General features: G+C 42.1%; 4 protein-coding genes and 1 pseudogene across 9 annotated transcripts in view; 4 read left to right on the top strand and 1 right to left on the bottom strand.

Annotated features, from left to right (window-relative positions):
* Positions 1–3,686, bottom strand: part of LOC121788064 (alpha-1,3/1,6-mannosyltransferase ALG2-like) — a 3,723-nt gene extending 37 nt beyond the window's left edge. The window contains exons 1-8 of one of the 2 annotated variants that reach the window (XM_042186924.1): positions 3,555–3,686; positions 2,669–2,785; positions 2,382–2,575; positions 2,177–2,282; positions 1,875–2,022; positions 1,421–1,560; positions 508–674; positions 1–432 (exon numbers count right to left, since the gene is read on the bottom strand). The exon at positions 1–432 is cut by the window's left edge and continues 37 nt beyond it. In XM_042186924.1, coding sequence (XP_042042858.1) covers positions 136–432; positions 508–674; positions 1,421–1,560; positions 1,875–2,022; positions 2,177–2,282; positions 2,382–2,575; positions 2,669–2,785; positions 3,555–3,618 — 1,233 coding nt within the window. In that variant the 5' untranslated portion in view covers positions 3,619–3,686 and the 3' untranslated portion in view covers positions 1–135. Of the gene's footprint in view, positions 433–507; positions 675–1,420; positions 1,561–1,874; positions 2,023–2,176; positions 2,283–2,381; positions 2,576–2,668; positions 2,802–3,554 lie in introns of both variants that reach the window. The other variant, XM_042186925.1, reaches the window with a different exon arrangement.
* A 14,446-nt stretch (positions 3,687–18,132) lies between these two features.
* LOC121786446 lies at positions 18,133–22,081 on the top strand (annotated as a pseudogene).
* Positions 22,082–22,304: 223 nt separating this feature from the next.
* On the top strand, positions 22,305–23,978 carry LOC121786697 (peptide-N4-(N-acetyl-beta-glucosaminyl)asparagine amidase A-like). Its single transcript, XM_042185324.1, has one exon. It carries the CDS (start codon positions 22,305–22,307, stop codon positions 23,976–23,978), a length of 1,674 nt encoding a protein of 557 aa, XP_042041258.1.
* A 10,633-nt stretch (positions 23,979–34,611) lies between these two features.
* Positions 34,612–37,798, top strand: LOC121787008 (G-type lectin S-receptor-like serine/threonine-protein kinase At4g27290). 2 transcript variants are annotated; one of them, XM_042185610.1, is made up of 7 exons: positions 34,612–36,043; positions 36,109–36,240; positions 36,305–36,441; positions 36,514–36,724; positions 36,796–37,033; positions 37,107–37,257; positions 37,329–37,798. In XM_042185610.1, exons 1-7 carry the CDS (start codon positions 34,774–34,776, stop codon positions 37,632–37,634), a joined length of 2,445 nt encoding a protein of 814 aa, XP_042041544.1. In that variant the 5' UTR covers positions 34,612–34,773; the 3' UTR covers positions 37,635–37,798. The 2 variants fall into 2 exon arrangements, with proteins under 2 accessions (XP_042041544.1, XP_042041545.1); XM_042185611.1 differs by having other exon boundaries at positions 36,311–36,441.
* A 7,630-nt stretch (positions 37,799–45,428) lies between these two features.
* Positions 45,429–48,652, top strand: LOC121787007 (G-type lectin S-receptor-like serine/threonine-protein kinase At4g27290). 4 transcript variants are annotated; one of them, XM_042185606.1, is made up of 7 exons: positions 45,429–46,796; positions 46,869–47,027; positions 47,096–47,232; positions 47,306–47,516; positions 47,588–47,825; positions 47,899–48,049; positions 48,134–48,652. In XM_042185606.1, the coding sequence occupies exons 1-7, from the start codon at positions 45,500–45,502 to the stop codon at positions 48,437–48,439; spliced, it is 2,499 nt and encodes an 832-aa protein (XP_042041540.1). In that variant the 5' UTR covers positions 45,429–45,499; the 3' UTR covers positions 48,440–48,652. The 4 variants fall into 4 exon arrangements, with proteins under 4 accessions (XP_042041540.1, XP_042041541.1, XP_042041543.1 ...); XM_042185607.1 differs by having other exon boundaries at positions 47,102–47,232; XM_042185609.1 differs by having other exon boundaries at positions 46,869–47,012; positions 47,102–47,232.
* The last annotated feature ends 12,296 nt before the right edge of the window (positions 48,653–60,948 follow it).

The raw sequence follows: 60,948 nt of genomic DNA on the forward strand, positions 1-60,948 counted from the left end.
TAATTTCAAAATACAAGAGAAAATGAGTTTAAGAAGAGGCAAAACTTATGTATGGTTTCGAAGAAGCTACAGTTATACTTGTACAAGAGTATTGGACGATCACAATCTTCATGCTGATATCTTCTTCACTTCTCTTCACTCTTCCTTGCTATGAAGAGCCGTATCAACAACATAGGTATTCAGGTGGTGACCAAACGTCTTGGTAGAGAACAACTCCACGACATGCTGCCTCGCCTCCATGCCCATGGCTGTAGACAACTGAGGATCACGAACAAAATTAGACATGGCAGCTGAGAAGTCTTGAGGGGTAGGCTCACAGAGGTATCCTGTCACTCCGTTCTTTATCGACTCCACTGGACCCCCACTATTGCACGCGATTACTGGTTTGTGAGCAGCCATGGCTTCTATCGGGACAATGCCAAAATGCTCGTCCTGCTTAGCGAATGTCATATTAGGAGTATAGAATACAGCCAATCAATCACTGCAGAGAATGTTTGATATTCAGACCTTGGGTGTGTAGAGCACACAGAGGCACTGTGAAAGAAGAGTGTTTCTTTCAGGTGTAGAACAAGACGTGATGAATTGCACACGGTCGGAGACGCCTTCCCTTTCTGCCAAGTTTTTCAGTTCCTCCAAATACTCGACATTCTCCCTCAGCCTTTTATCAAAGCCACCTGACAGATGCAAGTTTGTAAGAGACTAAGGCCCTACTTGGTATGATGGAATGGAATGGAATGGGGGAATGCAACACCAGCTATAGAATCACAAATTCATTTAGAATCTATCATGTTTTAAGATGATCAAAACTAATATGGGAAACGCACAGTACTTGAGTAATAGAAAAGTGAGAGTATTCTATTGCAGGACTAAGTTTCTATAAATGGATCGAAATAACTGTCTAATGATTCTAAGTTCGCTACTTTCAATTTCAGGACTAAGTATCTGTCAAATGGATCGATACATAAGATACTACTACATGCTAAGCTCGCTATCTAAGATGCATTTTATTAACATAACATTCAAATATCAGGTGAGAGATTTGAGACTTATAATGATCTAGTTATACATTAATCAGATGTCGCTGCCAACAGCTTTAGAAGTCAGTAAATATGAATCTTTGTTAACAACACCACAAGTTGAAACAACTTAAATGGTACACACAGGACAGAAGCAAGATCTTCTTACACAAGATATAATATATAAAATAATTGGAGGCATTATATGATGACCCTTTGTGATAGTCATTATAATAACACAATTCACACAGAGCAAATTCCATTGGGTTTCATATAATTTTCCATGCCCACTGAAAGATACTTGCATGTGTATTTCTTGACTAACAAAGGAACAGTGTAATAAGGGAGAAGTCACCAGTTAGATCTCTCGGATAAAAATACAGAAGATAAAAGATGAACCTTACCTGCAATAACCAAAGAAAGCTCCTCTCTCTTATCACCTCGTAGGAACTCCTGTTGGCTGTTGTAGAGCATTGCAAAAGCAGATATAGCTAGTTCGATATGCTTTTTCCTTTCAAACCGATTGATAGAAAGAAATGTCAACCTGTAATAAACGATGGAGGATTTAGTCATATGGACTACAACATAATGGTGTCATATATGCTTTTTCCTTTCAAGCCGATTGATAGAAAGAAACGTTAATCTGTAATAAACGATAGAGGATTTAATCATATGGACTAAAATATAATGGTGTCATATCCAAATAAATATATACATACTATACAGATAAATTCATTCAGTTGTCTTCTTGTGTGTTTTGTGCTTGGGAAATGAGGTATATTAAAAAGTTTAATATGACAATATTTGTAACAATTATATAATTTAAAGATACCAAAAAGATTAGGTAATGTCTGTTACTTAGTAGCACTAAGTTCCTCAAACTGATCCACGTTAACAGCTGGATAAAGCACGGCAGGTCTAACCCCTCGTGAACTTAATTGCTTGAATGTCTTCGCAAATGTAGATGCAGTGAATTTGCTGTTTACAAGAATTAAATCAGCCATACCTACAACAGACCAGGCAGACGTAGTGCCCAAATTAAAAGAAAATTGCACGAAGTTCTATTTAATACAACTAGTCTACTATAAAATGAATATGCTTGCAAATTTGCAATGATGTTAAAACATTGACCATAAAAGTAAACAAAAGCTTAAAGATACCTGTTGTCATTTCTTCTAGAAAATCTATAGGTTTCCGATAGATTCTCCTAAGAATTGTTGTGTGTTGTGCCAGTAATAGGTCTGGAAAATGGCAATAAAATACTACCTGGACAAAAAAAAGAGGAGGAAAGTGCAGAACATGTAAATTGCAATGAACTGATTATGATCAAATTAACGCAATTAGTCATTTTAAGTAGTCTTTAACCTTTGATAGCTTTTTCAATTTCATCAATGGGATGACAACGGAGACTTGATCCACCAGTATAATGTCAAACGAAGGATATAAAAATAACACACAAAGAGCAACAAAGATACACCGCAGGTAAGCACAAACTGAATGGAGACGATAAAAAATATGTCGGGGAAGAAAAGCGCCATACACAGTAACTGGAAAGATACCTGCCCATGTTACAATTATGATTAGAGAAACATAAAGTCCATATTAAAGAATGCACACATGCATTCAAGAGAACAAAGAAAAGGTGTACACACCAGAAACGGTTTCCTCAAAACAACGTGTTTTGTCGTGATGTGATGTAAATACATGAACATTGTGACCCTTAGATGAGAGTTCTACAGCAGCATCGACAATTAACCTCTCTGCTCCACCTAACATTGTGGGAAGCTAAGGCATTATTAGATGAAAGAATCAATATAGAATAAAGTCAGGATAAGAAATACTCAAAATTGTCCCAAAAATCATGTTGTGAGTACTAGGTACAAACTGACAGGCTATTTAGAATCAAGCTTTTGAATAACATAGAAATAATTCTAAGAACAGTGCATCCCATATACAGAAGAAAACACTAATTAACAATATCTATACAAACTGAAGAGGATAATATCTAAACCTGAAAGCATAGATGGCTTCTTTGCATAATAAAATGTTATATACAATATCACTCCAGGGAATTAAAAGATATGTATGCAGCTGTATTGCTCATAGGAGAAACAAACAATTCATTTATGCAATTGAACATTTAAGCTGACCTCAGTTTAAATGCCTAAACCTAATATTGAAACCTTCTGTTGTATGCAATTGAACTTTAAATGCCCAAACCTAATATTGAAACCTTCTGTTGTATGCAATTGAACATTTAAGCTGATCTCAGTTTAAATGCCTAAACCTAATATTGAAACCTAAACTCATGTTATATACACAATTCAATCACAATAACCACACAGGTTCATCAGCAAGCTTAACAAAGACATATCTTCGAGAAATAGCACAAAAGAAACCAAACGAAACAAAAGAAAATAGCATAGAATTCAAATACAAGAATCATTTCAGACAACCTAACAAACGAAATTCATCGAGAAATAATGATTCGGAAATCAGTTGACTGATATGCGTGGATTAGATACAGTACGAGTATACCTATGCCAAGATCAGGGTGGATGATCGCAATGTTTAATTTTGAGCCTTCTTTACTCTTCTCCATGGTTGTCCGCACCTTCTTCTTCACTACAGTGTTTTCCAGAAATATAAAGGGAATTTGAAATTAGGGAAGTAAGCGGTCATTATATATGTGTTGGGACCAATTATATTTGAACAAGTATCCACGTCAGATATAAGCGTAAAGTAAAATCTATGTATCTAAAATGAGCGCTTCCAGTTTATGCTGCAAAACTCTTGCTTTTTAATCTTTTCCCTAGCATATTTATCATTCACAATCGTATCTCAAATACATTTTTTTTCTTTCGTTGTTCGTACTCCTTAACGTCGATTTCCACACAAAATCAAGAAACGAGATGTCGTCGTTGTCGAGCGCCCAACGTTGGGTCGTGACTTGGACGGCAAAAAAAAGGGCGGTTGAGCGCGAGATCAGCCTCGTCGGCGACCTTAGAAGATGTTTCTTGATTGCTACTCAATTGAGTCAAAAGAATGATAATTTCATATATTGATTGAATGAATAAAAAAGATAACAGTCTATCCTATTTATAATGCTACTGCCTTAATGAACAAGAAAACAAAGATATAGAAAAAGATATGTTAAATCCCTATAATATCTAAACTAAATAATAATAATAGAGGTTCGTATTAACTCCCCCACAGTTAAAATCCACCTTGTCCTCAAGGTGGGAACCACGAAGCAAAAAGGAGAGTTGAAAGCAGAAGCGTCGGCGAGGCAACTCCTCCTGGATCAAACACACACCGAACAGATGAACGTCTCCCTTCTTCACTTCCATAAAAAAATCAACAAAGGAGACCCAACTTTGTCGGAAAAATTCCTTGCCAAATCGAAAAGCTTGTCCACGCCTCCCAGAATGCCCAAGCATGGCATGTCATTACTCGGAGGGATCAATCTTGCATCTTTGTCGAGCGATGTTGATCGATGATTCATACTTGGAACATTACCGACATTCAAATCCACATAGACACAAGCAATTACGGACAATCGGTGTAAGCACCATCTCTTTTCTTGCCCCAACAATTTCCAACAACATTTTTGGATGACACTTGAACAACATTGAGTGAGGCGATTATCTTCTCCACTTCACCAATAGAACCATCCTCCTCTTTATCTTCTAGCAATGTCTCCTCCTTTTCACCAATATTCTCATCGTATACCCCAACGAGCACTTGCGGTGACTCATTGTCGTTCCTGACAATCCCTTTGTTCTTGACGAACTCTCCAGGGGACTCGTTGTTTGGAACATCAAGAGGAGCGCCATCATTGTGAACAACGGTAACGTCGTTGGGAACATCATCACCGAATACTATCGTGGGAGTATTATCAGTTTTCTCTTCGGCTAAATTCTCATCTTGAATGTTCTCCTCAAACTCCTCCCCATCATCCGCATAACATAGAATGCGTTGTTTACACACATGTCCCCTCACCCATTTCTCGGGACAGTGCCAGCAGAGACCCAACCTGGACCGTTCTGACTTCTCCGCTTGGGAGACCCGTATTAGCGGCAGGCGTGGCTGCTCTGGAGTTTGACTGGTCACACGCGCGGGCTGACTGTACAGGTCCCGCGTTGGCTTTTCGGTTGAGTAGCGGGGCTGGTGGGAGGTGGGCTGGACGCGCGCTCTCACCTCCTCCCGAGGGCGAGGTTGGTCCCAGCACGTCTCCGAGCGTCGGGGCCGGTCAACGGTCGGATACCCGCGGTCCTGCTGTTGAGCCGGTGGGTCCCAGTACGTTGGGAGTGCCGCTGCGTTGCGGTTGGCGGGTAGCGATCAAACCCTAATTGGGACTGATGATCTCCGCGATCAGATAGGTGGCCACCCCTCTCGACGTAGCCACCGCGGTGTCGGGGCCAAGCGTCTTGCGCGCGATCGCGGTACCCGATGGGCTTGTATCTCGGCCGTGGGCGAAGATCAGGCGGATCCAAGTGGTGTGAGACGTAGGGTGATTCTGGATCAGGCCACGGCGGCGGACGGAGTACTTCCACCCTGCTGCTCGGAGGGTCCCAACTGGTATCACGGCGAGGTTGGGCCGGCTGGTAGGGACGGAATAGCTGTGTGGCCTGAGGGAAGTCGTATTGACAACGGCGATAGCCGGCGTAGTCGTATGACATGTTGACGGACTGAATCGTGGTTGCGGTAGAAATGGTGGTGATTTATTTGGGGATATGGATGAACGCAGACGGAGGATGCTGAGCTCTGGATGAAAGCACCAGTTGTTAAGGACCTAAATCCTTAACGTCGATTTCCACACAAAATCAAGAAACGAGATGTCGTCGTTGTTGAGCGCCCAACGTTGGGTCGTGACTTGGACGGCAAAAAAGGGGCGGTTGAGCGCGAGATCAGCCTCGTCGGCAACCTTAGGAGATGTTTCTTGTTTGCTACTCAATTGAGTCAAAAGAATGATAATTTCATATATTGATTGAATGAATAAAAAAGATAACAGTCTATCCTATTTATAATGCTACTGACTTAATGAACAAGAAAACAAAGATATAGAAAAAGATATGCTAAATCCCTATAATATCTAAACTAAATAATAATAATAATAATAGAGGTTCGTATCAGTCTCACACTATTATTTACTTCATCTTTTCGTTAAGAGATAGTAGCGGTCCTCCATCTCTATTCATATGTCCCACAATTTCATTAATTTTTAACCTTTTTCAACAAATTCATTTTAATTTAAATTAAACATTATTTTAAGTTATAAAAATTGAAATTTTATTTAAAAATAAATAAAAAATTATATAATTCTATCCCAAAATTATACTCCCTTTGTCCTGGGTAAGAATACGCATTTCGTACTCGGCACGAGATTTTAGGAGTTGTTGATTAATTAGAGAGAGAGAGTGAAGGTATGTATTAAATGGAGAGATAGAGTGGAGGTATGTATTTAATTTGATAGATACAAAAAAAATACCAAAAATATAAATGTGTCATCTTGATTGCGACAATTAAAAAGAAAAGTGTGTCATCTTAGTTAGAACAAAGGGAGTAATTTATTTTAAGTGATAAAATACATAGTCCTAAGATCGAAGGGTTCATGGAATATCAACTACCGCCACTGAAGAGATAAGCTAAAAAAATGCTACAGGAGTTCGGCTAATGGTTGTCAAATTTCGCCCAAATGTATTCGATTAGCTCTTCTTGTAGTTGGGTGTCGGTGACAAAATCGTGCATAGTTGCCTGACGCAGTAATCGCTCATGCATTTGTGGCGGTCACCCCGGTGAGGCGGTGGAGTGGCTAGGGGTTTCATTCTAGAACCACAGCCAGACCTTCGTCTTCAACTACCATGTTGTGCATGATAATACACGCATATATGATTTCAGTGAGGTTTAGCACAAACCAAGAATGACCCGACGCTTTAACAATGATGAATCGTGCTCGTAGAACCCCGAATGCTCTTTCAATATCTTTTTGAGTAGCCTCTTGCCTTGGTGCAAAAAGAAACCGTTTGGGGTCTTGCGGCATGTTGAGTCTCTTCACGAAGGTCTAGCAAATGATTCCAGCCGCAAACCATTAGGGTGGACTTCTTGAAACTTTACTGCACTTTACTACACAAGTCCACCCCAAAGGGAATTGTTCTTTTCATTGCAATGCTCTACCTAGATTCCAGATAGTCACCAGTCCCAAGTAGAACTGGCAAGCCATGGAACTCTGTAGTCTTCTTGTTCTAGTATGAAATAACTTAGGATTTTCAAGAATTTTTGGAGATATAGCGTCTTATAGAACTATTTTATTGTTGAGGAATTAATTCCCTTCCATTAGCTATTTGATTTTGTTGAACTATAAAATACAGACATGTGAAAAAGTAAATCGACAGATTAGAGAAATGTAGCAGGTAAATTTCATCACCCGACAAAGCATATACTGATACGAGTCTTATACTATTAATATTTAGTTAAGATATATTAGGGATTTGCATATCTTTTTCTATATCTTTGTTTTCTTGTTCATTAAGTTAGTAGCATTATAAATAGGAGTTATTGTTATCACTTTATTCATTCAATCAATATAATATTTTCCCTAAACTTGTCTTGAGTATCTAGTATAATTATTGTTCCCTATTTGCTGCTGATCGGAGAACGTCTGTGACTCAGCAAATCCGTGAGCCTTCCTTCGAGCTTGTCGAAGGATTGATCACCCTATCCGTCCGAGAAGATAGATAGCCGGTCACGTTACGGAGGACGTCCGTAACAACTGGTGCTTTCATCGTGATCTCACCCTCCCACCATCTCGAACCGAAGCTACACCGCTGCCCGACGGAAAACATTCCGCGCACAGCAACTGCTTTGGTTGTCGAGTTCCGCCTGTCCGCCGAGCTCTAGCCGCCGGACAACACTAATTCTGCAACGCCCGACGAGAAGGATTCCCGTGTGCCACGTCGAAGTCAGACGATCATCATCTACCACAACCACGCTTCAGCCCGTCGACATGTCATACGACTACGCCGGTTATCGTCGTCGTCAATACGACTTCCCTCAGGCCACACAGCCATTCCGTCCCTACCAGCCGGTCCAACCTCGTCGTGTAACCTGTTGGGACCCTCCGAGCAGCCGGGCGGAAGTACTCCGTCCGCAGTCGTGGCCTGATACAGAATCACCCTGGACCCGTCGGAGAAAGCCCACTTGCTGGGACCCACCATGGACCCGTCGGACCACTGCATATCATCATTCTTCATCCTACGAGCTAGATATGTACTCGCCATCACCGCCTAAGCGCCGACCTACCTGTTGGGACCCACCGGCGCAACAGCAGGACCGTGGCTACCCGACCGTTGACCGGCCCCGACGCTCGGAGACGTGCTGGGACCGACCTCGCCATCGGGAGGAGGTGAGAGCGCGAGTCCAGCCCGCCTCCCATCAGCCCCGCTACTCCACCGAAAAGCCAACGCGGGACCTGTACAGTCAGCCCGCTCGTGTGACCAGTCAAACTCCGGAACAGCCACGCCTGCCGCTAATACGAGTCTCTCAGGCGGAGAAGTCAGAACGGTCCAGGTTGGGTCTCTGCTGGCACTGTCCCGAGAAATGGGTGATGGGACATGTGTGTAAACAACGCATTCTCTGTTATGCGGATGATGGGGAGGAGTTTGAGGAGAACATTCAAGGTGAGAATTTAGCCGACGAGAAAACTGATAATACTCCCACGATGGTATTCGGTGATGATGTTCCCAATGACATTACCGATGTTCACAATGATGGCGCTCCTCTTGATGTTCCAAACAACAAGTCCCCTGGAGAGTTCCTCAAGAACAAAGGGATTGTCAAGAACGACAATGAGCCACCGCAAGTGCTCGTTGGTGTATATGATGAGAAGATTGGTGAAAAGGAGGAGACATTGCTTGAAGATAAAGAGGAGGATGGTTCTATTGGTGAAGTGGAGAAGATAATCGCCTCACTCAATGTTGTTCAAGTGTCATCCAAAAATGTTGTTAGAAATTGTTGGGGCAAGAAAGGAGATGATGCTTACACCGAATTGCCCGTAATTGCTTGTGTCAATGTGGATTTGAATGTCGGTGATGTTCCAAGTATGAATCATCGATCAACATCGCTCGACAAAGATGCAAGGTTGATCCCTCCGAGTAATGACATGCCATGCTTGGGCATTCTGGGAGGCGTGAACAAGCTTTTCGTTTTGGCATGGAATTTTGCCGACAACATTGGGTCTCCTTTGTTGACTTTTGACAAAGGTGATGAATGGAGACATTCAGCTGCTCGATATGTGTTTGATCCAGGGGGAGGCGTCTAGCTAAAGCTTTTGCTTTCAACTCTCGTCCTTGGTTCGTGGTTCCCACCTTGAGGACAAGGTGGATTTTAACCGTGGGGGAGTTGATACGAGTCTTATACTATTAATATTTAGTTAAGATATATTAGGGATTTGCATATCTTTTTCTATATCTTTGTTTTCTTGTTCATTAAGTTAGTAGCATTATAAATAGGAGTTATTGTTATCACTTTATTCATTCAATCAATATAATATTTTCCCTAAACTTGTCTTGAGTATCTAGTATAATTATTGTTCCCTATTTGCTGCTGATCGGAGAACGTCTGTGACTCAGCAAATCCGTGAGCCTTCCTTCGAGCTTGTCGAAGGATTGATCACCCTATCCGTCCGAGAAGATAGATAGCCGGTCACGTTACGGAGGACGTCCGTAACATATACATACACTACAAGAGACTAAATCTTGACTAGAAAACCTAACTGATGTGGGATACTTATTCTATAACAATAACATTTGCACAAGACAAGTGCAAGAAACATTCATGGGATACCGTTAGTAATTGTTGATTCATAATATGCATTAGGAAGTATGGATTAAAAGGCCTTGTATGTTTAATGCACATCTATTTAGTAATGCTTTATGATCTTCTGTATCACTCTCCTCTTATTTCAATCACCCATTCTATTTGATAGCTCAAGTTATGTTGTTAAGAAATTTCATATCTGTTCTGCCAGGTCAGATTTTCTAGGCACCAATTTCAGTATATGATAGCCAACCACCACACAGCGGAGCTAAACCCTTTGAAGTCGGGCAGGTCTCATACAAATTTAAGCTCCTGAAAATCGAGAGGGCCGCAGAGCATCGTGTGCTCACTCACGTGCCCAGTGTTGGGTGAGCAGTCAAGTGACAGCACCCATCAAGACCACTTGAAAATGAAACGGCTGGAATGCTCCAGCCAAGGACACACAATTTTGAATGCCAGTGCCTGAATTCTCATGGCAGAGTAACCATGGAATCAGTTACGAATTTCCAACTGGTAGCAACAGTTGATCAATCTCTCTCTCTCTCTCTCTTTTTAGTAAAAGTTCACGCATTTTTTCTCACTTACTTTCCTCCCTCTTACTTTATTCTCACTTCATCTCTCTACTTATTTCATTTTCTACTTTATTCTTCATTTACTTAACTCACCTCATACAATTTTTTTTAAATCGCGTGTAAAAAAATGCCTATACTATTAGCGAACGAAGTAAGTATATTTTAAGTAGAACAATTCTTTATTGTGCTTGCTAGTTGATATGTTATATGTACGAGTAGGAAAGTGATCAATTGCTAACTAGTTAACAATCCAAAATTAAGACCAATTTTTAACCATTCTTACTCAAATGACATATAAATAAACTAACAATTACCTAAAAATGACTTCCATATATTTGATTCTGATTCTTGTATTAATCTTGAGTTTTGTGTAGATCAAAACTAGGTGACTATTTAAATGATAGTATGAGAATTTAAGTGAAAGTAAAATAATTACTCTCTCCGTTTTTTATAAATAGAAATATTTGAAACGACATGAGTTTTAATGCAATTTGGTAAAGTAAGAGAGAGGGAAAGAAAAATTGGTAAAGTAAGAGAGAGGGAGAGAAAAAAGTGGTAAAGAGAGGGAGAGAAAAATTACTGTTGGTGGATTATGAGGTCCACTTTATTAGTGGTATAAGTGGTAAATAAATTGACATATAGGGGTGTAAAGATTTCCCTAAAATAGAAAGTTTGAAAGTTGCTATTTTTAAAATATGAAGGGAGTATGTGTGATAAAATAGAATGGAAATGTGATTGAATTTAGAGCATCCACAATAGTGGACGAGCCGACGGACAAGCGACCGGCGAGCCGCTCGTCCGTCGCGCTCGTCCACTATTACGACCAGCGAGCACGTCGCGGACGAGCTGGACGGACGACCCCTTGTCCGTCGGATATGCCGCTCGTCCGTCGTCTCGTCTGCTATTGTGGGTCCTCCACGGACGAGCGCACGGACGAGAGCAATTTTCATTTTTTTAAACTCTATATACGGCTCGTTTCGGTTCATTTTCATTCGCACCACTTGTATTAACGAGTTTCTCTCTCTACTCTCATTTCTATTCAAGATAAATGGAGCACCACAACAGCGATTCCCCAACCACTAGCGAATCGCAAACTACCACGTTCCTGGTTGGAAGTAGAACGGGCGGGATGCCCCAGATGCCGGGGATGATGCCACAGTACTACAACATGTACTCTAAAACTTTTTTGAAACTATGATTTTTTTAATTATGTATATTTTTTATTTATTTATATAAAATGTTTGCATTTTTCCATATTCGTGTCGAATTTTTAATTCCGTATATAAAATGTGAATTTGCTTGTTGAGATGTCCTAGTGCTTGTCCTAGTGATAGTCTACTATTGTGCAGTGGGATGTCCTAGTATTGTAGCAGTAGGGTGGGAGTCCTAATGACGTGACAGAAGGTGTTTTTGAAAAGTTTTAGAGCACCCACAATGGGCGCCCGATGTCATGCCCGATGCGTGCCATCGTCCTCGGGCGCGCCCGGTGGCTCCATTGTGGGTGCCCGGACGATGGCACGCCCTACGCCCAGCCCTAAGCTTCGGGCGCGGAAGAAGCGCGGACGATAGGCCATCATCCGCGTCATCGGGAATCATTGTGGGCTCCGCGGACGATAGGCACGGACGATGGCACGCGTTTTTAAATTTTTTTTTCCCGAATCTTGTCTATTTAAACCTCGTTTCTCATTCACTTGTTCTTACAAACATCTCGTCTCTCTCATTTCTCTCATCTCTCACATTTCTACCTCTCTTACATACCAAAATGAACCACGATGACGACACCACTAGTTCCTCGGAGGAAGGTAGTCCGACTGGGGATGCCTTAGATGCAGCCGTTGAAGAGGCCATGGCGGAATGCTTAGCCGAACTGCAGCTCGAGGAGGCGGCGGCGGCAGCAGAGCGGATCCACAGGCCTATTCGACGTCGGACGGTTGTCCGACGCGACCACGCGGCAGCTCACCAACGTCTGTTTGCAGACTATTTTGCCAAGCAACCACGGTGGGGCCCGACTGTTTTCCGCCGTCGGTTTAGAATGTCGCGTTGCCTTTTTCTCAGCATTGTCCGGACGTTGGAGTCACGTGATGAATACATGACGTATCGGGAAGATGGCGTCGGCAGACCCGGCCTTACACCGTTGCAAAAGTGCACGGCTGCACTCCGTCAGTTGGCCTACAGCACCACGGCGGACATTTTGACGAGTACCTCCACTTCGGGGAGACAACAGGCCGGGAGTGCCTGAAGAGATTTTGTAGGGGAATTGTGGATGCCTACGGGGACACATATTTCCGCAGGCCGACTGCTTTTGATTGTCAGGGCCTGATGAAGATGCACGAGACGGTGCACGGCATTCCTGGGATGCTAGGGAGCATCGACTGTATGCACTGGGAGTGGAAGAATTATCCGAAGGCATGGAGAGGCCAATTCACTAGTGGATACAAGGGCAACCACCCGACGATGATCCTCGAAGCCGTCGCTGACTATCGGCTCTGGATCTGGCATGCTTACTTTGGTGTAGCCGGGTCGAACAACGACATCAACGTCCTCAACTCATCAATCCTCTTCACCGAGCAATGCAATGGCAACGGCCCGACCATCGAGTTCACTGCCAACAGGCGCCAATACCACATGGGGTACTACTTGTCAGATGACATATACCCACGGTGGCCTGTTTTTGTGAAGACGATCAGCTGCCCAATTAGTGAGAAGAGGGTTTTATTTGCGCACAAGCAGGAGGCGGTGCGGAAGGATGTCGAGCGGGCATTTGGTGTGCTACAAGCACGGTGGGCAATAGTGAAAGGGCCGGCTCGTCTCTGGTTCAAGGAAGTCATCGCTGATGTCATGTATGCGTGCATAATCATGCACAACATGATAGTCGAGTATGAAGGTGGGAGCATCACCGACTGGAACGATGATGAAGGTGCATCTAGCTCGTCCGGTACGACGACCGCGCCCACCGCTAGAGGATTACCGACGGGCTTCAATGAGGTTCTATCTAGACAGGCCTCAATGCGCAACCAACAAGACCATGCTCAGCTCATGAACGACATAATTGAAGAAGTGTGGGCCCGTAACCGCCGTCCCTGAGTTTGCGTATTTTTTTAATTCGTATTGTAATGTATTAATTTTTATAAATGAAATGAAGTTTTTTCCTAATTTTTGTAGTTATTTAAATATTCAAATAAAAGAAAATGCATAAGGCGCGCCTTAGGGCGCCCCATTGTAGGTGGAAGGGTAGGAGGATAAAAATGATGACGTGGCGGTGCATAGGGCGCGCTAGGCTTGCACACGGTTCAGGAACCGGCGGTTCACGGCTCATGAAATGCATGAACCGGAACCGGCCCGCCTAGGGTCCCGGCGGATCCGGTTCCGGTTCAAAAAACAAGCAATTCAAAACCGCCGGTTTTCTGCCTGAATCGGCGGTTCGGCCAATTTTTTTTTTTGCATTTTTCAATTAAATTACGACTCCAGCGTGTAATATTTATTCAACTTAAAATTAACTACTGTAGGGTTTTGGTGGTGAGACAGCTATTTTGTTTTTACGCTTCGTTCAAAAATGTCTTTCCATTTGAATTTAACTACTGTAGCTTCAGCACCTTTCAATAGTTTGATTTCTTGGCGTAGGCCGTAGGGTTATGATATTTTGTATATGATGCAGAATTGAGTGGTACTGTTTCAAAAAAGTACGATGAAAGTTGCAATTTTATTGAAATTACACGTTTACAAGTTACAACAATTACAAATAGAAAAATTTAAATACAAGTTACAACAATTACAAATCGAAAAATTTAAATACAAGTTACAACAATTACAAATCGAAAAATTTAAATACAAGATACAACAATTACAACTTTCAAGTGTTGACAAAAAGACTTAGATGTTCTTATTAAAAAATTTATAAGTATATATACTCTTAATCGGCGAAGGAAATCTTTCTACATAACTAAATTAAGGACACTTTTAGCAATTCAACTTTAAATGTTGAGTTTAGTCTAACATTCAACAATTATAGTAGAATTGTCAAAAGTTTCTCAGATTTAGCCGTATAGAGAAATCTACTTCATCGACTAGAGTATATATACAAATATAATTATGTAATTGTATTTGCATATTTTTAAAATAGGAATAAATGGGAAAAAAAATAAAGGAAAAAGGACTTGAACTCAACTTAAATTTAAAATTTAAGTTGAGATGTCTACGTATCCCCAATGCTCATTTGCATTAGGGAATAAAAGCCCACGTAGTTCTCTTACCTTACTTACCTATTTGGCTTGGCCGTCGGTGGTTTATGGTTGGCCTACGATTCATCCCCGGTGAATTCATCTTGTGATCCCTCCTGACGATCATCTCAATCATTTTCTTGTCCTCTGACGTCGGCTTTGACCCAATCATCAAGTAACATCACGACTTCCATATTTTTCGCCGAGAGCTTACTTCTTGATTCATTCAACACACGCGAGCCAACACTAAAAGCGGACTCGACGGAGACAGTGGAAGTCTAAACAGAGAAAATCTCTTTGGCCATTGACGCAAGGATGGGAAAATCTTTCTTGAGGGTTCCCCACCAATCGAGGACGTCGATTTGGGCGGGAATAGGACCTTCATCACCAAATGAAAAGAGTGAATCGAAATATAAATCCAATTCACTTACCATACCTGAGGACCTTCCGCTGATGTTGTAGTTGTATAGGTCGGCTAGTTGGGATTTCGCGTCGGGGTCATCATAATCGGCTTGAAATGCAAAGCCATAGTTATGTTGTGGAGGAGGGAGGGTCTTCTGACTTGGTGGGTGATGTTATACTTGGTTTCATATTCGGTGTAGAGAGCGCGCAAGTTAAACTCGAAGGTTTGTTGGATAATGGACCGGTCCAGGAGGGTTATTTGAAAGGTTTCTGAGAGGTCTACTCCAAATTCGTCACTGGTATCGGATTGGATTGCTTGAAGGGGGCCAAGATCAATTGAACTCAAATTGTTATAATAAAAATCCAAAATCCTAGAGGTACCGGCTAATTTCCACTTTGGGTCCAATACCTTCTCAATAAAAAACACGGTTGGAATCTCACTAAAATACTTGAGCCATTTTTCAATCATGTAATATAAGACACACATTAGCTCAGGGGAAGAGGAAGCATTTTTCATTGTAGTTTTAAAACCAAGGGATATGTACATGCAATGCTCTAAAACACGAACAGCAGTGCAGTAATAAACACCCGACAATTCAATAGTGGCATTTTTAAAATATTTAAACAATTTAAATAAAGTCACACTGTGTTCCCAACAACTATGCGAAAGATATAAAACATGAACTGGATAGGTTCTATAAAATTCACATAAAGCATTTTTATGTGTCAAAGTAGAATTCAGACAATCATATGTCGAATTCCATCTATGAGACACATCCATAGTAAAGTTCGTATACCTGACATTCTTTTGATGGCAATATTTCTTCCATGCTTTGCCAATAGGTGGCTTTTGATGGATTAATCTAACTGCAGTTCTAATAGGAGAAACATGCTTTTGCCATAATTCAAGCGCATCTTGTACATATAAATTTAAAATATGACAAATGCATCTTTGATGAAAATACTTACCTCCAATTACCGGTGCACAAGCCGCAATCAAATCGCCAATACTTGCGGTGTTGGCAGTTGCATTATCAAAACCGATAGAAAATATCTTGTTGCATAATTGAAACTCATTTAAAACTTGTATAATCAAAGAAGCAATTTCAGGTGCAGTGTGTGGACTTTCAAATTCTCTAAAACCTATTAAACGTTTGTTTAAAGTCCAACTATTGTCCACAAAGTGAACCGTAATGCCCATGTATGAATGGCGGTTAAAACAATCCGTCCACACATCTGAGCAAATGTTCACTCTGTGGCCCAAGTTAACTAAATAACGTGATAATTCTACTTTTTTCTCCAAACATTGCCGAACGGTAGATCGTTGCACGGTCATTCTACCAATTCTCTTGATTGCTACGTTCAAACCACTTTGCATAGTAACCTCAAATTTTTTGTCATCATAAACGTTAAAAGGAAAATGCTTCATTGCCGCCCATTTAGTCATAACATCAGAAATTTTTTTATCATATTTAAACAGAGGCGTACCTGACGAACCCAAGCCGCCGGGTTGGAAGTTGAATTGGGTTTGGGTAGAGGTAGTGCCGCATTCTACCGGATGCTTCGTCACCAAATGGCGAGGGAGGGTGCCATATCCTCCACCACTCGCAAATTTGTACACTTTTATCGCAATAGTTGCAGTAAGCATGAAACGTCGATGTCCCTTCTTGAGAGGTCGGATCATGAGGACTTGGAATCACCACCAGGACCTTCTTGTAGTGTTTGACAAAAATGTCAGATTTCAAAGATTTTGCCGTGTTAGTGGGTGGAAGGGGAGGCATCTCCTCATTTCCGCCGGTGCTAGACAGAATACGAGAATGAGATCTATCCTCGTTGGTGTCCGAGTCCGACGATATAGCAACGTCGAACTCGTCAGCTTGTTGGGAACCACCTCCCCTACCCCACCTTGTTGCATTTAAGCAAGTAGTAAGGCGGTCCTATGATCTTCTTCTATCTACAAATATTATATAAGTTGAAGTTATAAGTATGAACGCAAAAAAAAAATTATGAACTCAATTTTATGAAATTATGAAATATGAATTGGAAAAATAATTTTACATTACTTACTTGCATGCGTTCAGCCTGCACTCGGGAAACCTCTTCCATAATTTCTCGACGACTAGGTCGCCTTGATTTTGAGGGACGACTAGTACTTTGATCTTCGGCAATACCCTTGCCCCGATCACCACAGCCCAATCCACCACGAGAAGAAGACATATTGAATTATTGATGAATGAAAGTAAATTAGTATGGATGAAATATGTATGGAGTATGAAATAGGTGGTAAATTACGAGCACAGTAACAAATATAGTAGTGAGAGTGAGTGGTAGAATGTAGAAACTAGTAAACAACTTGAGCAATTAGAGAGAATGAGGAAAGAATAGAGAAATGAAGATTGAAAGAAGGAAATCCTTGTTAACACAAGAATGGGGTGAGTAGAAATGAGGGGGAAGTGGGGTATTTATAGGAGTAAAATTGTAAGAAAAAAATTCAAATTTTGAATTCTTCATAAACCGGCGGTTCAACCCCAAACCGACGGTTCAGTTCACGGTTTTGGGCCGAAAACCGCCGGTTTCTGATCGGTTTTGCAGGCCTACGCCCTGCACCCTATGCCCTATGCCTGAAAAGTTGCCGGAACCGGTGGAAACCGGCGGTTTTCGTCAGAAACCGGCGGTTTTCGTCAGAAACCGCCGGTTTTTCTGAACCGTGCCTGAAACCCTACAACCCTATGCCGGAAATAGCCGTTTGAACCGTTGAACCGGCGGTTCAAACCGGCAAACTGCTGGTTCACGGTTCACGAAACCTTCGACCCTGAACCGGCCCGTTGGAACCGGAAAACCGTCCGACGGTTCAAACCGCCGGTTCATGAACCGACGGGCCCGAACCGACGGTTAACCGCCGAGCGGGTTCCGTTTGTGCACGCCTAGGGCGCGCCTAAGAGCGCCCCATTGCCAATGCTCTTAGTGCTAATTCTTGGGGAATCCTTCCTATTGTGTGGATGCTCTTAATGAAAATAAAAGAGATCGAGATCGAGATCGAGATCTATTTTAAATACGAAGGGCTATTATTTTATTTTATTTTTGTGAATTATCTATACGTAGAAACGACGTGACTAAGAATTACATCGATCAACATCGATGCCCTGAATTTCCGGCAATGTCACGCCGCAATCACACGACAGAGCTCGGATGTATAGCCGGCACCGATTTGTCGGCTGTCGTCGCAGGAAAGTAAGGATGGCTGGTGGAAAACCCCAATCTCCTTGTTGCCCTCGACACCAATTCGATCGCGCTCGCCAACCGCTCATCGATCCTCATCCTCAATTGGTCTCTATCGATCAACGGCGGGTCCGATACCGACCCGAAACGGGCCGCAAAGATCATACCAGAGCTCTCCCCGATCGAGGCCGAGTACATCTCCGCCGTTGAGTGGCGTCTTCGACGACGACATCAGAGTTCTCGCCGTCGGCACCTCTTGTGGCTATCTTATGATTTTCTCGATCACAGTCGTCTCATCCACAGACAGGTGCCATTCACAGACTCTACTTGTTCTTAGTTGATTATTTTGCTATGTAGATTATTGAATGAGCTATTTCGTTTATGTATTTCTGGGATTTATTGGGACATAGTAGTTACATAGTCAATTAGTGCACGATCCGACGTCATGGCTTCCCAATCGTGACCGCAACTCAATGAATTCACACGATTCACAACAACATCATACACTCGAGCTAAGATCGCATGAGCTAAGAAGAATCAATAGGAACTATATTGAAGATGATAGGGTTTAACAAAAGGTAGGAAATACAAGAGGAATGCTTAAGATCCACGATCCAAGCTAAGAGAACAATCAACACAAAATAACCGCCCCTCAAAAGATGCTGCGCTTCCCTTTTTATACTTGAGATCTTCACGCGTTTGGTGCTGCATTGCCACGTCACTTCACTTCACATGTAGCATGAGATATCACGTGCATTAATTTCAGCTGGATTGATCAACTAACTCAACGAACTCCTACGCGATCAACTAACTTCTTACGTTGCATGCATATAGTTACGCATGAATGATCATGCATGCAACATTAGTGTTGCATTTCATTGTTTGATGTTTAAGGTACATGTTTTTTGCTGTTATTTTGTACTCCCTTAGTCCCACAAAAATATGGAAATTTGGGACGACAAGAGAATTAATGCACAATTGATAAAGTAAACGAGGGATAGAAAAAGTATGTATAGTATTGTTAGTGGAGAATGTGTGTCATTTTATTACAGAGAAAGAAGTTACCAAAAATAGAAGTAGATATTGTTATGAGACATCCCAAAATAGAAAAATGTCTTTATTTTTATGGGATGGAGGGAGTAGTTTACGGTTAGTTGTCTGCATGACCACTTTGATCATTGAGATTTGTCAATTTAAAGGCCTGCTTGATGTATATATATTGTAATCAGTTTATTAGGAAAAGAATGGTTATCCAGAGTCAAGGTTAAATTGCTTGATTTTTTGGCTAATGGTGTTTGCAGATCGTGAACCCGGCAAAGATTCTTAAGATAAGGGTCCGTGGGATTAAGCAAGATCTGACACAAGATACATCGTCAGAGGAGGTTTGCGTTGTAATGCCTGGTGTAGTTGCTCGTTTTGATGGATCTGATATTAAGGTACTTGTACTTCGTTGTTATTTTTACTTCTCGCATTGAATATTTTGTTAACGATTTTTGTCACACGCATGCTCTGAACCATGCTTGGTATCTGATTTTCCTTTTCGGAGTGATTGTTCTTTGCAGACTGGGGACTATCCCTGATTTTTTTTCTTCTCTTTACTCTATGATAACTCGCGTTCAAGTTGTATTATTTACTCAGCTTTTATGAAATGCAGAGTCTGCTTCAGCAGTGGTTTCAAGAATCAGGCTCACAGAGTTGGGATCAGGATTTCAATATGTTTCAGGATGATTCCGGGAAGCCAGTTAGGATTCTTCCTTACCAACTATGGAATGTTAGCAAGTATGGAGTATGTGCTGATGCTGCTGTAACTGGTGTCATGCCATGGAAATCCAGGTAGTAACCTTAACCTAGTCAATTAAGACTGTTGATGGCCGAATATTATTCTATGCTTTCGACGTATAGTACAATATGAAAACAAAAGTTCCAGTCCCTTGTTTTCTTCTTCTTCTTCCTTGAACCTCTACTTTCCCTAGGTTGAAGTCCTGCTTCCACAATGTTGTGGATTTTTATACTATTCGTGACATTCTGGGATGTTTCTGAATTCATTCTGGTATTTGAATTCAGCTGATTTTATTGGCAGTCAAGTCAGCGCTACTACTGTGCAGTCACCATTGGAGACGATGCTGTCATATCAGCGTTTAGGTTAGTTAGGTTTTGAAATGTAGTAGTCCCTCCGTGGGTCCCACGTTAGTTGAGACATTTCTTTCGTGCACGAAATTTAAGAAATTTGTTTAGTAGGTTAAATGAAGTAAAAATAAAATAGATGAATAAAGTAGGCGAGAGACGAGAGAATAAAGTAAGAGTGATTTTACCTTTTTTTTGCTATAAAGAGAAATGACTCAACTAACTTGGGACGGAGGGAGTATTACATAACTTCTTTCATTTGAAATATCCATTCTAATTTTTTTTCATCTTTTCGACCTAATGGTTGAAAGTGCCTTGATTTCTGTTTCTTAATTTTAATAGTTGATTTTACTTTGCTGAAGGCTTTCGGTTGACAAGAGCAGATCACTAGTGGGAGCTATCTTGTCAAAAGTTGTGCCTGCCACATTTTCAACTATAACTTCACTCTCGAAATTGCTTTGGCGTAGTGAACCAAGCAATCCAAAAAAACCAAAACCTAAGTCGCAACCATTTGCCCGAGGTGAGAAAATTGGCTGTAAATTTTGGCCACTATCTGAATTACTTTTCTTTTCACTGAAGGAAATATCTGCAAGTCATGTAAATGATTTGCATATACTTTCTGGGTATCTAAGATGATTGCTGGATTTTTTTTTCTGACAATGTCACTTTGGTACAGCCTATCCTCTGACTTGTGTGAAGGATCACCCGAGGAAGGGCGAGAAGCTTACACTGTCGCCTAGTGGTTCTTTGGCTGCAATTACGGATTCACTGGGGCGTATTTTGCTCTTGGACACTAAGGCTCTTGTTGTTGTGCGATTATGGAAGGTACCTGACAATTTACATTAGCTTATTCTGTTTTCCAATAAATCTGCCAGATTCCGGGCTTTCGAGAACTGAAGTTCTAGACTATCGTTACCAGTTCCAGTTTCAAGCTCTTTATACTTCACCATGTAATACATCAAACTTCAATTACTCTCCAGGGATATCGTGATGCAAGCTGTTTATTTGTAGAGATGCTTTCCAGTAAAGATAAAGCTGCCTCACGTCCTGCTTATTAAGAGCATACGAAAAATGATTATTGCCTCTGTCTAGCAATCCATGCACCACGGAAAGGAATAGTTGAGGTATATTTCTTGCATTTCTAATCTCCTTCTGTCCCCCCGACTTTCCTTGTAGATAAATATGATACAGTTAGTGACGATGAACCTTTTATCTCAACTACTAATTGATGGTTTCATGCATTTTCTATAAACCTACATCTTCCTCTAAGCAACTGTGTAATACACATGAACATGAAACAATACAACAACGTAATACTCTGCCATCGTCTTGAATTCCTAAGGATTTTTCCACGTTTCATGAGCATCACCTTGTCGGACCAACGTTAATATCTAGTTTCAGTTTATTGCATTTATTGATTGTGTTATTTTGGATCAACTTACAATGATGGGAAGTTCCTTACTTTCTCCTTGCAGGTGTGGCAGATGAGAACCGGTCATCGGCTTCTAACCATTCCGTGCCCTAAGGGCAGTAAAATACTTCAACCAACTTACAGGTTCAGTTCCGCAACATCATCTTCGTCTTCTTATGTTCCGTTGGAAGTTTTCTTCTTGAATGGAGACTCTGGCCAAATATCTCTTCTTAATCGATTTCTTCACTAATCTACTTTTGCGTCAAGCAATTTCTTCCAATTGTATACAATGCTTAAAATTGTCTAATCATATAGCATCTTTTTTTACACAGATTGATCAAGACTTTTTTGGTTTGAATAATTATGGTAAAACGCCAAATAATCCAGTGATTTCGTACATTCCTTTGAAGTTTGGCCAAATACATTCTAGTCAAATCAACGAATTAAACTCCAAATATTTGCTACCATAATTATGAAATTCAGATTTGAATAATTAGTAAACTGTGAGCTACAATTGGAATGAAAAATGGCACCCCTGATTCTCCTCTTGACCCTCTCACTCCTCCAGCCGCCCCCCTCTGCCGCAAACCTCCACAAAACCGCCGCCTTCCGCTCCCACTCCTCCTCCGCCGCCGCTGAGGCTCCCACCACTTACTTTGAAGTCACAAGGCCAATCCCTCTCCCCAGTACTGAACCATGCTCTCACTCTATCCTCCATAATCAAGAATTCGCCAACACCTACTCCAAACCACCCATTCTTGTCAAATACACTCCAAAATGCCGAGACTTGGGGAAAGTTGTTCTCGAATGGACCGCCACTTGCAGAGGGCGGCAGTTCGACAGAATCTTCGGCATCTGGCTCGGCGGCGTTGAGCTCCTCCGAAGCTGCACCGCCGAGCCCACCCCTGCCGGCATTGTCTGGACCGTTAAGAAAGATGTCACGAGGTACCGTTCCTTGTTCCTCAAGGAACAAAACGTGTCGGTTTATATGGGAAACCTCGTTGACACGACGTATACCGGAATTTACCATGTTAACCTCACCTTCCATTTCTACCCCTCAACCGGAAACCACCTCGATGTTAGCAGAGCTCCGGCGGAATTGATACTCCCCATTTCTAGAGCTCCGCCGTTGAACGGTGGGGCATGGTTCGAGATCCGGAACTCGACAGATGTACAAGGAAAAGAGCTAAGGATCCCGAACAACGCTTACAGAGCGGTGATGGAGGTTTATGTTTCCTTCCACGAAAACGATGAGTTTTGGTACTCAAACTTCCCGAACGAATACATCTCCGTTAACAACCTCACGGGCGTCCCCGGGAACGGTCCGTTCCGCGAGGTTGTCGTGCGTCTTGACGACGCTGTGGCAGGGGCGGTGTGGCCTTTCACGGTGATCTACACCGGCGGCGTCAATCCATTTTTTTGGAGACCGGTTTCCGCGATCGGTTCGTTCAATCTACCGACTTACGACATCGAAATCACTCCCTTTCTCGGGAAATTGCTGGATTCGAAGCCTCACTCGTTCGGATTCAGCGTCACCAACGGTTTAAACGTTTGGTTTGTGGATGCGAATCTGCATCTATGGCTAGACAGCGAGTGGGAGAGGACGAGCGGAGAGGTGCTGGAACACACCGACTCGTCCTCTTCGATAAAATCTAGGGTTTCTAGTTCCGAGGGAAAGTTCAGTGCGAAATTCAGCAGATCGGTGGCGGCGAGAGGGCGCGTGGAGTCGTCTCGCGGCGTGATCACGACGGAATCGAGGCAGGAGCTGAGGTACAAGAATAAAATGGAGTTGAGAAAGGGAGGGGGTTTCCAGGTGTTGGAACAGGTGATCAAAGTGAGGGGGTATGTGGAGGCGGTGACGGCGTCCGGGGCGGTTTTCTCCTGCGGTTCTTCGCGGTCGAAGATGGGCGTGCGCCTCTACTCGGAGGCAAACGAGGACAGTTTCAAGGGTAATGTGAAGTTGGTTTTGGATGAGATATGGCGGGAGAGGTCGGAGTTTGGGAGTAGGTTTGAGAGGTTGAAGAATTCGCAGAGTGCGGGTGGTTATTTAGTGGTGGAGAACAAATCACTGCGTGGTTTGGGAAGGACTGAGCAAGATTATAGATATCATGGTGATGATTATTGCTATTTTAGGAAGATCAGAAGCGCCAACTACACTATTTTACATGACAAGGAGAGTTCCAACTGCAAACCCATCTGAATATTTTATAAATAAAAAATAAACTGCATAATTGGTTATGATTTTTGAAAAATAAAATAAAATAATAACTTGTGGTTATACAGACTGTTAAATATTTCCTCAGATATACTAAGTAGGAGTGTTATAATAGTGATGATTTGTGTATAATGATGTACGTTCCATGTTATAATCCTCTAAACGCAAAGCAATGATGAGGTAATATCGACGTTAATAATAATATATATTTTTGAATATATATCCTTTCTACATGAAAAAATTTGCATGGAAAATATAGTAACATGAATATCTAAGTATTTTTGTCCACTATAATTTTAATAAAGTAAATTCAAATGATACAAATATAATAGGGGCAATGGTCTTAAAAACATTACCTTTGGCGTCGAAATCTGGTATTTCTCATTAACTTTGAAATGCGTATATAAAACCATGAATTGACTGGTATTTATCATTAACTTTGAAATGCGTATATAAAACCATGAATTTTTACAGGTCGTGTTATTTTTTCAATTCGAGTAGAATTGGCATTTTTCCGGCTAAAACCTCCTACGTGGACAATCGGATGCATAATAATGGATTTTTGGTCCCTAAAACCAATAACTTTTAAGAAAATATGGGATTTCTAACGAATTTTTTGAAAAATCCAGGATTTTGTGTTTCTCGATATTTGGTTTGATGGTTTGATGTAACACATTTTTCTTTGGATTATGTATATCAATTAGTACTAAATAACTTTCAAAGTCTCCCTCCCGGCCTCTTACCAATCCAACCTCAACTCAATTCTAACCTCCATCGTCAACTCCGCCTCCTACGCCAACTACAGCAACTTCAAAGTCTCCCTCCCGGGCTCTTCCGCAGCCAACGTCGTCTCCAGCCTCTTCCCGTGCCGCGGTAACCTCGGCAATGTCGACTGCCGCCACTGCGTGACGGACGTTTAGGCAAATGCTTTGTGAGTTTTAAACTGGGGAATTGTTGCATATGTATTCAACACACAATCAATATGTCGAGTGATGGGGTGCGTACTAAACAAGCCCAACAGCAATGACGGCCCATCAGCCCAAAGCCCAAGGAAGAGTATGAGTTCGGCATTACCAAAGAGTTCGGCCTCAGCCTACAGCTCGGTAAAAGCCAACCAATCAAGCTCTGCTCTCAGGTCGGCATCAAGCTCTACTCTCAGATCGGCAACCAAAGCAGTTCGGTCTCAGTATTCGACCGAACAAGGAGTTAGTGGACCCATACAGGATTTCCACAACTTCCAACACACCCACTACCACGTGGTGTCAACTCAGGCCACGATCGTAGGCCATGACCTACGCTACATCCATGATGGAGTACGGACTAAACAAGCCCAATAGCAGTGACAGCCCATCAGCCTAAAGCCCAAGGAAGAGTATCAGTTCGGCATTACCAAAGAGTTCGGCCCCAGCCTACAGCTCGGTAAAAGCCGACCAATCAGTTCGGCATTACCAAAGAGTTCGGCCCCAGCCTACAGCTCGGTAAAAGCCGACCAATCAAGCTCTACTCTCAGATCGGCAAAAGCTGCTCGGCAATAGTTCAGCAGTTCGGTCTCAGTATTCGACCGAACTGGGAGATAGTGGACCCATGCAGGATCTCATGACCACTACACGATCTATTTAGTGGTGTCAAATCATGCAGGATCTCATGCGGGATAAGCGGACCAAACAAAGAGGTAGTGGACCCATGCAGGATCTCCATGACCTCCACGACATCCACAACCATCATTAGTGGTGATGCAAGCCACGATCTTAGTTCAATGTATAAATAGAACTTAGATCAGATAGAAAAGGGTTAAGCTCTCTAGAGATAAAATATCATATAGCAAGTCTGTGTTGTAAGCTGTAATCCCAGATCAAGCAATACAATCTTGCCCTCCCTTCTTCCCGTGGACGTAGATTTACTTCAGTAAATCGAACCACGTAAATTCATTGTGTCGTAGTCTTTATTCTCTACCAGCATTTACTAACATCAGAAATTCGCGGAACCATCACTGGCGCCGTCTGTGGGAACCAGAGAACCAAATCTGTGATAAAAGCGAGTTTTTGATCCTCTTACACAAAAAAAAAAAAAAAAAAAAAAATGCATACCAGATCACATAACACCCGTGCCTCCGTCCGTGATAACCATGAGGAAGCTAGTCCAGCAGCCCATAGGCCTGGAAAGCAGCCTCGTGAGAAATCTGTCTCCAGTCCTCACGGTGAAGGAACAAGCCACTCCAGGAGAGATCGCACCGAGTCTTCCCAGCAGCCCGATTTAAATGAAGCTGTCAAGCTGTTCTTGGCCGAGAAGCAGGAGGAGTTCTTAACCTTCCTGCAGAAGAGCCAACAGCCGGAGAAGACAACGGCGGATTCTCCCTCCTCATCCAGACATGAAAGTCACTACCGCAGTAGTGACGTGTCTTCCAGGAGAAAGAATCCTCAACCCCGACATGTTCCTGTTCCTCCTCGGTACCGGAACCACAGGAGAACTCCATCTCCTCCGTACCGAAGAGATGTCGGGTTCGCCATGTACGGAGCATTAAAGACTCCGTTCTCGGACGATATCACCCGAACTCCTTTGCCGCGGAACTACCGGACACCGTCAATGACTTATGACGGGTTGGTGGATCCTCATGACTTCCTGGGACGCTATCAGTATAATATGGCGAACCAGGGTCTCAATGAGGTCCATATGTGCAAGCTGTTCCCCGAGCTGCTTATCGGGAACGCAAGAAGGTGGTTCGATAGCCTCCCCCAAGGCAGCATTAGATCTTACCGAGATCTAATGGATGCTTTCCACAGGAGGTTCTTTCAGAAAGCGGAAGCCCGAAGCACTTCGGCTCAGCTGCTTTCTACACGTCAAGGTCGCGACGAAAAGATCAGCGACTTTATGACGAGGTTCCACAAGGAATGCCTACAAGTAGATTATCTCAATGATCTACTTGTCATTTCGGCATTCCAAAAATGGAATCCTGCCCGGAGCTCTCTACAGAAAGCTCGTGGAATGCAGTCCGCAAACAGCTCAAGAGATGTGGGACATTGCGGACCAGTTTTCTCGTGCCGATGAGGCAGACCGTCGAAAACGGTCTTTAGACAGCTCATCTAGAGAAGACAAAAAGAAGCCCGATCATAGCGATCAGAGGCTTCCTCGCCGAACACCTTCCCCACTAAAGGAGGGATAGCGGTCATCCGAGGTGATCGAAAAAGAGCAAGTGTGTTCGCAGATTGTGCTTAAAAGTGCCGAGCAATCAGATCGGCACCATTAAGCATAGCAATCACAGCAGCCGGAGTCAGAGGCAGGCGAAATGACCGAAGTCACACCGGAGCCGAACTCGATGGTGTGCGGCACTGAAGCCGTGATTCCGGTTGAGACCGGCGTACCCAGTCCCCGAACTCTAAATTTCTCCTCAGAAATGAATGGTGACGGACTGAGAGCCGAACTTGATTTTGCCGAAGAAAGAAGAGAATTGGCCTGCATAAAAGCAGCCAAGTACAAGGAGCAAGTAGCCCGGTATTATAACCAAAGGGTGAAAAAGCTGCAATTTCAAGTGGGAGATCTCGTCTTGAGAAACAACGAAGTAAGCCGAGCAGAAAAGCTGGGCGAACTCGAACCCACATGGGAAGGTCCATATCGGGTGTCAGAAGTCCTCGGCAAAGGGTCTTACAAATTGACTCGTGTCAGGAGCACAAGTACCCCGAACATGGTACGTTTCCAACCTCAAAAAGTTCCATTTGTAAGAGACAGTCCGGTCAGTCTGTCTTGAGTCCTGTTCGGTCAATGTGCTTTCTTTGGTTTGCTTGGTCTTTGTTTCTCTGTGCGTTTTGTCTGTGTGTTTTGTCTGTCTCTGTGCGTGTCGTCTCTTACAAATGTTACCGAGGTATCTTGTTCTTCGAAGGCTGATCCCCTTCTTAGAACATATACAAGCCAACGATTGTGAGTCAAAGCTTCTAAAGAGGATACAAGACCACAATTCAGCTTAAACAAGCAGTTCGTCTGAAACGAACTGCAATAAGCCAACGATTGTGGAGTCCAAGCTTCTAAAGAGGATACAAGACCACAATTCAGCTTAAGAATCAAGCACTTCGTCTGAAACGAACTGCAACAAAAGTCCGATTCACGCGATAAAACTTGCCTGAATTAGGACAAGGGAAAGTCCGATCCACGCGATAAAACTCGCCGAATTAGGACACAAGCTTAGTCCGGTCAAAGATGTTTATTCCATCAGACCAAAGACGAGTCCGGTCAAAGATGTTTATTTCATCAGACCAAAGACGAGTCCGGTCAAAGATGTTTATTTCATCAGACCAAAGACGAGTCCGGTCAAAGATGTTTATTTCATCAGACCAAAGACAAGTCCGGTCAAAGATGTTTATTTCATCAGACCAAAGACGAATCCGGTCAAAGATGTTTATTTCATCAGACCAAGGACCAAGTCCGGTCAAAGAAGTTTACTTCATAAGACCAAGGACCAAGTCCGGTCAAAGAAGTTTACTTCATAAGACCGAGGACAAGTACGATGAAATTTTTTCGCTAAGCTGTAAATACAGTGTTAGAAGCGAAAACAAAATTTCATTTTTCAAATCTTGTTCGGCATACAACTCCGCTACCCTACAAAATGGTGTTACGCTATTACAAAGGACTATTCTACTGTCCGGGGTTGCTAAAGTTGAGCCACCTATTCACAAAATCCTCGGGAAGCCGAGTTCGGGCGTTCTCGGCAGCTGAAGAATAAGCAGGTCGACGAGATGCTCTAATCGACCTACCACCTCTTCCCTGAGCCCGGGAAGCTCTAGCACCTCGGCGGCGAAGAGTCTCTGCAATAAGCATCTGCTGATCTTGCTCGCTCATAGTCACAACTCCTCGGCGAATTTCAGTCCGTCCCTGTCTTGACGATTCCGGTTGCTCCTGAGCCCGTTCTCGTCTTGACGTTTCCGGCTGTTCCGGAGTTCGTTGTTGACTTGGAGTAGGATTTTGAACAAGGGAACCAGAGGCTTGATCTGGAGTGCGAGCATCTGTTGGCGGGAAATGCCTAAGGAATCTCTCGATTGAGGGACGCCGGGAAAGAATGATGTCGTACCGAGAAGCCCAGCGCCGTAATGATTTCACAACTTGTTGGCAAGCCGAGCTCTCCAGCGCATTGTTCCTCCGGAGTACATGATATTCCTCCCACAGTTCGTCAACTCGACTCTGAACATCTGATATGGTCACTCCCCCGCGCACACGGATGTAATCCTCGTACGCGGTCCTCTCAGCAATGGTCGTATTCAGCTCGGCCTCCAGATCCTTCTTATCGGACTCTAAGTCCTTATTATCGGCCTCCAGCTTCACTAAACGAGCCAGAAGCTCGTCATTCTTCGTCTGATCGGCTATAGCTCTTTTCTCAGCTTCGTCTAAAGCCGAAGAGTACAGCCGTTTCCAGTGAAGTATCTCCATCTCCTTGAGTACAAAGCAGCTATATTAGTTCGGCAGCTGTACCGAGCAGATAGTAAAATACAACAGGAATAAAGGCGAGTACGAAAAGCTATACGAAGACAAGTGTAGAGAATTTTTCATTCACAAGGAAAATTTTTTACACTAGGAGGGCTTCAAGGCCATTTTACAAGGAAGAAACTAGACTAAGAGAAGGGAGACGAAATCATACTCCGCCAGCTTCGTCTCCGGCTCCTCGGTCTGGTTCAGTTTCTTTCTCCTGAGCTACCTCAGCCTCGGCCTCGCATCCTGCCGGCCTCGCCTCCGCCTCCTGATCGGCTTCCTTCTCCGGATGCCCGGCCCGCTCGACTTCGGCCTCCTGCTCCAGCGGCTCGGCCTCACCCTCTCCGTTGTAAGTCGAAGCGGGTGACACGGGTCCCACGGAGGCAAAGATAGCCTCCAGGTTCTCGTCCCGATCAGCTCGACAACTCCGGACTCGGTCTGCAGAAAGCAGGACCGAGGATGAAGCGAGCTCCTCAAGGAGCGGCAGATTCTGAAGCCGAGCTGCTATCTCTCGGCTGTACAGAGGCAGCACGACGTCGGCCCCCTGCTCGCCCTTATCGGTAATTAGCCTTACCAGACTACCGACAAAGGCCGAGAACTGGCCGCTCAAAAAGAGTTTCTCCGTGTAAACACGGAGAGCCTCCCCCTGGGCAGCCACGGCGGCAGCCTCCTTCTGAGCCTCCTGGTGCTTCGTCTGCTCTTGCAGGATGATGAGCTGGTTTTTGGCTGACCGAGCTTCATCCTGAGCCGAGATCCTAGCAGCTCGGGCCCTCTCAAATTTGGCCTCAGCCTGTTCGGCCAGACTACGAGCAAGATGCAACTTCTTCTGCATCTCCTCGTAGTCGTGGGATGCTTTGGAGAGCTCCACGGAGACGAGCTTGGCTCTCTGAAGATGAACAAGGAAAAAACTCAACAGAATGGCCATCAAAAAATGTGGAAAAGAAGCCAAGTCAGAAAGCTTACCTCCACAAAATTCGTCGGCCATTGAAAAGGCTCAGGGACGTGTTCCGGGATGTCTGCAACCACCTCGGAGATGACCAGGTCTTTCCCCGGCACTCTTGGGGACTCATGAAATTTCCCCTTCCCTTTAGCCGAACACGGCTCCGGCTCTTTCGGATCCGAAGAAGAGGTTTTTTGCCTCTTCGGATTCTTCTCGGCTTCAGACGCCGAGCGAGGGGCTCTCTGCCTCTCCGGCTCCACAAGCTCGGAGGACTTTCGGATAGCCTTATTCAACATGTACACTGCCAAAAAGCAAGAAAGCCAGGTTAGTTTTCTTCGTTAAAGCAGTAGAGCATAAAGATAAAGAGAAATCCTCACCCTCGGCCTCTTCGTCCGAAGACGAGATGTCGAACACGACGTCGCCCTTGACGAGCTCAGACTCCGTGTATTGTTTCCTAACTATGGGAATCTTGTTGAGCTCGCCATCGAGCTCGTCCAACGGTTCAGGCCGAGGATGACGGATAACGGACTTCGGCCCTCTCCAGGGAAAACTAGGAGCCGCGGTCCTATCATAGTAGAAGAAGCGGTTTTGCCACTTCGGCCACTTCGTTTTACAAAAGGCCCTAAAGGGCTGTACAGGGATCAAGTAAAACCAAGACCCCTTCCTCTTAAATTGAAAGAATTTAAGGATCGCCTTCAAAGACAAATCCCTTCCTAACTTACGGAGTTCGGCAGCAAAGGCCGACAAGTGCCTCCAAGAGTTCGGAGTCACCTGGCCTAAAGGAAGCTGAAAAAAATCTAGTAAATCTATAAAGGCAGAAGGGAGGGGGAAACGAAGCCCGCATTCTAAGCAGGCCTCGTACACGGTGGCGTAACCCTCCGGCGGGGAGTCAGCCCTATGATCACCGTCAGGTACCACCGCCTTCCCCCCAGGAAAAAAGTATTTTTCGGGTAGGGATATCACAGTATCCTTACTCAAAATACTATGGAAATACTCTACGGTCTTCTCCCCGGACTCTTTCCGGCCAGAAGACCCCTTACCGCCTCTCCTACCGCTACCCGACTCCGAAGAAGAAGAAGAAGACATTTTTCTTACTTTTTGAAGGTGAAGAAAGTCTGAAGAAATTCTTGAAAGCGGAGAGAGAATTTTCGCAAAAAAGAGAGAGTGCAGAAGAAGCAGTCGCAAAAGTGCTTCAATGATGAAGAAAGGAGGTATTTATCAGATTCGGCGAATATTTCAAAATCGTCGCACCGTTTCGAATCCCACCTTTTCAGGATTCAACGGCCGGATTTTACTGTCGCATTTAATGCAGTCACGTGCAAGGCACGTCCCCTGACATCAGCCTCCCCCTTGCCTTTATCCAGAATGCCGAAGTGACTCACTTCGCCGAAGTGATTCACTTCGCCCTTCGGGGGGGGTAGTGATGGGGTGCGTACTAAACAAGCCCAACAGCAATGACGGCCCATCAGCCCAAAGCCCAAGGAAGAGTATGAGTTCGGCATTACCAAAGAGTTCGGCCTCAGCCTACAGCTCGGTAAAAGCCAACCAATCAAGCTCTGCTCTCAGGTCGGCATCAAGCTCTACTCTCAGATCGGCAACCAAAGCAGTTCGGTCTCAGTATTCGACCGAACAAGGAGTTAGTGGACCCATACAGGATTTCCACAACTTCCAACACACCCACTACCACGTGGTGTCAACTCAGGCCACGATCGTAGGCCATGACCTACGCTACATCCATGATGGAGTACGGACTAAACAAGCCCAATAGCAGTGACAGCCCATCAGCCTAAAGCCCAAGGAAGAGTATCAGTTCGGCATTACCAAAGAGTTCGGCCCCAGCCTACAGCTCGGTAAAAGCCGACCAATCAGTTCGGCATTACCAAAGAGTTCGGCCCCAGCCTACAGCTCGGTAAAAGCCGACCAATCAAGCTCTACTCTCAGATCGGCAAAAGCTGCTCGGCAATAGTTCAGCAGTTCGGTCTCAGTATTCGACCGAACTGGGAGATAGTGGACCCATGCAGGATCTCATGACCACTACACGATCTATTTAGTGGTGTCAAATCATGCAGGATCTCATGCGGGATAAGCGGACCAAACAAAGAGGTAGTGGACCCATGCAGGATCTCCATGACCTCCACGACATCCACAACCATCATTAGTGGTGATGCAAGCCACGATCTTAGTTCAATGTATAAATAGAACTTAGATCAGATAGAAAAGGGTTAAGCTCTCTAGAGATAAAATATCATATAGCAAGTCTGTGTTGTAAGCTGTAATCCCAGATCAAGCAATACAATCTTGCCCTCCCTTCTTCCCGTGGACGTAGATTTACTTCAGTAAATCGAACCACGTAAATTCATTGTGTCGTAGTCTTTATTCTCTACCAGCATTTACTAACATCAGAAATTCGCGGAACCATCATCGAGATTGTTTAGGCTAATATTGTGTATTTTTTCAAGGTATGATCTTCTGTTGGTCGTTTGGATGCTAGGTTAACATTATAGAACATTGTCGGAAGAACGAAATTGGAGTCGTGGTATTATCCATTTGAGCCCCGATACAGAGGGTTAGTTACACATAATTCATTTGGGTCTATTGCGAGCAGCCCATAAATAAAGTTCCACATATTTGATTTGTGGTCTTACATGGAGTAGTGAATGCTCCCTCCGTCCCCAAAGAGCATGAACTTTGGGTTCGACACGAGTTTTAATGCATTATTGGTAAAGTGAGAGAGAGATAGAGAAAGTTTTTAAAGTATTGTTAGTGGAGAATGAGTCTAGAGAGAAGAGAGTTTCCAAAATTAGAATGATCATAACTCTTTGGGGACGGACGAAAAAGGAAATTGTGCATAGTCTTCAGGGAGTATGAACTTCGTCCGAATGGCAGGGTGGACCATTGACGCTCATGGTTCAATTCCTTAATGTTAATAATATACTGAGCATTTCTCTAACTTCTTGTACTTTTTATAGAAGGACGTCAGGACGTGTAATAGGCCGTGGCCATATTGGAAGGAGATTTATGGAAACAAGAGTGGAAAGGAAAATCGAGAGAATGTGTTGATAAGGGAAATGGGATGCAAGACAATGCCAACGATGATGGACCTGAAGCTGTTATGGAGCATTGGCATTCTTCCTGAGAGTATCCTTCCCGACACTAGGGTAGAAGGGGTGCTGGACCTGTGCCTCGAATGCATGATGACACCAATGAGAACCCGAAGGCCCTAGGTTATGAGTTTTATGGATGTCATGTAACCCATAACTTCGACTTCCTTTCTCCCTCAGCGTATGGTAGCTCGCTCCTCCCTATCCAGAAAGTCTTCTTCTATTCTACTCCGAAGGATCAGTTCCGCAATCGACTTGTTTAAATTGCATCAGTTCTGCGATAAGATAGCCATTCGACCATTAATGCCCACATCCAACTCCAACGAAATCTAATCGAACATATATGCGCGAACTTTGGCAACAAGTAGCCAATTCAATGAAAATGGTGTATTTTATCGCTTTTAATCAATTCTAATTTTAACATTTTAATTATGTAATTTTGATTGTTATTTTAATTTTATGTTTAACATATGTCACTTTTATATAAATGCCCTTTTCATAATCTTAATATAATATGTTTAATTGAAATTAAATTGGTTGAGAATAAGTAAAATAAATAAGATACAGACTCGTGAATAGTTAAAGGGATGAAACAGATTGTTGTAGAGGTTGTTTCTTAGTTAATAGTGGAATTAAAAAAATAGATAAAAGTGGTGTAAATAGTTAAGAGGAGACATGATCCGTTCCTAACTTTCTTAACTTGCTAACTCTGCTAACTCATCAATGCAATGTATTAAAAATGTCAACACGATAACATCGAAATGTCAACAAAACTTAGTTAATATTTTAATACACTGTGTTGAAATTGATATTTAAAATCCCAACATAAATTTGCATCGACATTTTAATGTGATCATGTTGATATTTTTCATACACAACGTTAACGAGTTAGCAATTTAAGAAAAATTAGCATTATAACGCACTCCTAGTTAAATGATTATCTTAAGTAAGAGCAACCGTTAAGATGCTCTTAAGCCTTTTAAATAAAGTTGTAATGATAGTTGCTCATTTATTTAAACAATTTTGCACACAGCAAGACATTTAAAATCACTCAAAGAATTATTATATGAATTTAAATAGAGAATGTTGAAAACATGAAAATTAATGCAATAATAGATGAGGAATTTTGACATTTGTAGATACAGCCACAATTTTACATTTGGGTCCGCCGCCACCGTCACTTTGAACGACGACTTGATTTCGATCAGTTTTGACTGGAATTATGGTGATAGCATCAGCCATCTGAATATGATAGTTGATACCCAATTCCACTAAGTTGAAGATAACAATGGACGAGTTCCGAAAGCAATTTTTACTCGTCTATTTTCTGCTAATACGCTCTCTGTTTTCCACTGCAGCCGACACCATAACCGCCTCCGCGAGAATCAGAGACGGAGAAACGCTCGTTTCTGCAAACGGAGTATTCGAGCTCGGCTTCTTCAATCTCAACAATTCCACCAATCGCTACGTCGGAATCTGGTACAGCCAAATATCCGTTCCTACTTATGTGTGGGTCGCAAACAGGGAATCACCGCTCACAGACAGATCCGGCGTCTTAACGGTAACTGCGCCTGGCGTCCTTGCTATTCTTAACAGAACTAACGGCACCGTCTGGTCGTCTGCGTTTTTTACGACTCCAGCCCCAAATCCAATCGCGCGATTGCTCGACTCCGGGAATCTGATCGTCAAAGATGCAGACGATGATGGATTTACATGGCAGAGCTTCGATTACCCCTGCGACACGTTGCTGTCCGGAATCCGGCTGGGGTGGAACTACGTCACCGGCGTCGAGACCTACAGTTCGTCGTGGAAAAGCGACGACAATCCGGCGAAAGGCGAGTATTCGTCGCACGTTGAGCCCACCGGATACCCGCAGATGGTGATTAAGAAGGGTGATGTCATTCAGTACAGGATCGGGCCGTGGAACGGCCTGTGGTGGAGCGGGGCCCCCGACACCAGCAACGACCCGACGTACACCTTGTCGCTGCAGATTCTCCCCAACGAGGTGCGCTACACGGAGGGCATCATCGGGGATTCTGTTTTATCGATGTCGAGGCTGAATCCCAACGGTGAAGGTGTGCGCTCCACGTGGAACAATCGGACAAACTCATGGTCATCTTACACCAACTTGCCTGAGGACAACTGTGACAATTACGCGCGGTGCGGTCCGCATGGCAGCTGTAATGCAGGGACCTCCCCGTCGTGCAGATGTCTTGACAGGTTCGTGCCGAGGGATTCAGAGAGCTGGGGGAGGGCGGACTGGTCGGATGGGTGCGTGAGGAGGATTGCGTTGAGCTGTGGTGGGGATAAGTTTTTGAAGTACTCTGACATCAAGCTTCCTGATGCTCGGAACACAACATATAATGTGGAGAGGAGGAGCCTTGAAGAGTGCCAAGCGGATTGCGTGAGGGATTGTTCGTGTGTGGCGTATACGCAGCTGAATATCAGTGGAGACGGGAGTGGATGCTTGTTCTACCATGGCGACTTGATCGACATCAGAACTATGGCTTCGGCCGGCCAGGATCTTTATATCAGATTGGCTGCTTCTGAGTCTGTAGGTAAGTAAGAAACTTGTGATGATGATGATAGATTGATTATGATGTTTGGTTTGGTTTAATTGAAGATGTAGCAAGCAACAGAGGGAGAACAAGAACTATAATTATAGCAACTATTACATCGGTGGTTTTTGTGTGCCTAGTCGTCGCTTATGTTTATGGCCGGAGTGCGAAGAAGGATCCGAGCATGAGTCAAGAAGGTGTGAAGAAATGTTCAATTATGTGGTTAACATTGTGCTTGAATTTGACATTGATGTTTTCCAGTTGCAGGGTTGTTCAATGCAACTAATGCGAAAGAAGCCGACCTGCCATTCTTCAGCTTGCCTACGGTTTTGAAAGCTACTGATAATTTTTCAAACACGAACAAGCTGGGTGAGGGCGGATTTGGACCTGTCTATAGGGTAAAGACACTTCAATTTCTTAGCAATTTCACGTTATATATATGGAATGTCACATTTCAAAATGGTGTGCAGGGCGTGCTGGAAGACGGGCAAGAAATTGCTGTGAAACGCTTGTCAAAGACGTCGAGGCAAGGAGTGAACGAGCTGAGAAACGAAGTGATGCTGATAGCCAAACTTCAGCATCGTAATCTAGTGAGAACTCTGGGATTTTGCGCTCAAGGAGAGGAGTACATGTTGATCTACGAATACATGCCTAATCATAGCCTCGACTTAACGTTATTTGGTGACACCCTTTTCCCGAACTCTTCATTTAAACTCACTTTGGCTCTCTTCTAATCGTCTGTATTTGGACAGACAAGGAAAAGAGTAGGCTCCTTGACTGGCAAAAGCGCTTCGATATCATCAACGGAATTGCTAAAGGGCTACTCTATCTTCATCAAGATTCGAGGCTGAGAATCATCCACCGCGACCTCAAAGCTAGCAACATATTGCTGGATGCTGATATGATTCCCAAGATATCCGACTTTGGATTAGCTAGGAGTTTCGGAGGAAACCAAACAGAAGCTCGGACGCGCAGAGTTGTTGGGACATAGTAAGGAAATCAAGCTTGAACAAATCTGACTTTGCTAAAAATAGTTATCCTAACACGAAATACTCTGTAACAGCGGCTACATGTCTCCAGAATACGCTATAGACGGGCTGTTTTCAGTCAAATCCGATGTTTTCAGTTTCGGTGTTCTCGTGCTGGAGCTTGTTAGCGGCCACAGAAATAGAGGATTCCTCCTTAAAGACCACAATCTCAACCTTCTTGGACATGTAAGCAGTACTCTTACTCTTTTTCTTATTTTTAGTGCTTGATAATCTGAAGCAACTGAAACTGTGTGCAGGCGTGGAGTCTGTACAAGGAAGATAGTTTGAGAAAACTAGTCGATCCTTGTCTGGATGAGGCGTTCGACTTGGGACAAGTGGAACGTGCGATCCATGTGGGGCTGCTGTGCGTGCAGAAAAGCCCAGACGACAGGCCAAACATGTCGTCTGTGGTGTTCATGCTGGGAAATGAAGTGTTGCTGCCACAGGCGAAACAACCAGGTTTCTTCACGGAGAGGGACATTTCTACTGATCTCAGCTCCAACAGCTCTGATCCGACAGCTTCGCATAATCAACTTACAATCACTTGGACACAAGGTAGATAGGATTAGGAGTCAAAACTGTTGTTGTAGAGTGGGTTAATTATTTGGTGTTCTGTTTCTGTAACTAAAAGAGAGAAAAATAGAGTGAAGAATGTTTGAAGAATGATGAACAAACCTTCAGTTTCGATTTTGTATAATATAAGTGACATAATTCAATGGTTTCTCAATTTGTGGGAATGAACTTTCCGTAGTTGGCAGTAGTGAAAAAGGATAAACTCACGGTCGGATGCAACATTTTTCCAGAATGGTTGGAGAAACAGCGATGATGAGCTGCGATGAATAAGAACAATGTAAGATACGATACATTCCAATTTGTGTAAAAGCTTGAATAGATCCTATCCATCCATTTCCTTGAGCTGCTCTTCCTTCACCTTCCATTCAGTTGTACTTGTAACTAACTATGTGTCGAATCGGTTGGGAGTTAGTTTCCTCTTCTTTTTTTCACATCTGTTCGCCCTTCCTATTCAACTCCTTATTCTTCGAATGATCCTCTATTATCTGTGATCGTAGCAGAATCAAATCATCTTCTTTTCTTCTCCTATGACCACGTCTCTCCAGCTGCGTGTGTGGTCCCTCTTGCAAGCAGGATCGTGATCCACATCGACATCGCTCGTTTTTTTTATCATTAGGCTGAGCCACCACTTGAACTCGGACATGCATGATTAACATTTTGTGATTTTTCGTTGTTTTATATGATGTTTTTGCTTCTAGTATTCACTATTATTGCAAGATTAATGTGGGAATTGATCTTCATCATCGTATAAGAAGTCTGAATAATTCTGATGTAGCTCATCCTGTTCAACATGAACCCGCTTTGACCAAGAATGATGAGTTGGGAAATCCAAATTCATCTGTTTTTTCTATTAGCCTCTTTACCGATTTCTACACCGAAATCACATTCTAGATTCGTATTAATTCAACCATTACATATACAACATCAAAGAGATGATTTACCAACCTCCATCCATAGCTTATATTTGATGTAGGGTTGTAATCCACGAGTTGATGTTTCCCCTAAAAGCTGCTGTTGATCTTTTCGTCTCTTTGGCCTTTCCTTTATGAATTCTTTTGATGGAGAAGAATTCGACATTGACTTTACTTTTCTGTAAATTTAGTATATGTAATTTTGTAGTAAATTGTGTCACCTTGAAAGCTGTAAAATCTGATTGTATATATAGGCAACACACAACCTGTCAAGAAGAGTCGTGTCCGTTCGTTCGCACCTTTTCATATATACATCATATTTATCCTACAGCCTTTAATATTCTACACACATTAATATACACATATTTATATCATCTATGCAAGGCAAGAGAAGAGGGTTATCAATACACCCGATTCTAACTCTTTAATCGAAACCGATCCATCACGATATCGTCTTTCATAGTAGAATCCAATTGATATATTCTTGAACTTGATCTTTAATATTAAACCAATATCTACATAGGGAATAAATATTCCTACATTTTCGTCTAATTAGGTTTATAAATTTAACCATCTGTGACCCGTTACGTGAACAAGGATGTTTCATCATTGAGTTCTAAATGTGCTCCTTAATAACTACTGCTTAGTCTATTATGTCTGAAATTTGTTCATTTACTTGTTTGGATATAAAGTCAAAGATGTTGTTCAGCTATGACTTTATACCGAAGGCATTGCCTTATTCGAATAATGTAGAATGATCAAATTGTTGCAAAAGATATGTAATGTGGAAACTAATTTGTCATCCACATTTAATTCCAATAGGTAGATTTAACTTCAACTTTCAAATGCTCAATAATCAACCAAGAAGGTAGATTTACCTTCAATTTTGCAAAAATCTGAAATGGTATATTGTTGGAAGGTTTAATAATGAAGTTGAGGTGACGAAAATGGGACTTAAGAGTCGACAGAGACAGAAGGCGGCATCGGCGAACAGGAACAGGATCATCGTCAACCTCAGAAGGATCAGAGACTGAGAGAGAAATCCCCATATCTTCTCGGGATAGGAGAGGAAGCCAATTTTAGTGGGGCAAGGTAATGGAAGAGACACTCTAGTTGCAGTTGACAGAGATTATATTTGTTGAAGATAGATTAACTAGAGCTGCAGTTGACAGAGATTACATTTGTTGAAGATAGATTAACTAGAGCGTCCACGATAGAAACGCCCTAGCAATAGCCTAGCAAATAGCAATAATCTAGCTAAAAACTTCTCCAGCCATATCATCATGCTCTTTTCATTTTTTTACAGGACAGAGAGAGGAGTGAGAATTTTTCATTTTCTCCTTTTTCTCTCTCTCAATCCTTTTATCCATAATTGCATGCCTTGGATAATTTTATTTTTGAGTAAAAAAAACAAATATATTCAATTACTCATACTTTATTCTTGTAGTGATAGAGATGTCTACGTCATTTGGCCGTCAGTTCTACATAGTACTCTCTCCGTCCCACAAGAATATGCATTTTTTTTCTTTTTTAGTCCGTCCCATAAGAATATGTACTTTCTAATTTTGGAAAGTCTTTTCTCTCTAATAAGGTGAGACCCATTCTCCACTAACAATACTTTAATTACATTTTCTCTCTACATCTCTCTTACTTTATCAATTTTACATTAAAACCCATGACGTTCCCAAAATGCATATAGGGCATTAGCAATGGGGTGCCTTATAAGACGCCCTATAGGGCGCCCTATGTACCGCCACATCAACATTTTATCCTCCTACCCTTCCACCTGCAGTGGGGCGCCCTATAAGCCACCCTAAAGGCCACCCTAAGCATTTTCTTTATTTGAATATTTAAATAACTACAAAAATTGGAAAAAAAACCTTCATTTCATTTAAAATTAATACATTACAATACGAATTAAAAAAATACGCATTCTCAACGACGGCGGTTACGGTCCCAAACTTCTTCAATCATGTCGTTCATGAGCTGAGCACGGTCTTGTTGGTTGCGCATTGAGGCCTATCTAGATAGAACCTCATTAAAGCTCGTCGGTAATCCTCGAGCGTGGGGCGCGGTCGCCGTGCTGGAGCTAGATCCACCTTCATCATCGGCCCAATCTGTGACGCTTCCACCTTCGTGTTCGACTATCATGTTGTGCAAGATTATGCACGCATACATGACATCGGCGATGACTTCCTTGAACCAGAGACGCGCCGACCCTTTCACTATTGTCCACCGTGATTGGAGCACACCAAATGCCCGCTCCACACCCTTCCGCGCCGCCTCCTATTTTTGCGCAAATAAAACTCTCTTCTCACCCATTGGGCAGCTGATCGTCTTCAGAAAAACAGGCCACCTTGGGTATATGCCATCGGCCAAGTAGTACCCCATGTGATATTGACGTCTGTTGGCAGTGAACTCGATGGCCAGGCCGTTGCCATTGCATTGCTCGGTGAAGAGGGTGGATGAGTTGAGGACATTGATGTCGTTGTTCGACCCCGCTACACCGAAGTAAGCATGCCAGATCCAGAGCCGATGGTCAGCAACGACTTCGAGGATAATCGTCGGGTGGCCGCCCTTGTATCCACTAGTAAATTGGCCTCTCCACGCCGTCGGACAATTCTTCCACTCCCAGTACATACAGTCGATGCTCCATAGCATCCCGAGAAAGCCGTGCGCCGTCTCGTGCATCTTCATCAGGCCCTACCAATCCACAGCAGTCGGCTTTCGCAAATATGTGTCGATGTAAGCCTCCACAACTCCCCTACAAAATCTATTCAGGCACTCGCGGCCAGTTGTCTCCCCGACGTGAAGGTACTCGTCGAACATGTCCGCCGTGGTGCCGTAGGCCAACTGCCGGAGTGCAACCGTGCACTTCTACAACGGCGTAAGTCCGGGTCTACCGATGCCATCTTCCCGATACTGGAAGTATTCATCACGTGACTCCAACGTCTGGACAATGCTGAGAAAAAGATAACGATGCATTCTAAACCGGCGGTGAAAAACAGTCGGGCCCCACCGTGGTTGCTCAGCAAAATAGTCTGCAAATAGACGTTCGTGAGCCACGGCAAAATAGTCTGCAAATAATCCGACATCGAATAGGCCAGGGGATCTGCTCCGCCGCTGCCGCCGCCGCCGCCGCCTCCTGCTCGCGCTGCATTTCGGTTAAGCAATCCGCCATTGCGTCATTAACGACATCGAATAAGGCTTGAGTCAAGGTCCGACTAACGCCCTCCGAGGTACTCAAGTCGTCGTCGTGGTTCATTTTTGTTTGTGAGAGATGATCGAAATATTCGTATGGAAATTGAGAGATGAGAGAAATGTTCGTATGAAAAATAGAATGAGAAACGAGGTTTAAATAGACAAAAATTCAAAGAAAAAAAAATGAAAATGTGTTGCATCATCCGCGCCATCGGCCGCGTCGCCCATAGTGGGCGGACGATGGCGCGGACGATGCCCTATTGTCCGCGTATCATCCGCGGACGATCTATAGGGCGCAGACGATGCATCGGGCATCGTCCGCACACCCACAGTGGCGGACGATGGCGCGCCCGAGGCATCAGGCAGCGTATCATCCGCCCTATTGCGGATGCCCTTAGTCTTGATCACTATCAAAAAAATCAAAGGGGGACGGGTTGTACGACGAAATGAAAAATAGAAATAAAAACAAAAGAACAAAAAGTACGAAATCACTATTGTGGGATATTAGTTGTGGACCCGTTGCAAATTAGGCTCAACATTTAATTGACTTAAGCATCTGGCTCAAATATGTTGCGTTGGCCCAAAAGTAGGTCGACCCATTACTTACTAAGGCTTCACCGATGGCCACCACGTGGCACTCCATGCTGATTGAGAGTGTGAGCTGCGGATCTTGAGTGTGCTTCTTCTGTGAGGTAAAACTTGGTCTCTCTCTCTCATTCCAATCATCCACTCATATGATCTCTCTCTCTCTCTGTTGTGATTAAGGTTTTGCCTTCTCTTTCGCTTCTCTCTAGAACTCCCATTCTCTGTTGTGTAACCGCATTCAGTCATCTCTTGCATCTGTTCATTCATTCCTATTATTGAGTTTGAATGGAGTAATCTCTAGCTGAAGCAACCTTTGGGTCTGTTTTGCAAATTCCGACGCTTGGTTGAACTTCTGTGTTCGACCTACTAAGTTGGATGAAATTCCTTCAGTTCTTTTGGTGAGGTCTGAGAGATGCTTGTGTTTCTGAGATGTATGTGTGAGTTCCATGTAATTGTGGTGATTATCTAGTGTTGAGTAGGTTGTGGTGTTCGATAATCGGTGAAACCCAAGGATTTCTACTTCTGACTGTCCTACGGTGTTAATCCTGTGACTATCGGTTTAGATTGATGAGGACCTTGGCCCGGTCCAATTGTTGTGCAACCTAAGCCACATATCCAGGGGCGGACCTATGTTTAATTAGGGTGGGGCTAAAGCCCTTACTAAAACTATTTTTTAACCATTTTTCTTTTATTAATTTTTAAAATTTATCCAAGTTTAAGGCAAATTATTAGGTAAAATCCCTTATAAATAATCTAAAACACCTAAAAATATACTTTAAAACAAAATTTAGAAATCACAACCCTTATCGTTATTTATTTCTGCGTCCGCCCCTGCACATATCCTTCAATATTAAGTTTTTCTTGATCGTTACTATATTTTTTCATATTGTTTTGGATCAGTGGAGATCAACGCCATCTTTCTCTCTAATGATTGAATCTCATGGTGTATCTTCTGGTCGTCCTTCTCAAGACTCTTAAGTTTCCTCCCATCTTTTTCTGCCACCATCTTTTGGCGCATCTCCGCCTTATCCCTGTCCGACACCTGCAACATGTTTGATGAAAACTCTCGCATAGAATCCACCTCTTCAATTTCAGAAATTCTGTCTAGTGCCTGTGACCACTGGTTACACACAACAAATGCTACAGTGGCACCCATCCTACCTGGAGAGAGAATCGCATTATCCCGTTTAGGGTCTCTTCGGGTATGTAGAGTTCATGAGCTGGCAAGTGGCTTCGAACTGAGCATCTGTGACGTGTTGTTGGGACGTGATGGTGTCTAAACGTTTAGCTCCTCCAATGGCTTGGCACTAATTGTTGTGGCATTCGAGCACATACTTCCACATTCTAGTTAACCTACAATAAACATGAAATTTGTTAGAACAAAATGTACTTGTGATATGGATCCATGTATTGTGAGATCCATTTCCCAAGGAAAACCCAAATTGAAGATGTTTGATCTAATATGTTTTTGATGTAGTTTTCAATTTCTCAAAGTAAGCAAAAGATAGAAATAGATCCAACAACAACTATTGAATCTAAACTAAAAAGAAAGAAGATCAAATAATGGATAATGTGGAAAGAGGGATAAATACCATTGATGGAATAAGCTAAGGCACTTACACCATGCTAACAAGCATCCATGGCTACACCTTCAAGGAATCCACAAACCTCAAAGTATGCCTTTACTTGATCCATACATCACTAGGAATTGATGGATTCAACCAACCTATAACTAGGAACTTGGATAAAAAGCCTCAAAGGGAAACAAATCTCTGAAGCTCTTAATTCAATCAAAGTCTAACTTGGAAAATGGGGAAAAAAAAAATACTATTTATAGCAAAGGCCCAAAATTCGAAGAGGAGCCTACAAAATATATCTATGCAGCGATACCCGACCGGGTGAATTATAAAGGAGAAAAACCACCCGGCCGAGTGCCAATTTCGGACCCCTTTCTGTTTCTCCGTCATACCCGGCCGGGTGAATTACAAAAGAGGAAAAACACCTAGTCGGGTACCATTTTGAGACCTCGTTCTGTTTCTTCCAGACCTTACTAGGTGAATTTTAAAGGAGATAATTCACCCGGTCAGGTGCCCTTCTTAGAACCCTTGCTGTCTCGGTTTTTGCACCCCCGGCCGGTCTTCATTCTTCAATACGATCCTCATCGACGGTTCCTCAGCCTTCATGGACTCTTCCCGCGTGGCCTTTTGGATGAAAGTTGAAACACCCTCTTGAAGTTGCCTTGCCATAGACCTCGTCGTGGGTCCGTCACATGAGATCGTATCAACTTGTACTTTCAAATAATGCTAGTACCCTAACCAACTTGCTAGTACTAAATAGAATAATACGAAAGAAGTAAATATAAATTACATAGATCTGTTATTATGTTTTTATATATATCAAATTGTCTAGTCGGGTCTAATTGTTAAATTTATATAAATAACATAGATCTGTTATTATTATTTTTATATATACCATATTGGTTAGTCGATGTAATTGTTAAATTCAAAATATGAATTTGAAATTGAATAAATTTTAAAAACCAAAAAATACTGAGGGGAAATTAAAATATTCACTACGTCCCTAAAAAAATATGAATTTTCTAACTTTGATTAAATTAAATAACATATTATCTCTACACATAATTTTATTTACAACTATCAATACACTATACTGCTAATAATGTGCAATACACTCTCTACTAATACTATTTATATTATCATTTATCTCTCTCTTATTTTATTAATTTTATATTAAAACATGTATCGAAATGTTCATACTTTTCAAATATATGTGTATGAAACATATGATTTTATATTAAAACAAGTATCGAAATGTTCATACTTTTCAAATATGCGTGTACGAAACATATGATTATATTATTTTTGTTTTTATTACCAAATTAGCTAGTGGATATAATTTGGACTTTGAAGGAAGTTTCTTGACATGAAATAGAAAAACTTGAGTACTCCATAAAACAAGCATGTGTAAAGGATCATAATAATAATTGAGGAAGTTTGACTTTCATTGATACAGCGAAAGTCACATTTGGGTCGGCCGCCATTGTGGGAAAATAAAAAAAGTTTAGCATCATTTTGAACGACGACTTTATTCGGTTATTTTTTTACCGGAATTAAGGTGTTGATGCCATTTGATATCTGATGTCAAATTCGAAAAAGTTGAAGACATCAGCTGCAGGCATGGACAAATTCCGTAACCAATTTTTACTCATTTATTTTCTGCTAATCCGTTCTACCTCAAGCGACACCATAAACGCTTCTGCAAGAATCACAGACGGAGAAACTCTCGTTTCTTCAAACGGAGTGTTCGAGCTCGGTTTCTTCAACCTCAACAACTCCACCAATCGCTACGTCGGAATCTGGTACAGCCAAATATCCGTTCCTACTTATGTATGGGTCGCGAATAGAGAATCTCCGCTCACTGACAGATTCGGCGTGTTAACGGTAACGGCGCCCGGTGTCCTTGCTATTCTTAACAGAACTAACGGCACCGTCTGGTCGTCGTCGTTGACGACTCCAGCCCCAAATCCAATCGCGCAATTGCTCGACTCCGGGAATCTGATCGTCAAAGATGCAGACGATGATAGATTCACATGGCAGAGCTTCGATTACCCCTGCGACACGCTGCTGTCCGGAATCCGGCTGGGGTGGAACTACGTCACCAGCGTGGAGACCTACATTTCGTCGTGGAAGAGCGACGACGATCCCGCGAAGGGAGAGTATTCGTCGCACGTGGACCCCACCGGATACCCGCAGATGTTATTGAAGAAGGGAGATATCATCCAGTACAGGATCGGGCCGTGGAACGGGCTGTATTGGAGCGGGGCCCCCGACACGAGCAACGACCCGACGTACTTCTTGTCGCTGCAGATTTTCCCCAACGAGGTGCGCTACACGGAGGGCATCATCGGGGATTCTGTGTTATCGATGTCGCGGCTGAATCCCAACGGCGAAGGAGTGCGCTCCACGTGGAACAATCGGACGAATTCGTGGGCGTCTTACACCAACTTGCCTGTGGACAACTGTGACAACTACGCGCGGTGTGGTCCCCACGGCAGCTGCAATGCGGGGACATCCCCGTCGTGCGGATGCCTCGAGAGGTTCGTGCCGAGGGATCCGGAGAGCTGGGGGCGGACGGACTGGTCGGATGGGTGCGTGAGGAGGATTTCGCTGAGCTGTAATGGGGATAAGTTTTTGAAATACTCCGCCATCAAGCTCCCTGATACTCGGAACACTACCTACAATGTGGAGAGGAGGAGCCTTGCGGAGTGCCAGGTGGATTGCGCGAGGGACTGTTCGTGTGTGGCGTATACGCAGCTGAATATCAGTGGCGACGGGAGTGGGTGCTTGTTCTACCATGGCGACTTGATCGATATCAGGGCGATGGCTTCGTCCGGCCAGGATCTTTATATCAGAATGGCTGCTTCTGAGCCCGGTGGTAAGTAAGAAGCTTCTAATCAACAAGATATGAGATAGATTGGTTATGATGATTGGTTTTGTTTGATTGAAGATGTGGCGGGCACGAGCAGGAATGGCGGAAATAGAGGGAGAACAAGAACTATAGTTATAGCAAGTACTACGTCGCTAGTGGTGGTGGTTTTCGTGTGCCTAATCTTCTTTTATGTTTATGGCCGGAGGAGAAAGAACGATCCGAGTATGAATGACGAAAGTATTTATAAATATGTGGCTAATTTGTCTAGATTGTGTTTGCTTGAATTTGATAATGATGTTTTGCAGTTGTAGGGCTGTTCAGCGCAACTCATGTGAAAGAAGCGGATCTGCCATTCTTTAGCTTGCCTACGGTCATGAAAGCTACTGATAACTTTTCGAACAAGAACAAGCTTGGTGAGGGCGGATTTGGACCTGTCTATAGGGTAAACATACTTCAATTTCTTAGCAATTTCACGTTATATATATGGAATTTCACATTTCCAAAATGGTGTGCAGGGCGTGCTGGAAGACGGGCAAGAAATTGCTGTGAAACGCTTGTCAAAGACGTCGAGGCAAGGAGTGAACGAGCTGAGAAACGAAGTGATGCTGATAGCCAAACTTCAGCATCGTAATCTAGTGAGAACTCTGGGATTTTGCGCTCAAGGAGAGGAGTACATGTTGATCTACGAATACATGCCTAATCATAGCCTCGACTTAACGTTATTTGGTGACACCCTTTTCCCGAACTCTTCATTTAAACTCACTTTGGCTCTCTTCTAATCGTCTGTATTTGGACAGACAAGGAAAAGAGTAGGCTCCTTGACTGGCAAAAGCGCTTCGATATCATCAACGGAATTGCTAAAGGGCTACTCTATCTTCATCAAGATTCGAGGCTGAGAATCATCCACCGCGACCTCAAAGCTAGCAACATATTGCTGGATGCTGATATGATTCCCAAGATATCCGACTTTGGATTAGCTAGGAGCTTCGGAGGAAACCAAACAGAAGCTCAGACGCGCAGAGTTGTTGGGACATAGTAAGGAAATCAAGCTTGAACAAATCTGACTTTGCTAAAAATAGTTATCCTAACACGATATACTCTGTTACAGCGGCTACATGTCTCCAGAATACGCTATAGACGGGCTGTTTTCAGTCAAATCCGATGTTTTCAGTTTCGGTGTTCTCGTGCTGGAGCTTGTTAGCGGCCACAGAAACAGAGGATTCATCCTTAATGACCACAATCTCAACCTTCTTGGGCATGTAAGTAGTATTCTTCACTTTCTTTTTATTTTTTCTTCTTATTTTTAGTGCTTGATAATCCGAAGCAACTAAAACTGTGTGCAGGCGTGGAGTCTTTACAAGGAAGATAATTTGAGAAAACTAGTCGATCCTTGTCTGGATGAGGCGTTCGACTTGGGACAAGTGGAACGTGCGATCCATGTAGGGTTGCTGTGCGTGCAGAATAGCCCAGACGACCGGCCAAACATGTCGTCTGTGGTGTTCATGCTGGGGAATGAAGTGGCGCTTCCACAGGCGAAGCAGCCAGGTTTCTTCACGGAGAGGGACATTTCTATTGATCACAGCTCTAACAGCTCCAATCCGACAGCTTCGCATAATCAACTTACAATCACTTGGACACAAGGTAGATAGGAGTCAAAAGTGTTGTTGTACATTGTGTTAATTATTTGGTGTTCTGTAACTAAGAGAGAGAGAGAGATAAAAGATATAGAGCCATTTATTTGAATTTTTCATGCTAGGCATCTTAGTAGGTGTCCTGAGATGTTCCATACAGACAATGTTTGAAGAATGTTGAACAACCCTTCAGCTTCTGTTTTCTATAATAAAGTATTGATTGGCATATAACATAATTTTGATTTCATTATGACATGTCTGTGGTTTGTCAATTTGTGGGTGGTTCAAGTAGTTAATTAGTTCAATTTCGTAACTGAATTTGTGGGTGCATTTCGTAACGAAAAAAGGTAAAAGCCATGCTTTGAGGAGAAGAAAGAAAAACTTTGTAACTTACTGAATGAAGACAATCAATAAAATGCGAAGAAATCGGGTAAAGGGCAAAGGGAAGTCATAATCAAAACGAGAATCATATGTTCCTCCTTTCTTTTCCTACAACCTTGTCTCTCCAGCTGCATGTGTGGTCCCTCTTGCGAGCAGGATCATCGTACATCGACAGCTCTCTCGGTCATATCCTGAGGCTGATCAGCCACAGCTTGAGCTTGGCACATGCAGGCACACCATCAGTTGGTTGGTTCAATCATCTATGATCTATCTGCCTCAGAGTAGATGAGAAGGAGATTTCATCATCAAATGAGTTGTAAATGTGTTCCTTTAGAATTATTATGTCTGAAATCTTACTAGTTACTCTTAACGATGGTAATCGAGAGAGGTGGAATTCATAGGATATTGCATAGTGACGAAAGAGTTTGGGAGTAGAAGATGTATTGTATATTTCTTTGATATATTTCATAATGATTTACATCCTCCAATATATAGGCATCACTTACCCCTAACTATGGAAAAATACAATTAATGTAATCAATCTAGGAATTTATGTGATTGACTCAATCTTGGTCAATCAATTATTCTGCATTCTCCTCTTCTTGGAAGGAATATCTTCTGATATGTCTTGACAGTTACTAGTACCTATCAAGTTGTGGAATTATTGTTAATGAGACTATCTGAATATGTTGATTTATCTGAAATGGAAGCAGATTCTTTGTTGGTCAAGGCTGCTAGAGGAGAGCCATTAAAACCATCATTTTGGTTATACATTCTCATAAATCATAATCGTTCTTGAAAGCATTGCGATTTGGGATTCCCTCCACAATGGGGCGCCCTATACTCCACCACATCAGCATTTTATCCTCCGCCTCATTCATTTGCAATGCGACGCCCTATAGCCGCCCTATATTTTAACTAATATTTTGTATTAATTTTTTACTTTTTATGTTTGCAAATATGTCAATTATTAGCAAAATAAATATAAAAACACCACAAATTAAAGGAAAATCCTACATTTACTTAATTAAAAAAATTGCAACGATAGGAAGAGTGAAAATTGAGATGGGGAAGAGAGTGGAGTGAAAGGCGTGAAATGAAGTAAAAATTTGGTGATATAAATAGAAGATTTTTTTTAAAAAAAATGAAAAATGTGTGCATCATCCGGACCTATCCTCCTTATCCCCCGCAATGCGGCGGAGGATAGGTCAGAGGATGCAAAAAATGGTCCATCATCCGCGGAGGATAGGAGGAGCATCCTCCGTCCACCTGCAGTGGAGGACGATGGGGTGGATGATGCATCGGGCAGGCTATCGTCCGCCCCATTGCGGATGCTCTTATCATCCTAGTAATACTACTTCCTCTGTCCCAAGAAAGATGACCCATTCCTTGGGAGGCAGAGGATTTTATGCAATTTTATTTTGTTAAAGTAAGAAAGAAGGAATAAAATAGAGATAAAGTAGTTTCTATTTGTAGTAATAGGTTATTTTGAATAGGACAAATTAAAAAGAAGAGTGAGTTAATTTCGGTGGAGTAGAGTGAGTACTATTTTGGTTTAAGTGGGGGGAGGGGAGGGTTGGGCTTTGTTGGACGATTAATAAACAATAATGAGCACGAGCCACACACTGCACTAGGGCTGGCAAATCGTGCGGATTGAGTCGTTATCGGGTCAACCTGATAATGACCCAACCCAATAAGGCCTAACCTGAACCCGACCTGTTAAGGAAACTGTAAATCCGAACACGAACCCGACCTGCTACCTTCAAATCCGAACACGACCCGCACCCGACACGAACCCTTTATCGACACGATATAATATGGGTTGACACGACACGATAACAACCCGAACCTGATATTACACGATTAAAACCTAATATTACACGATTAAACCTTAATTTTTAACCTAATTTATACAATTAAAATTCGTTTTATACTATTTAAACCTAATTTATAAGAAAAACAGGACGACATCTTCGTGAGTCTGCTAGAATCAGTAGCTTACCCGAAGGAGGTAGATACCGCCATGGTTAGCGATCAGGATGAGGATCCAGAGATAGGTTCGCTCTATCACCATGATGAGAACGAGCCATTCCATGTTATCTCTAACACCTCTGGGCAAGAAGCTGTATATGTGAAGCCGGAATTGCTGGCTATTTTACCTGTGTTCCTAGGAGCTAGTACTGAAAGCCCGATTAAATTCCTTCATAAATTTAGAAAGAACTGCAGAGTGCAGAAAAGGCCAAAGGGGTCAAGTGAAGAGGATTTCAAGCTAAGGGTTATTCCCCTTGCTTTGAAGGGCGCAGCAGATGCTTGGTTGCGAGGATTGGAACCCAAAACCATCAAGGCATGGTCGGATTTAGAGAGGGAGTTCCTGAACCAATTCTTTCCAGCAGCAAAGTCAAATGCACTCCGAAGGGAAATCAGGGAGGTTACCCAAGAACATGATAAAAGCCTGAACAAATATTGGCACAGTTACAGAGGACTCCTGGACGCGTGTCCAAACCACAATATGTTGGAAGTGGAAGTTTATTCAAGGTTCTACGATGGAATGGACGCAAGGAGTAAGGACCTAGTGAACTCGTCGAGCGGAGGAAATTTCTCCCAACTCCGGTTGAGTAAAGCCAAGATTGTCCTAGAGAAACTTCTAAGTACAAAATGAGGGTACAATGATATATCAAAAAACTCTACCCCCAAAAGAATGAGATGAATACTCCCTTGATGGATGACAACACTGATGCACTTTATATTAGAACTATAAATAGCTGCAAGTATACAGAGTATGAATAGTAAAGCTAAAGGTTAGTAACAGATATCGATCACGGGGAAAGCAAACACAAATTGTCTATCTTCTACTAAAACTCAATTACTATTTGGAAAATAAAAAAATTGGAAGATTTTTAAAAACAATTAACATTGAAAACAAAGAAACAACTAATTGCAAATAAATCACAGAGATAAAAGTACAGAGATAAGGGGAATTCCAGGGATGTGCTTTCACAATTATGGTTATACAAATTCCAACTACAACACCCTAGTACAATTCTTACTTTGATAGAACGAGTCACCTAGCTTATGCTCATGCGATGCAAACGTTGATTACAAACATTAGGGTTGTCAATCCTAAATATGTAACTCCTAGAAGCTCCTAAGACCCTTGAAAAGTCATCACTCTCAATTAACAGTGTCGTTTTAAAGGTAGCTAATTGTAGTATCTATTAAGTGGATCTAACTCGCCAACCTCCTCTCACAATTATGTATCAAGTTGTATTAAATCATCACCGAATGTGTCACTCAAGCGTGAAGTATTACGGAATAACTTAAGGAAAAATCAAAGTAATAACAAACAAATGTTAAATAGAAATATGAAATGTATAAACCAATAAAAGTTACTAACACATCCCTAGAATCCTATGAGTTTAGTTACACATGATTGAATAAGCTAAAAACATAGATTGAAGGGAAGACAATGAAAAATTAAGAACTAAAACAATAAAACTTAAAGGCTGAATCCTTGTAGCCTTGATGACCTTGAATCCTTCTTCAACTTCTTGCACAATGAAGTACTCTAACTTTTTGAACTCTGGAAGTATTTTGCAAAGAGATGAACTTTTTTTATGAAGCTTTGGGGGCTATTTATAGGGGAGAAATTGCCCCTTCTCAAATAAGGAAATGGTTTCAAAATATGGTAAATCTTGGAGAGAAAGTAGGGCAAATTCGCTTGCCGCTTTTTCCTGGCGGGCCGCTGCACCTTGGCCAGCGGTCACTGCACTTGTTTCAGCGGTCGCCATCCATCACCCTGTAACACTCTGGACTCTCAGTAGCGGTCGCCACGCATACTCCAGCGGTCGTTGGGCCTGTCTTGACTTCATGCACAACTTTCCCGAAACGGGCCGCTATTGGCTTAGCGGGCGTTGGGCGCCAGCGGTCGATGGCAATGTTGCAGCGGACCGCTGGACATGCATAACAGCTCCAGATTTCCAACTTCGCATTTTGACTCCCTTTTTAAGTTCAAATATGCACATTTCTCACATAACATGTCAAAATACCAAAATTGACAAAATATGCAAATAATGGACATGTAATACGACTTTAACATTAAAAACGGACCAAAAGAAGGCCTTAAAACCGTGCAAAATCAGAGCGTATCAACTCCCCCAAACTTACATTTTTGTTTGTCCTCAAACAAAACATAGAAGACACAAGAATAGACGCACGGAATGCACAAGGACTAGATGTCATAATTTCAAAGGATGGAATAGATAGATCAAGCATGTATTAACGCAATCAAATCAAGCAAGGCTTATTAGTGCACTTTCATTACTAACTCGTGGAACACCTTGTATTCATGCACTCACATGTGGCAAACTTCCAAAGATGGGAAGTGTTCTCTCACTCTCAAAGTGTATATGACAATGTGTATATAAGCACTCAAATCATGCATCATGCAAAGTTTACCATAGGCTTACTCAAAGTCTAATCCCTCCTCTACTAGATGTGATTAAGCATCAAAAGTCCGAGAGGTCTTTACTTTTTGTTGTAATGTAGGTTTTTTGGTAGGTGAGGAATATTTGGCTAAAAGTGACTAAAAATAAAATCCCAAGTAGAGTAAAATAGACTCCACTTTTCCTTATAAACCTAAGACACTTTTGACAATTATTCTCCTTCGACTCACATTCCCAAACCTTTGATATTTCTTTTCTTTTTCACAACCATTCTTTCTCTTTTATAACATAGGCATCCTTTCTAGATCAAGCACACTTTTGAATTTTTTCTATTTCACAACTTGCACTTTTATAACATTAAGCACACTACTTTTCACTTTTCATAATTTCCCCTTATTTCTCCAATTCCTTTACAAAAGATAAAATAAAATAATTATACTAACCCAAGGAATTGTCCCCATTGATTTGGCTTCCAAAGAATAGGCTTAATGGCTCAAAATTGGCTCCAAACGGATAAAGAATATTTTTGCTAGGAGCAAGTTCTAGAAACATGTACATGAATGCAAATAAATCACACAAGAAAGAATTAAGGCTCAAATCTCACAAGGTATAAGCATGATTCAAGTCGAACAAGCAATTCACTTTTATGACCCCTTTTATTGGTCTTGTGATTTTTTTTGAATTTTGGAACTATGAAAACTTTTGTTTCTATGTGTTTGCGTGAAATAAATTGTCGTGGTTAATGTGGAATGATGAGCTTGAGATTTTATATTTGTTTCCAATGAGGGGAAATAATTAATAGGATCATGCATTCATCCTTTTTCGAGTCAATTCATTGAAAGTTTCGGCCCTCCCAAATTATTGAGATAATATTGCGTTTCGTGGGTTTAATTAATTGTTTTGGGATACTTATCCAAATTAAATCCAAACCAAATGACCCCTAAATGGTACTACATGAAATTCGAATACCATTTTAATTTCCTTGGGAGTTTTCGAAAATCTCCTATAGGAGAAAGAATTATTTTCATTTGATTTAATTGGTGCTTTATTGACTCCCTTCCTTTGAATTTAATCCAATTAAATCATGTTATAATTTATTTCTTCACCTAAAATAAATAGAGAGTTGGAATATTTCCTTGGTTAGCAATTTTCGACCCCTCCACTAAATTTTGGAGGATATTTTATTTGTTTCCTAATTTGTGGAATCCCTTTTTATTCAAATAAATTCCTATGTCTAATTAATTGGGGATGTGAATATTTTTCTTCTACTTTTCTTCCATATCACACGCCCCCTATGCAATATTTTCCTTGTGGGAATTTAAATAATTGTTACCTATTTTATGGGAGCCTTTTCCATAAAGAAATTACCAAATTTAAATCCCATTCTTTTTAATTGGGGATTTAAATAATTTCCTTGTGCAATTACCCAAGAATTTTCGGCCGCCACCCCTATTATTTCCCACTTGGAGATTTAATTTATTTGTTCCCTTATATTCATTATATTTATTTCCTAAGTTATGAATATATTCTCCAAGAAAATACCAAATAAATCCCTTGTTGTGTACATGGAATTTTCGAAATTCCCTCACCTCCCACAAGCCTATTTTATTCTTTTAATTGTGGGATTTTTATTTATTAGCCTATATTTTAATTCCCCATGATTTATTTATTTAATTTACCCATGGATTAAACCTAGCAAATAAATAGCAAATAATCAAACCCTAGCCCACATTCACCTCAAAATTTCGCCCCCCTCTCTTCTCTCCCTCTCCCACACGTTTTTCATCTCCTACTCTCCCATCTCTAAAAATCTTCCATCCAACTCTTGTTCTTGCAATCCGTTGAAGTTATTTTCGAGAGTCTCCGACGGATCGCTTCGTTCATCGTTTCTACCGATCCGTTTTGTGTCAAAGAAGGTATATTGCTCACTTTTTATCATCCTATCCGTTTTGACCATGTTCTTGAGTCCTACATGCATGTAGATGGTGTAGGTTCGATAGATCGCAAGTTTTAACGGGAGGGAAAGTGTGTTTCGTAAGAACTTGTTTGATTTTGCGTTGTCGATTGAAATCATGTGTGTTGGATTGAAATATTTGGTGAATAATATGAGTTGGAATGCAAATATGTGTATGAGGAACGTGTAAGCATGAAATTTTCAAATGAACTGCGCAATACTGTCAGAAATTGTATGTTCCGACCAGAGAGTTTAATATGTGATATGACTGACTAAATGACGTGATTTCGGTGTGAAAATTTTAATGTATGAACTTGAATGTGTCCTCTGTATTGTGACCGAAATTTAGCTTCTTTTGAGGTCGGGTGAATTTATAATGATTTTTACAAAATGGTCACAGTTCTACCAGTTTTCTGCCTTGTTAAAATGACACCTAGTTTCAAGTTTAAAAGTATTATATGATGCATGTATGTCCAAGGAACGTGTTTAAATGTTGAAATCACTTGTGATAAGTTGGAATGTGTTACGTGTGTCTTTACACCTTTGTGACGTATGTTGGGTTGGGGAATTTGAGAGAAAACGATAGGACATGCATAGTAAAATGTTGTTGTGGAAGGCTGACTTGTGTTGTCGTTGACAAGGGTGTTGTGTACTCGTGAACTCGAGGATCGAGAGTTGCTATAAGATGGGTTGTGAATTTGCTAAGCGATCGAGGTGGGCTTTCTTTTCAAATCTCTTTACTTTTCCGAAAATGCTATGTGGCGTTCGTTATAAGGGTGGTTTAACTGTTATGTCATGCCATGTTGTTTTTATTATGAGATTGTGTGCCTGATGCCTAGTTCGTATGAGTTTACTCCGTTAGGCTATATGGCTGTGTTGTGAAACGAATTCGGGTCTGAGTAGGGCCGTAAACCCTATCAGGCTGTGTACACTGGTGGGATCGTGAGCCGTCCTTGCAAGTCGGCCGGTCTCGTGGGCGAATAGTGTGGCCACACTTTCGTCGCACTGTGATGTGATTGATGGATTGATGTGAAAAGTGGGGAGATAAATTGTCTGGCCAGACTTGAATTTTTGTGTTTCTCGTGATATTTTTCTTACTACTTAAAATTCGAGATCACTGGTATGGATGACATAACTTTTTAAAATATTTTCGGCATGAGCCCATTGAGTACAACAAGTACTCAGCCCTGCATATTATTTTTCTTATGTGCAGGTTGAGCGGGATGTTGCGATGGATGTTGAGCTGGCTAAAGACCCTAGGATACGTTGTGTCGTCATACATAGGCGTGATCCTTGACTCTCCCTGAACCTTATTTATCCGCTGCTATGTTTTAAATTATGTCTTAAGACCTTAATCTTTCTGTATTGTGTTTGAACATGTATGGTGGCGTTAGGTTTAAACGAGTGTTTACGTTTTCTTTTTGAAAATGATATTCTTCGAGATTTAAGTTAAATGTTTGTTTTACTTTAGTTATTAATTGTTGTACTTCTTAATTCTAATCTTTCCCGTTGTCCTTTTTAAAAGTATTTTTCCTTATGTCTTTTAAAAAAAAATATATAACCTTTAAATCTTTACACTAAGTTGTTTTCTTTTCTTTAAGTTAATTAAGTTGTCCTTTTAAATTATAATCCATGCTTGTCGGTCACGATCGCCGCGTTTGTGGTACCCCTTGTATGGGCGGTCGTGACAGAGTGGTATCAGAGCTTTGTTCTTTCGCTCTGGTCCGAGAGTCTTCTTTTACCTTAAGTCTAGATTAGTGAACCCTATTGACTAGAAGTGTCATGAGGCTCAACATCCAAAGCATCACGCTCAACCAAGGAAAGTGAGGTATGTTTTAAGTTGTTGAAAGCATGTGAGATCAATGCATGAAATTGATGATGACATGATGATGATGTTTTGGGCAAGTGTACGCATGTGAATGAATGTTATGCGTAAAGATAAATTGTGACGATACTATGTGGAATATGAGTATAATCGACATGATAATCTAAGCGCGTGTTATATATGTGAATACAATATTGTGATAGTGTGAACATGTGGAATATGAGCATGAATTGACAAGATGATTTAAGCACGTATTGTTTGTGTGAATAAGATATTGTCATGGTACGATTATGTGAGACATGAGCGAGATTGATATGATGACCTAAGTATGTGTTATATGTGTGGAAATGATATGACGTAAGCATGTGAACATAGGAAGATGAAGTGTTTTACATGAAAGATGGAAATTGATGAGTTGTCGTGAGAATGTTGAAATTTTCGAGAAAAAAAAGTAATCTAAAACTGTTGTTTCAAACACATATGTGAAGTGCATGAGCGTTTTGTTTGGAATGCATTTAAATATGTTGTGAGCTTTGAAAGATTCGCATGAGTGTTTTGTTTGGAATGCATTTAAATATGTTGTGAGCTTTGAAAGATTCGCATGGTGTTTTGGCATGTAAAAAAAATGGAAAAAGGGTTTTGCGGTTGATGTTTTACAATATTTAATGACTAGTTGTTCTAGTGGAGTTTGATTGAGGAAAAATGTTTATGTTGTGGAAAGTTATTGGAATTTTTGAATATATATATATATATATATATCTTTGAACTTTAAATGAAAACAAGTAAGTTCTTTCTTTTGGGAAAATTATTGATCAATGGAAAATGTTGTGTTCACGAATGGTAAAAAAAAAAAAAATTTTGAGTTTCGACACAAAAAAATAATAACTTTTTCATTTGGAAAATTGAGCTATGAAAGTGTGACGTTATGTATGTTATGAGGTGCGAAAGTGTAAGGAAATTTTGTTTCAAAAGTTTTGAATATAATTGTGAAGTTCGAAAGTGTTTTGTTATGGGATGTGAAAATGTGGTGTGTTTATCTTGAGGTATGAATTACGTTAGATGATGATCTAGGAGATGATGAATCGTATGGTGAACTTAGAGTACCTAAATTATAAGCCTAGTTGACCGTGTGAATCGTAGTTCTAAGTTGAAAACTTAACTATTGCTTTTCCGAGCAATGGAACGTACGAGAATATGAGAGTTGAGGCAAACGCTTAAGTCAAGGTGCGAGACACGAAGAACCGATGCTAAGAGATATTTTCATGCAACGACAAGCGATCATACTCGCGATTTAAATTAGTATAGTTTAATTTTGTGTAAGTGGAAGCACGATGGAGATGATCTCCATACCCTGCTAAGGAGCACGAGGATGATAACCATGTCCTACGAGGATAGTCATTATGACAGGCAAAGAATTTTATGAAGATATGGATTTCAACTATCGTTATTAGTGGCAATGACACGAAGAATCTCAGCGTGGGATCCACAGTTCTTAGAGCGATGTTACCAGTTTCGGCGTGCGAAAGATGAACAAGGAGGTGCGACTTTAATAGCTGGAACAAACTATTCTAATCAACAGTTCTTACTTGGATTATAAGAAGTTACCTTTCAGGACCTTTCAAATAGCCGTGAGCCATTGTCTATTTAACAGCTTGTTTCATTCACCCCTTGCAAGTGATGCATATTGTTTCTTTTTCTCCATTGAGTCATAACTCACTCTCAGTTCTTGGAAAGTGGTGTTGCCTTCATAACTTTGGACACTTGGATTGATTGTAGTCTTCTTTGACCTATTATTTATACGGACCATACTTTGACTCTGTGAGCCTTTGCTATTGAGTTTCATTCCTAAGGCCGCTTGCAGTTTCGTCCTTCAATATAATCATGTTTCACAGACATGTTTTCCTATGGGATATTCTTCTTCGAACTTTTGTTCAGCCTTTTATTTTGTCACCATGTCTGTGTCAAGTTCTTTCTTACAGAGTGAAATTCTTTTTGGTTCAGTTCATATATCCTTTCCATAATAGAACCTTTCTTTCTACAAATGAAGTTAAGGCATACATTTTGTTCCTTGCCTCAACAAACTTAATCCACTTGATTTTTGTTTTCAATAGCCCCTTTACTTAGATTGCCTTTCACAAACTTATGAACCCATTGATGTGATTCTGTTAGTCCATATTATGATTTTCCTTGAACCATGATCAGTACTGCTTTGTGACAACTGTCTGCATTTCTCAATCCTCATGCAACTGATCATTTCTTTTCCTCAACCCTTTAAGTCATTATCCGTGTGGACTTTTCAAATTTGGTCGGACAACTGAATTATCTTTTTGGTAGCCAACTATGAGAATTGACATTTATTTGATTTTATCCCATATTCATGACCTATCTTATGTTCTTCCAAGCTCCGTGGGGGTGATCATAACCAATTGTTATATTTCAAAATCGGTTCATATCCAAGTTAAGACTGTTTGACTAAAGTTTGTGTTAGGCGAGTTAGGAGTAGTAGCTCGACTTTTACACGTCATGCCTTTGGAGAACGTTGACATAATTTTGGGAATGAATTTGCTTACCGAGAACCACGCAATGATTCACTGTAAAGAGACACAGATTTCTTTTCAAACCCCTGGTGACGAGCCGACCATCTTGTATGGAATCCCCATGAACCGACGAACCTCCATAATCTCTACTATGCAAGCAACCACGATGATAAGAAAAAGGCGTCCGGCATATCTTGTGTATTTGAACGGAGAGGAGAAGAAAGAGTTGAAAGTGGAAGACGTGGCAGTAGTATGAGACTTTCCCGATGTGTTCCCTGAAACCTTACATGGACCATCGCCCGACAGATAAGTGGAGTTTACCATCGACTTAGAACCCGGATCTGCGCCAGTGTCGAAGGCACCATTTCGAATGGCCCCTAAGGAGTTGGCCGAGTTGAAGATTCAGTTGCAAGAACTGTTAGACTTGGGTTTTATTCGACCCAGTGTGTCACCGTGGAGAGCGCCAGTTTTGTTCGTTAAGAAGAAGAATGTGACGATGAGGATGTGCATCGACTATCGTGAGCTCAACAAGATGACCTTGAAGAATAAGTACCCACTGCCAAGGATTGACGACTTATTTGACCAACTTCGAGGAGCGGGCGTATTCTCGAAAATGGATTTGAGATCAGGGTATCATCAACTAAAGGTCCGACGAGAGGATGTGCCTAAGACTGCTTTTCGCACTCGTTATGGCCATTATGAATTCGTCGTGATGCCATTTGGGCTGACCAACGCCCCAGCCGTTTTCATGGACTTGATGAACCGAGTTTTCCACGAGTATCTTGACAAGTTTGTGTTAGTCTTCATCGACGACGTGTTGGTATACTCGAAGAACGAGGAAGAACATAGATGGCGTCTACAAACAGTGTTGGAAACGTTGCGAAGGGAGAAACTGTACGCCAAGTTCAGTAAGTGTGAGTTCTGGTTGACTCGAGTGAACTTTCTTGGTCATATTGTGACGGCAAATGGAATTCAAGTAGACCCAGCAAAGGTCGAGGCCGTGCAGAATTGGAAATCGCCGAAAACACCAAGTGAAATCCGCAGTTTCTTGGGATTGGCAGGATATTACCGACGGTTCATTGAAGGATTCTCTAAGATAGCGAGACTGATGACGCAACTACTAAAGAAAGGGATTAAGGTGGTTTGGACGCCAGAGTGCGAGGCGAGTTTCCAACTATTGAAGGAGAAGTTGACTACCGCACCAGTCCTGGCAGTACCCGAACCCGACAAGGATTTCGCCGTCTATACGGACACGTCGAAGGTAGGACTAGGATGCGTATTGATGCAAGATGGGAAGGTGATAGCGTATGCTTCCCGACAGTTGAGACTGAATGAGCTGAATTTTCCGACCCATGATTTGGAGTTAGCAGCAGTGGTGCATGCACTGA

Source organism: Salvia splendens, chromosome 22 (genome assembly GCF_004379255.2).
Source record: "Salvia splendens isolate huo1 chromosome 22, SspV2, whole genome shotgun sequence".
Taxonomy (NCBI): domain Eukaryota; kingdom Viridiplantae; phylum Streptophyta; class Magnoliopsida; order Lamiales; family Lamiaceae; genus Salvia; species Salvia splendens.

Excerpts from the sequence above, each read along its gene's own strand:
- LOC121787007 (XM_042185606.1), top strand. The coding sequence starts at position 45,500 with ATGTCAAATTCGAAAAAGTTGAAGACATCAGCTGCAGGCATGGACAAA. Across the intron at positions 47,028-47,095 it reads TCCGAGTATGAATGACGAAA|TTGTAGGGCTGTTCAGCGCA; the intron begins GTATTTATAAAT and ends GATGTTTTGCAG. Across the intron at positions 47,233-47,305 it reads GATTTGGACCTGTCTATAGG|GGCGTGCTGGAAGACGGGCA; the intron begins GTAAACATACTT and ends AATGGTGTGCAG.
- LOC121787008 (XM_042185610.1), top strand. The coding sequence starts at position 34,774 with ATGGACGAGTTCCGAAAGCAATTTTTACTCGTCTATTTTCTGCTAATA. Across the intron at positions 37,034-37,106 it reads CGCAGAGTTGTTGGGACATA|CGGCTACATGTCTCCAGAAT; the intron begins GTAAGGAAATCA and ends ACTCTGTAACAG. Across the intron at positions 37,258-37,328 it reads ATCTCAACCTTCTTGGACAT|GCGTGGAGTCTGTACAAGGA; the intron begins GTAAGCAGTACT and ends AACTGTGTGCAG.
- LOC121786697 (XM_042185324.1), top strand. The coding sequence starts at position 22,305 with ATGGCACCCCTGATTCTCCTCTTGACCCTCTCACTCCTCCAGCCGCCC.